Source organism: Schistocerca serialis, chromosome 1, assembly GCF_023864345.2.
Source record: "Schistocerca serialis cubense isolate TAMUIC-IGC-003099 chromosome 1, iqSchSeri2.2, whole genome shotgun sequence".
Lineage (NCBI taxonomy): Eukaryota > Metazoa > Arthropoda > Insecta > Orthoptera > Acrididae > Schistocerca > Schistocerca serialis.
In genome coordinates, this window is record NC_064638.1 from 983,636,247 (window position 1) to 983,708,335 (window position 72,089).

The following is a 72,089-nucleotide window of genomic DNA, read 5'->3' on the forward strand; positions in this document are numbered from 1 at the left end:
GTGTGATGTCCTTAGGTTAGTTAGGTTTAATTGGTTCTAAGTTCTAGGGGACTGATGACCTTGGAAGGTAAGTCCCATAGTGCTCAGAGCCATTTGAACCATTTTTTGAGCGACTGATCTGCCTCACCAGACGGAAGGTCGCATATTGTGACGTGCGGCTTAAGAGCAGCCACTAGATTTGCACTCAGTTCCGGGCCGGCAGTGAGCTGCGAGCAAGGAAAGTGCCTTCGGTGTCGGTGTCGGGGGTAGACTTGGCAGCTTCGAAAGCTAGTCTGTGCTGTTCCCGTGTCCCGGTTACTACTGTCTGACCAGCGAATATCTCGTGGTGGGAAACTTTGTTCCGACGTTACCGTTGGACATTGACTTGTGCTTCGCATTTGAATACCTGGAGAAAGCCTGTGTCAGCTGTGGAGACGGGTTGTTACCTGCCCGTCAGTTCCGATCACTGGTCGTCAGGTCTGCCTGTGGATTAGGGACTGTTGGTTCCGAACTACAGCTGCACGGTGAATGCACCCAGTGGCTAGCGGTCTCCGTTATTTGGAGCTGCTGTTGATTTCCTCGTCGATCCTCAGAAATCATGGCGACCATTTTGCATTTACGTCTGGTAATTCGTTATGTGATCTGCTATGCCAGTGTGCTCGCCGTCCTGATCACCAAGAACCTTGTCAGGAGCACAGTGGCAACAATGGGCTAGTTATATCAGGCTGGCTATTAGCTGATTTTCTGGTCGGCCGTGGTGGCCGAGCGGTTCTTGGCGCTTCAGTTTGGAACCGCGCGACCGCTACGGTCGCAGGTTCTAATCCTGCCTCGAGCATGGATGTGTGTGTTGTCCTTAGGTTAGTTAGGTTTAAGTAGTTCTAAGTTCTAGGGGACTGATGACCACAGCAGTTAAGTCCCATAGTGCTCAGAGCCATTTGAACCATTTCGAACTGATTTTCTACCGGTTCTTTGCTATTAATCTTACGCTATTCGTGGAGCCGATAGGCCAAGTTGGGTCGTGTTAAGTGTGGCCCATGTTCAAGATTACAAAGTAGCATGAAATACGAGTCATGTATGTGGCACTGTAGTTAAAGCCTTATTTATTGTTCTTTCTTGTACATTGTGTGGACAAGCGGTCCCTTAACCTCAACGTGCACTGTTCTGTGTATGTACGGCTTGCAAATTTATTTTCACTGTTCACTGTGCCCCCTGTGTTATAGGAAGGGCGTCCTGTAATTGCGTAATCATTTCAATAAAAGAATTGTTAAAATTATCTACGGAGCATTTAACTCACTAACTAACTGAATGACGGACGGACTTCCTCTTATTTGCCTTTTTAATCGTCATTTAATATTTTGATTCTATGTATCTTGAAACTGAAAAAGTCAAAATTTTTCGATCTTTTTTCGATTTCTACGTTTATCACAGGATATAACGTAAATATAAAACAGAAAATCGGCTATTTCAGAGGTCGGCTTTTTGAGCGGTTCTAACACTGAGGTTAATTGTCATTGAAAAAACCGATATCACCGAAAACCGTTTGATTCAGCGATAGCCACCATCCCTACTTGAAAGCAGTAATGGCTTATATTGAACATCAACCATGACTGAAACTAATAATCAACTACAGATTTCCTACAGTCTCTCATCGTTGAAGATGTGCTGTGTGAATGAGGTCAGAATCTCGAGTTCAGGTGCACTGAGTGAATACATACACGATATGTGAGCAGTTGTTGTAGGCAGTAAGTAGTGAGCATATCGCACATAGCCGTTAACTGACTTAGAAAGCGTGATGACACACCGTGCTTGTCGCTTGGGCCGTACCGTATCGGAAATCAAAGTAGAACTCGGGATTACGAGATCAGTAGTGCCTAGGGAGGATCTCTTAATATCTCAGCGACTGTGTTTCCACACACGTAAGCGGCCGCATGGGACAACCACAAGTGTTCGGACGTCACGACGCTCCTGTAGAGCCGTGCAGTCATGTGAGTGTCAGGTGGCCGCCGATTTGAATGTGGGGCGCCAGAGATCTATTCCTATCAGAAAGTACCAAGACAAACGCACTGCATGGCTTCACAGTTACGACAAACATTCAGGGGCAGGACAAAAATATAGAAACACAAAAACCACTGTACTTTTATAAGTCTAAAAAGGTGCAGGAAAATAACAGACGTTCAAAACAGTTGCCAGTTGTTTCTGAATGGAAAATATAGGTCCTGTACGGCTGTGAAGATTATCTTACACCAGTCTTCCTGCAAAATAGTGACAAGTACTGGTAATGGCGATGGAGTCGGATCGCGATCATACAATCTTCTCTCCAAAGCAGATCACTAAGACTCAATAATATTGAGATCTGGTGTCTGTGGTCGCAAGGGGCGATCGGACAAAATTCACCCTCATGCTCAAAAATCCATTCCAGAACGATGCGAGCTGTGTGAAGAGGGGCTGAGTCTTCTTCGAAAGCAGTATCACCACTGAGGGAACAAACACCATGGGATGGACCTGATACGCCAACATGGTCAATTCGACCGTGCAGATTAGATTAACCACAGGGCCCATAAAGTGCCACGAAACGTCTGCCCATATCATCACTGATCCCCAGCCACACTCTATCTTGGGAAGTAAACTTGGCTAGAAGTTGGAAACAGAGTGAAATAAGACTCATCCAACAAAATGACTTTCTTCCTTTTCTCCATACTCCAGGTATTATGGCTTCGGCACCGCGTTTTCCTGTTAAGGCCGTTTGCATCTCTGATGAGGGGTTTTGGAATTCAGCTCACCCTGCAGTTCCCTGCTTATCGAGCTTCCTTCGTGGTAATTTATTTATTTATTTGCAATTTTCGTGAGTGCGACTTTCAGTTCTGCAGTGACTTTTGCAGCTGTTATCCACTTATTTTTCGCCACAATCCCCTTCCGTAACTGTCTGTCACGATCACTCAACATACGCTTTCGTCAGCGTTGTCACTTAGCGGGTAGTGTATTTCGGCCGCCGGCCAGAGTGGCCGAGCGGTTCTAGGCGCTACAGTCTGGAACCGCGAGATCGCTACGGTCGCAGGTTCGAATCCTGCCTCGGGCATGGATGTTTGTGATGTCCTTAGGTTAGTCAGGTTTAAGTAGTTCTAAGTTCTAGGGGACTGATGACCTCAGAAGTTAAGTCCAATGTGCTCAGAGCCATTTGAACCATTTTTTTTGTATTTCCGCCCTCCCTGTTCGTGGTTTAAAACTTCAAAATTTTGCCTCTTGAAACACAAGACACTTTGTATGACTTGGTTACAGAAGCACCCGCCATACAATCATTACCTTTTTGCCAATGTGACGATTCACTTAGCTCCGATATAATGCACTCATAACTTCACAGAACACTGTTCTGACCACTACTGACACTTGCATCGTATTGAGGCTATTGCACAGGTGCCGTTCGTGGTCAAATACAAGGTCTGGCAAAAAAAATTCCCATATCTGAAAACGTAGGAGCGTAGGAATTTAAATAGTGGCAACTACTTATTCACAACCGATACGAAAGAGTTATATGTTTATACCTATTACTGTCCTTTAAAGAATTCACCAGCGCTGGGTAGAATCCGTTTCCAGCGCTGTGGAAGGCTTAGTATACCGGTAGCAGAGCCTGTTCTGTTGATGGTGTGAATGTACCGGTCTACTGCCTTTCGAATCTCTGGAACAGTTCTGAAGCGAATGCCGCAAAGTAGTTCCTTCATCTTCGGAATCAAATCAAAGTCACAAGGACTTGAGACCGGGGAGTATGGTCGATGGTACAGTACTTCCCAGTCCCATCGACCGAACGGAGCAGCCACAGCTTGCGCTGTATGCTCCCACACATTGTCATGCAAATTGCTGTGTGGGCTGCGCCCAAAGTGTCGCCGCTCCTTTCGCAAAGCTGGTGGCAGGTGGTGCGCCAAAAACCAATAGTACTGCTGGGCACAGGCTGTCTGTCGTAGAGGAACGTAATGCATTAGGATAACACCATCAGTCGTACAGGACAATCACAATAACTTTAGACCGCTCCATTCGCACCATCAACAGAACATCGCTGGCAACGGGTTCTACACAACGCTGGTGACTACTCTGAGGGGCAGTGACAGGTGCAAACTGTTGTGGTTGGCAAGAGAGCCAACACCGTTTTACTGAAGGAGGCCGAAATGCACGCGTTTTAGCTCACGCGGGCTGGCGTGAGGTCTGGAACATGACAAGGAAATTAGAATTTAGAGAAACGGACGTAGCTGGTGGAATACTTAACTTTAATCCATTAATGATGAACGTCGCTCATGACGGTGCATGATTCACAATATCAATAGTAACTGAATATGGCGCCTTCTAGGTCGTAGCAAATGACGTAGCTGAAGGCTATGCTAAACTATCGTCTCGGCAAATGAGAGCGTATTTTGTCAGTGAACCATCGCAAGCAAAGTCGGTTGTACAACTGGGGCGAGTGCTAGGAAGTCTCTCTAGACCTGCCGTGTGGCGGCGCTCGGTCTGCAATCACTGATAGTGACGACACGCGGGTCCGACGTATACTACCGGACCGCGGCCGATTTAAAGGCTACCACCTAGCACACAAACATGTAACTCTTTTGTATTGTTTGTGAATAAATAGTTGCCACTATTTGAGTACCCAACCATCGTAGCTACAAACAAACAAAGAAAGATAAGGAGAATATGTTTCGATTTGTGAACAACAAATGCTATGCCGTTTTACGTTACCTGATTGTAAAAATTATGTCCGGTAAATGGTGTCCTCCCTTGGTGACATATTGGGAAAGCCTTTCCCAAAGAGGTCCGTTGTATTTTGTGTCATATCCCATGGAATAGCACTCACCGCCAGTCCTCCCACCTCCCCGACTTCCCATTCCCTCCCTCTCCACCACTGGCTGTAAAAGACTCAATGAGTGGTGAGCTGCTGGAGAGGAAGGTACTGTATGTCTGCACAATGTGTGTACAACTGATGAGATGTAGGTAATGAGCAGAGAGGATTTTAACAGCTGTTTGACATGTAAACGTACAGTTGAGGTCTGGACCATAGCTTCCTACTGGAAAGATTAAATAATAGAGGAGCGTAAGAAGAATACTTTTCTATTTATTTACTAACATGGTATCTGTTCTTTCGGATATGTCCGAAAGAACTGATACCATCTTAGTAAGTATATAGTTTAGGCTCACCGGCCACTAGACCATCTTCTTCTTCTGTGCGAATGCACAAACAGGGCCCGAACTCTTACGGGAATCGACAACGCGCTGCGAGTAATGAGTATAATGGGCGGGGGCACTACGAATGTAGTGCGGGACAATACGTTGAGAATGTGGATTTCGCGGGAGGCGTGCCAGAAATAAGTCCCGGCAGTCGCGCTAACCTCTGTGTCCTCGGTGGCTCAGATGGATAGCCGACACGGTAGCTCAGCGTGTTCGGTCAGGGAGCCGGTTGGCCTCTGTAATAAAAAACTGAGTGGAAGGATCAACCATCGAACTCGAACAGGATGTCTTGCGACGTCCGCAACGACCAAACACAACGATCAAAAAAAAAAAAAAAAAAAAAAAAAAAGGGTAGAGCGTCTGCCATGTAAGCAGGAGATCCCGGGTTTGAGTCCCGGTCGGGGCACACATTTTCATCTGTCCAAGTTGACGTATGTGAACGCCTGTAAGCAGCTAAGGGTGGTCATTTCATTGTGGAATACTTTTCGCCAAATAATTACGATACAGTGGGTTGGGTTGAAGATACATTTCGTAACTCACACAGACAGTTGCTGTCGTTCGAACTGCCGACCTCTGTCTTTGAAATAACTAGTCAGCCTGCCTCTACCACCGACGAAAATATTGGCTTCCACAACCCCTCATCGACTGGCATAGTTCACAGTTCCGTCACCAGAAGGTGCTCGTAATTGTGAACATCATGGGGGGGAAATTGGTGGGAACCACTAGCAACGTTGCATCCGGTCACGTGATTATGGCGTCGGGATTATCAGGCATGCGCGGCAGCTCACTGACCTCCGTCAGTGGAAGGACAATCATGCGTCAACAGTAGAAACAGCAGCAGCTGTCGAGATCGTCTAGTACCTCCTAGCAAAATAGGAAGTAGCGGAAGAATAAGTAATGTCTTTCTTTATGTCTGCTATTTCTTCTGATTCTTTGTAGTCGCTATTATTTTTATTGTTTTATTATTATAATATTATTAAAGCACATAATGGTTCTTTTCTTTGTTCGACAGCTGAGTTGACCTACACTGTGTTCAGGCCTGTAGCAGTCGTCGCCGGCTCGTCAGCACCTGGAGCGACCCCTGACCTGTCAGGAGCAGCAGCAGCAGCATCTCATCAGCGTGTTGGAGCAGGACAACGAGCTGCTATTATCCATTCTGTTCATCGATTTGTATGTTGAGGATACCCAGACAGTCCCCGACTTGTGTTGGGGGTCCTACAACACACTATGCGGGTCAGTATTGGTAACCGTGCGCACACTGTCCGAGAACATTTCGGTGTCAATGCTAGAACAGAGGGTTGATATAGTGCTTGAGAAGGTACCGATTGCTCCCAGTGCTCTACTGCTACAACTTACAGTTTATCAGCTAGAGGTTTAGAGCGCCTAAATATTGGTATAGAAGCTTCAGTTGACAGTGACTGGTGTGTTGTGCTAGAGATTTAATATGCACCGAGAAGTGATAAAATTCGGTTTACACAGACGAAATGGGACGAACCACGTTATGCAGAACCCTACATCAATCGAGAGGTGACCTCCGAGTATTGTCCATCAGCGTCACTGTACAAGGGCGAGGCATTCCATTTATCTGCAACATTCCATTACCTGTGGATGGTATTATCCCTTGTATTGGGAAGACTAAACAGATGGCTGTGCCTTCTATTTTAACTGTGTGTAAAGACACTGTGAACTATCTCCAAATGAATAGTGAACATGCAGACGATTCAAAACACTGCGTCAATATAATGTCAAAATAAGAAGCTAAAGGAACGCCCATCAGTTTGAAGGAAAAGTATGCCGATATCTGTGCATAGAAGAAAGCTTTATTTGTTAAATTCTGTGCATGTGTGAAGATAAAGAAAGAACAAATTGACTTCTTTGACGTAGAGCACCCAATTTATGGCTGTTGAATAAGAATATTTGCATTGTCGCAACCTGTGTTATATTTTGTTCATATCTCTCACAATAATGTTACTGCTACCAGTATTTTCACTGCAATGTCTAGATTACCTCAGCAGCATCAGAATCTCTAAATCACCTCATCACCAAAGACAGCGTCATCAGTCATTGTTAAACTGAATCATGTTTCATGCGTATACATCGTGGTCCATTGATAGTGACAGGGTCAAATGTCTCACGAAATAAGCATCAAACGAAAAAACTACAAAGAACGAAACTCACCTAGCTTCAAGGAGGAAACCAGATGGCGCTAGGGTTGGCCCCCTAGATGGCGCTGCCATAGGTCAAACGGATATCAACTGCGCTTTTTTAAATAGGAAACCCCATTTTTCATGACATATTCGTGTAGTACGTAAAGAAATATGAATGCTTTAGTTGGACCACTGTTTTCCTTTTGTGATAGATGGCGCTGTAATAGTCACAAACGTATAAGTATGTGGTATCACGTAACATTCCGCCAGTGCGGACGGTATTTGCTTCAAGATACATTACTCGTGTTAAGATGGACCGTTTACCAATTGCGGAAAAGGTCGATATCGTGTTGATGTATGGCGTGTGCTATGTACACTCCTGGAAATTGAAATAAGAACACCGTGAATTCATTGTCCCAGGTAGGGGAAACTTTATTGACACATTCCTGGGGTCAGATACATCACATGATCACACTGACAGAACCACAGGCACATAGACACAGGCAACAGAGCATGCACAATGTCGGCACTAGTACAGTGTATATCCACCTTTCGCAGCAATGCAGGCTGCTATTCTCCCATGGAGACGATCGTAGAGATGCTGGATGTAGTCCTGTGGAACGGCTTGCCATGCCATTTCCACCTGGCGCCTCAGCTGGACCAGAGTTCGTGCTGGACGTGCAGACCGCGTGAGACGACGCTTCATCCAGTCCCAAACATGCTCAATGGGGGACAGATCCGGAGATCTTGCTGGCCAGGGTAGTTGACTTACACCTTCTAGAGCACGTTGGGTGGCACGGGATACATGCGGACGTGCATTGTCCTGTTGGAACAGCAAGTTCCCTTGCCGGTCTAGGAATGGTAGAACGATGGGTTCGATGACGGTTTGGATATACCGTGCACTATTCAGTGTCCCCTCGACGATCACCAGTGGTGTACGGCCAGTGTAGGAGATCGCTCCCCACACCATGATGCCGGGTGTTGGCCCTGTGTGCCTCGGTCGTATGCAGTCCTGATTGTGCCGCTCACCTGCACGGCGCCAAACCCGCATACGCCCATCATTGGCACCAAGGCAGAAGCGACTCTCATCGCTGAAGACGACACGTCTCCATTCGTCCTTCCATTCACGCCTGTCGCGACACCACTGGAGGCGGGCTGCACGATGTTGGGGCGTGAGCGGAAGACGGCCTAACGGTGTGCGGGACCGTAGCCCAGCTTCATGGAGACGGTTGCGAATGGTCCTCGCCGATACCCCAGGAGCAACAGTGTCCCTAATTTGCTGGGAAGTGGCGGTGCGGTCCCCTACGGCACTGCGTAGGATCCTACGGTCTTGGCGTGCATCCGTGCGTCGCTGCGGTCCGGTCCCAGGTCGACGGGCACGTGCACCTTCCGCCGACCACTGGCGACAACATCGATGTACTGTGGTGACCTCACGCCCCACGTGTTGAGCAATTCGGCGGTATGTCCACCCGGCCTCCCGCATGCCCACTATACGCCCTCGCTCAAAGTCCGTCAGCTGCACATACGGTTCACGTCCACGCTGTCGCGGCATGCTACCAGTGTTAAAGACTGCGATGGAGCTCCGTATGCCACGGCAAACTGGCTGACACTGACGGCGGCGGTGCACAAATGCTGCACAGCTAGCGCCATTCGACGGCCAACACCGCGGTTCCTGGTGTGTCCGCTGTGCCGTGCGTGTGATCATTGCTTGTACAGCCCTCTCGCAGTGTCCGGAGCAAGTATGGTGGGTCTGACACACCGCTGTCAATGTGTTCTTTTTTCCATTTCCAGCAGTGTATATGCTGCTCGGTATCCTGGATGATATCATCCAAGTGTCCGGGCCGTTCGCCGGATAGTTACGTTATTTAAGGAAACAGGAAGTGTTCAGCCACACGTGAAACGTCAACCATGACCTACAACAAATGATGATGCCCAAGTAGGTGTTTTAGCTACTGTTGCAGCTAATCCGCACATCAGTAGCAGACAAATTGCGCGACAATCGGGAATCTCAAAAACGTCGGTGTTGAGAATGCTACATCAACATCAATTGCACCCGTACCATATTTCCATGCATCAGGAATTGCATGGCGATGATTTTGAATGTCGTGTACAGTTCTGACACTGGGCACAAGAGAGATTACGGGACGAAGATAGATTTTGTGCACGTTTTCTATTTAGTGACGAAGCGTCGTACACCAACAGCGGTAACGTAACCCGGCATATTGGCATAATATGCACTAAAGGTCAGCGGAAAATCCACGATGGGTGCGACAAGTGGAACATCACTGACCTTGGCGGGTTAATGTATGGTGCAACATTATGGCAGGAAGGATAATTGACCCCTGTTTTATCGAGGGCAATGTAAATGGTGCAATGTATGCTAATTTCCTGCGTAATGTTCTACTGACGTTACTACAAGACGTTTCACTGCATGACAGAATGGTGGTATATTTCCAACGTGATGGATGTCCGGCACATAGCTCGCATGTGGCTGAAACAGTATTCAGTAGCATATTTCATGATAGGTGTATTGGTCGTTGGATTGGTCGTCGAAGCGCTATACCACGGCCCACACGTTCGCCGGATCTGACGTCCCCGGATCCCTTTCTGTGGGGAAAGTAGAAGGATATTTGCTGTCGTGATCCACCGACAACGCCTGACAACATACATCAGCACATTGTCAATGCATGTGCGAACGTTACGGAAGGCGAACTACTCGATGTTGAGAGGAATGTCGTTACTCGTCTTGCCAAATGCATTGAGGTTGACGGACATCAGTTTGAGCATTCATTGCATTAATATGGTATTTACAGGTAATCACGCTGTAACAGCATGCGTTCTCAGAAATGATAAGTTCACAAAGGTACACGTATCATACTGGAACAATCGAAATAAAATGGTCAAACGTACCTACGTTATGTATTTTCATTTCAAAAAATCTACCTGTTACCAACGGTTTTTCTAAAATTGCGAGCCATATTTTTGTGACTATTACAGCGTCGTCTATCACAAAGCGAAAAAAGTGTCCAACTAAAACATTCATATTTCTTTACGTACTACACGAATATGTAATAAAAAATGGGGGTTCCTATTAAAAAAAACGCAGTTGGTATTAGTTTGACCTATGGCAGCGCCATCTAGCGGACCAACCATAGCGCCATCTGGCTTCCCCCTTCAAGCTAGAAAAGTTTCGTTCTTTGTAGTTTTTTCGTTTGACGCTTATTTCGTGAGATATTTGGCCCGGTCACGATCAATGGACCACCCTGTATACACCCTCTGAGCAACGCAGCTTAGTTGACGACATATACATCATCTATAAAAATCCATTGCATACCAAAACATGACGTAGTCGGTATCATGGCGCAGGGTGAAGCATTCTCGACACAAGCAACTGGTCCTTTGGTGGTGCAGAAGAAGACCAGATGAAGAAGGAGAAGAAGACGAATGGGATACTCCGCAAGTGAGTACGTGCACCGCGACAAAATATTAAGAACTAGTCGTTTTTCGATATTTTGACGATGTTTATTATTTCTTGAAAAAATTATAAGAATTTCTGTGTTATTATTGGTTATTTAAAATTGAAGTAATTACTGAATAAAAGAGGTTTTCCCGATTTTCTAATTTTTTTTTTTACATTCGAAATAAACAAGGTGTTCCAACAAAGTAGCAAGATCCTAATCTCGTTGCTTCAGAGGTAAGAGTTTGAAAACCCCTGCTCTGGGCATACCTTGTTATGTGTATTGTGGCAGAAACTCGGGCGACATTGGCAGCCTTTGAAGTCAATGTATTTCAGAAGTTTTGAGATATGGAATAGTGAAAAGAATTGTTTTTATTTCTGATGAAAACACATGAATGTGTCATTTAAAAGTCATAACTTTGTAGTGGAGGTGATGTTTGTTTAATTTATAGATTGTGCATTTTTGTCCGTTTTGTATAGAATCCTGACGGAAATACACCCCTTGCCAACAGAATTCCTCAAACATCGCGCCTGAGTTAGGTGAGATATCCCGCATATTTACTCCAAACTGTCTCTGGGATCTTTCATTTATTGTAGTGTTCATCCCAAGTTTGCTAGAAACTCTGTGATCGAGTTACAAGGCGATTTGTTAACAAGTGTGTCCGTAAACCATTTACAGATGGGAAAAAGAGTAGTCGACATCGCGACTAGCGTTGCAGCGTGTAATTTCAACAACGGCCTAAAAGGCATTATGGAAATTATGAACGTGCACCAACTAGAGATCGCACCAGCCTGTTGTAGCTTCAACGCAAATGCGGACGAAAAGCATAACGAGCGAGCAGAAGCTGCCAAAGATGCCCGCAGGACCTGCACTTCTGGGAAGAAAACGGAGGATCTGGAAGGATTGCTGTATGGTCCATGGATCGCCGACTAGACACTCGTTTAACTTAACTACAAAAGTTTTAATCCTAAACTTGAAAAGCGTTTTTCTCGAAGTCGTATATTTAAAAATTGTCGCAAACATAGCCTGAGAACGGTACGTGAGATTTTGACCGGAATTTAAAGCCAGGATTCTAAACTGAATACTGTATGAGTGTACGTAGACTTTCGTGATATTTTCAGAAGTCTACTTTCAATGCACGCCCGTGTCTGGATTTTTTGGGCGAAGAAATACATGTGTTCCAACTTGTCATCATTCTATTACAACTTAATATTTATCACTTATCTCAAGTATGCTAATATAAAATATATTGAAAATTACTTATACGAAATTATTTTGTTACAGTTCCAGAAGGAGGACTCAGGGAATTCCCTCCCATAAGCAATGTTATGGCTGCAAGAGGTACTTCCACCTGGTACTGCGACCAGAGAGAGCGACCAATGCGGACACAGAACTGATTTCTTAAAGACAGCAGTGTAAGGAATAAAACTATATCACTAGCTTCAGCACTAATTTTTATTTTACGTGAGCAAAAAGCACTTAAATGCCAACGGCCTTGCCACAGTGGTAAGATCGGTTCCCGTCAGATCACCGAAGTTAAGCGCTGGGCTAGCACTTGGATGGGTGACCGGTCTACCGAACCCTGTTGCCAAGCGGGGTGCTCTCAGCCCTTGTGAGGCAAACTGAGGAGTAACTTGATTGACCGGGATAGCTGTGTGCTGACCACCTGCCCCTCCATATCCGCATCCAATGACGCCTATGGGCTGAGAATGACACGGCGGCTGGTCGGTACCGTTGGGCCTTCATGGCCTGTTCGGGAGGAGTTAAGTTTTTTTTTTCAAGTCACTTAAATAAACAATTTTCATGCGACCGTAGAAGGGTCTCCCCTGAGGATGGTTTGATAAGTTTAGTAAATTTCCATGGAAGAATGAAATCCTTGTGGTTGGTAAGCTTGATTATTGCAAGGATCTTATAAGGAACAGCGTACAGTTTATTGCTGACATCCATCTGAATTGGTCGATGTGTCTACTGCGATTGAAAATGGAGCCAGCCAGATGACCATCAATCGTGACTGATCAGCTGAGGGGCACGTGAAATACGTTGCGCCTTTTTTTCCTTTTTATAACAGACATACTTTATAACAACTATGAAAATCACTTTTCCGTTGTTTTACTCGCTTAATGCACTCCGGATTATAAGTTCACTTACACAGATGTTAGCCCGCCCGGTTAGCCGTGCGAACTACCGCACGGCTTTCCGAATTGGGAAGGAGCGCCTGGTCCCCAGCACGAATCCACCTGGCGGACTTGTGTCGAAGTCCGGTGAGCCGGTCAGTCTGTCGATGGTTTTTAGGCGGTTTTCGATCTGCCGCGGCGAATGCGAGCTGTTTTCCCTTATTCCGCCTCAGCTACACTATGTCGGCGATTGATGCGCAAACAATATCTCCACGTACGCGTACACCACCATTACTCTACCATGCAAACATAGGGGTTACACTCGTCTAGTGTGAAACGCTCCCTGGGGGAGGGGGGGGGGGATTCCAATGGGGACCGAACCGCACAATAAACCTGAAAGAGTGGTTCGGTGTGGGGCGGCGGAGGGGTGAAGTGGACTGCGGTAGTCGTCGTGGGGTTATGGACCACTGCGGCTGCGGCGAGGACGGAGCCTCTCCATCGTTTCTAGGCCCCCGGTTAACATACAATACAGTGCAATACACTACATAGATGTTGGAGCACATGGAAATTATAGTGCCTCGTCTAGTTTTAAACAATCAGTTTTGCATGAAAATCTCGTTAGTACGAGAAATTTACGAATATCGGAGAACAGCCCCATATAAAAAAGGAAGTACCGATATAACGCTTCATTGTCAGAGACGATGTATTTGGTATAGCTGAAAATTTACTACATCCTTATGGAGGAAGGTGTTTGGCAAACAATAAAAGAGCCGTTAAAACCCCACTGTCTCCGACTAGGCAATTTATGGAATGCACTTTTGATGCTCTGGAAAATGAATGGAGAATGGAGAATTTTTCATCACCCAAGGGAAGTTCGAGAAGAATTCACTAGTTCTGTAATGAATGCATGGTGTATTTTACAAAATAACGTGCCAGAAGGCTCTGAGCATTATGGGACTTAACTTCTGAGGTCATCAGTCCCCTAGAACTTAGAACTAATTAAACCGAACTAACCTCAGGACATCACACACATCCATGCCCGAGGCAGGATTCGAACCTGCGTCCATAGCGGTCGCGCGGTTCCAGACTGTGGTGCCTAGAACCGCTCGGTCACCCGGCCGGTGTGCCAGAAGGAAGATCGTTATAAATCTGAAGACATATTGTACGTCCTTCCAAAAATGGAAATTTCCCCAGATCCTACAAGCTGTCGAAAGTCTAAAGAATTTATTTCAGGATGCCAGCAAGGTCTATCTGCCTCACAAGTGCACGGAAACCAAGGGAACCACATGCGTTCTTCATGACACGTCTACTCTCAACTGACAGCCAGGATCAAGAAATCACAGCGTCTCAGTTTTTATTGGCTACTGCAGACGGTCTGCCTAATACTTCACAGTCATATTACACTGCCGACTTGGCCCCCTGCAACCATCTCTGCACATCCTAACGTGTGTCCCCCTCCCAATGCTAACATGGCGCAAGAACTCTACGTAAGCAGCCAACAATGAAATTGCAGCAGACAAAAACTCTCAAACTTCAACACCTTTTCTAGATTGCTAACGCTATCGTGCAGGCACGTCCCCTTGATATAAGTAAGCAATTCGTGGTTGTAGCGCTACAAAATGGTGAAACAAGCAAGGAGTCAGTGATTCCTAACAATTAACATCACCGGACTTCCAATTCAAAGTCTCCTAAAACATTTATGGAATTCTGCTGGGTGTCAAAAGTCGTCCAAAGTGTTTTGCGATTAACTCTGAGTAAGCTTGCCACTACACAATGGGATAGTTTTTCGATCAAACATCCATCCATGCAGTTACGGAGATCTTTCAGATTCAAAAATTTCGGAAGAGGCACTGGGTTCGAGTATATGACTGAGTTAGTAATATTGCAGCACACTTGCAACTTGTGAATCGTGAAAGTGGCAAGAGACTATTGGAAGACGTTTTTCGCTTTTCTATACCAACTGAAATTATTGCAGCAAAGTCTTACCCACGATTTAAGCACGAGTAGTACACCTCTGTTTCTTTCCATGACCAAGGAGGCCTTACAACAAAGGCAGACATGTAATAGCCATAGAAATGTCAAAGAAATCAGGTCACGAGTTCAGAATGACCTAAAAAGAAGATTTTATTTGGATGAATTCAGAAGAGAGGTTTAAACTAGAATCATGACGAAATAGGTGAAAAAAAATAGAGCAGAACTGGTGATTTCTCAGTTTTTGCTGAAGAAGATCGTGCACTGAAAGTCATAGATCGAAGTTAAAGTCAATTTCAGGAGTGCATTGTGTGTGTATGGAGCGTATTTTCTTCACAACGTAAATCCACATAAACTAAATAAATTTTCCGATGAGACGTTAAAAAAGAAAAGCTGCTCTGGAAACTAACGTAAAATAAACAAAAAGTACGTCAGTTTAACAAAAGACAAGGAACTGGAGCAACAAATGCAACTGGATTTCAAACCATTTTTATTCAGAGATGATGAATAAGTGTTTTTATTCATGTACGTGAATAACGTTTCGAATAATATTTGTTATTCACGAATAACGAATATTGATTTGTATCTGTATGCGTTATTCATCATTCGCATAAATTTCGCTCAAGTCTGGTGCTAAGCAATCAGGGTGCACATGTGCGCACTGCAAATTCGCAGCCTATCTGCAAGTAAGTGCAGGCACACGGAAACCGCTTGGCTGCGAAAAGCCCTCACGCAGCTGTGTCAGCGTAAGTGTACATGTGCTCAAGCGGCTGTCAATAGTATTGCAATCTTCGGCAACTTCCGCTACAGGTTGGCGGAGCTTATTTGCGCTCTCACTCACACCTCGCAGGCGCATGCGGACCACACTGATAGGCCACGCGGATAGGCCACAAGGTTGCAGGGCTCTAACAGGCTCGTCATGTTGTTCTCTTTACGGTGTAAACTGTACTGAACTCTGAGGGAATCAACCACGGGTGTATACAGCAGCTTTGCAGTTCATTGGTCCATCCTCCATGGCACATTTACTAAATCAGACAGACCCCCTCTTGGACAGAGATCGCTCTTATTTACAATAAATAGCACCGAGCACTGCATATTACACTTTTGTTACATTAATAAGAAAGCTCAGAATCTTGTAGACATGAACAACTTATCTTTGCCTTTGTAGATCACGAATATATCACTTAAACTACAGTTGTAAGAACACCAGCTCAGTTAAAGTATACAATATACACAGATATATAAAGACAGAAACCACAGATGTCATTATTTGATATTTAACTGTAATAAACTGCAAGAAAAACAAAGCAGTTTTCGTTAATTTATCTATGTACCCTAGCAGTGAAATGACATACTTCTATAACAGAAAAGTTATAATACGAAACGTATCAAATATGTGAAGTCTTCGACTAATTACACGTATTTTTCCGCTAATTTGTAATAACAAATCGCACCAAAAACTATGTGACGTTTTTTCGAGGGAACTTCTATGTGCTAGTCCATAAAAGCAGCTTATACTCAGAGCACATACACTGTTATTGTTCTGGTCTTTAGTCCAGAGACTGGTTTGACGCAGCTCTCCGTGCTATTGTATCCTGTACACGCTCCTTCATCTCCCAGTACCTACAGCAATCTATAGTCTTCTGAATCTGCTTTGTGTATTAATTTCTTGGCCTCCCTCTACGATTCTTACCCTCCACGCTTCCCTCAAATACTAAATTGGTGATCCCTTTATACCTCAGAACATGTCCTGCCAACCGATCCCTTCTTCTAGTGAAGTTGTGCCACAAATTCCTCTTCTCCCCAACTCTATCAGTACCTCTTCATTAGTTATGTGATCTACCCATCTAATCTTCAGTATTCTTCTGTAGCACCATATTTCGAAAGCTACTATTCTCTTCATGTCTAAACTATTTATCGTTAATGTTTCGCTTCCATACATGGTTATACTCCATACAATTACTTTCAGAAACGTTTTCCTAACACTTAAATCTATATTCGATGTTAACAAATTTCTCATCCTCATAACCTTTTTCCTTGCCATTGCCAGTCAGCATTTTATACCCTCCCTACTTCGACCATCATCAGTTGTTTCGCGCCCCAAATAGCAAAACTCATCTACTACTTTAAGTGTCTCATTTCCTAAAGTTATTCCCTCAGCATTACCCGATTTTATTCGACTGCATTCCAGTATCCTCGTCTTGCTTTTGTTGATGTTCATCTTATATCCTCCTTTCAAGACACTGTCCATTCCGTTCAACTGCTCTTGCAGGTCCTTTGCTGTCTCTGACGGAATTACAATGTCATCGGCAAACCTCAAAGTTTTATTCCTTCTCCATGGATGTTGATTCCCGCTCCGAATTTTCTTTTCCTTCCTTTACTGCTTGCCCAGTATACAGATTGAATAACATCGGGGATAGGCTACAACCCTGTCTCACTTCCTTCCCAACCACTGCTTCCCTTTCATGCCCCTCGACTCTTGTAACTACCATCTGGTTTCTGTTCAAGTTGTAAATAGCCTTTCTCTCCCTGTATTTGACCCCTGCCACATTCAGAATTTGAAAGAGAGTATACATCAAAAATCCACCAAATCCGGTGTTCAGATGAGTTAATCCATTATGGCGTTTCCTAAGTTATGTTTCTGATGTAAAACTGATGTTTCACCTCTTTGCCTACGTTCTCCTCCTTGAGGCAAAAATCCGATTTGGCAGGTTTTTCTTTCACGCTTCGCAGTGGAGTGCAATGTGAAATTCCACGTTAGAAAACTCGACCAGCTGCTCGTCTACGAATGTTTTCACGTTCTGCGAGAGGACGCCTTAAGCGACAGTCACCTCTGAAAGCAGAGGCGATCAGGACAAGCTGACTGTGTTTTCCTGGGGCTGGAGCTGCCCGCCGGTAGAAGCAACAGAGTCCGCAAAACCCAGGCTAGGGGAGGGCAGACGAGCTCAGCTGTTCGCCCTGCGCTGATCCCCGCTAATGGAACGGTTTTTGCGCCGACGCGACGGCCGCTAATACGGCACAGGTCACCGCCTCCGGCATCAGCGATGCCCTCGCATCTCCTCGCCGGCATCTTTGTGTTTGGTCTGCTCTTTTTCCTTTTCGCTCACGTTCCAGTTGCACGGCAGCGTTATACAGTGGGTAGAACACTTTGCGTTTCTTCCACTATTGCAAAGAGTCTCCGCACCAAAAAGACCATCCTATTCGTAAGACTGCACGACACGATTTCAGACATTTATTCTTGTTTCCTTTAGCCGCTCATAGTTAGAGACAGTTAAGAAACTTACAACAAAAGTTTGAAACAAGGAAATCAGAATATACAAAGTACCTATACTTATCTTCAACATAATTTCCATTACCTGTAATAAAAGATTTCGCAAACTTTTCAGAACCTCCTAATCGATCCAACAACTGACGTCACACATCGCTGAATGTACGACGTTGGTCACCGTGACACCTTGTTTTATGGTACTCTCAACTAACGTGGTAACACCGCGTCACTGACAGTGTATTGCAGGCATGAGACTAAGGATGATCACTTGTGATATAACGCGTCACCACGCCTAGACGGTACTACTCTCCCTATCTTAGTACAATTACAGTTGTACAGGAACGGCCCTGTTTTTCCGAGTGGTTAGTGTTTCTACACATTCTTTTCTTTGAGGGTGGTATTTTTGTACGTTCGACGTATTTAGTTTATTCGGCCTTGTAGAGAAATATCTCAAGTGCCTTCTACACCTACATCTACATATATACTCCACTAGCCACCAAGCGGTGTGTGGCGGAGGGCACAATTCACGCCAAAGTCATATTTCCCCCCCAATTCCACTCGCGGATCGCGCGAGGGAGGGAAAAACGACTGTGTTAACCCCTCAGTACGAGCTGTTATTTCCCTTATCTTTGAATGATAACCATTACGCGATTTGAAAGTTGGTGGTAATAATAGATGCTCTACATCCTCGGTGAAGATTGGATTTCGGAATTTAGTGAGCAGCCCCTTCTGTTTAGCGCGTCGTCTATCTGCAAGTGTGTCCCACGTCAAACTTTCTATGAGATTTGTAACGCTCTCGCGATGGCTAAATGTACGAGTCACGAATCTTGCCGCTCTTCCTTGGACCTTCTCAATCTCTTGAATCAGACCCAACATACAGATGAACAATACTCTAAGACTGGACGAACTAACTTAATGTAAGCTATTTCCTTTTTTGAAGGACTTTATTGCTCCAGGATTCTACCAATAAACCTCAATCTAGAGTTCACCTTACCCGTTACTTGTGTAATCTGATCATTTCATTTGAGATCATTTCGAATAGTCACACCCAGGTACTTGACTGATGTTACTGCTTCCATAGACTGATCATTTATTTTGTTCTCATACATTAATGGGGATTTTTGCCTTGTTATACGCAGTAGGTTACACCTAATAATATTGAGAGATAACTGCCAGTCATTACACTACGCAATTATTTTCTGCAAATCCTCATTGATTTGCTCACAACTTTCGTGTGATACTACTTTCCTGGAAACTACAGCATCACCCGCAAACAGTGTAAGGCCGCTGTCAATAACATCAACCAAATCGTTTACGTAAATCGTGAAAAGCAGAGGACCGATTACGCTTCTCTGGGGCACACCTGTAGTTACACTTGTTTCTGTTGAAGTTACTCTTCCATCCTTACCAATCTCTAATATGTGATTCTGCTCGCCAGTGTTTCTTGGACGGCCTTTGATATATTTTCAGTTATTGTTACTTTTATTGACACGTATGTGTATTTTGCTAATAATATTCCGCAGTTAATAAAATAACGGCTTTCGGAATTCATTTTTCCAAGTCTTTGAGCAGCCGTAGTCCCATTCCCTTTATACAGGATGGAACTACAGAAACATAGTTTTCAGTCTGGCCTTAATGTAGCATTCTTCCTCACTGATGTAAAGAGTCGACAGGAACGACACCTGGTTTGGATCCCACGTTAAACTGTAGCTCACCTTACCAATGTTGGATAGCTAGGATAGGTTCGGGACAATCAAATCAGCGAAGTGGTGTGTAACTGAAAAATCTGCGCTTGGTTATTAAACCACACGAAGTTACTGGTAGTGCTTTGCTAAGGACAGATAATTACAGCATTTCTGGAGTTTTGATTAAAGGTTGATAGAGGAGGAGAAGGGAGAGGCTAGCCCTCGTACACGCACAGACCTTTGGGTTTGGTCGAAACAATTTGCGAACGTGGAATCAGCCGCTTAGTCGAACACAAAAACTATAACACTTCGGAAGAATATAGAGTTCAGAAGCATAAAACACGATTTTCGTATAGGGGATGTGTGTGTGTGTGTGTGTGTGTGTGTGTGTGTGTGTGTGTGTGTGTGTGTGTGTAAGAGATAGATAGAGAGAGAGAGAGAGAGAGAGAGAGAGAGAGAGAGAGAGAGAGAGAGGAGATTTGTGCATGAATTACAACGTATGTCCTTCATTCGTATTCTATCTACTCAAGACATACAGCGTTTCCTTGTGATGTAATATACTTTCTGTACATTGTATTCCTCTCCAGGACTGAATTGTCCACGTCATAGTATATATTTATTCAAAGGAAGAATAAATATCGTTATTCTTATTAAACTATTATTATTGTCAAAAATTTTATACTGTGTACGAAGTAAGTGGTTTTAAAAAATTTCATATTGCATGACAGGAAATTAGCGTTCCACACGTCACTACTCCCCCTGTAAAAGTTATGACCTTAAGAAAAGCAACTGAATCAGACAAAACAGCTGTCCCGCTAGTACATCATCTGCGTTAGGTACCTGAACGGGATAATTTCCCAAGAGTTCTGCCCTGTAACAGGAAACGATAATTTTAACACGGTTTCCCTTTTATTCGGTTTTATTAGTTCTGATAGGTCATGGTTTGTACAAAGTGAATGTGATACTGCTGTTCGAATCTGTCTGTAAGCTTATTACCAGCAATAGAAAAAATACCGGGCAACTCATTCGAATGTCAAGCTCCACAAGTGTGATTTTTTTTAACTCAGCGATATACAAACAGAAAATCTGTGTTGTGGCTGGATGACAATTCCGTCCCAGTACAGAGCTGTTCATGGTGTTCAATTACCTGATGCTATACAGGACAAAAACTTCGATATATAAGGTAAAATCCATGCTACACTAAAGGTTTTCAGTTTGGTTGATGTCACGCCATGTACTCCTGTACAGCAATCCAAGAACTTCTTGTGAATGGGCTACACCATTCACCTTGTAATGGATGAAAAAAATGAGTGGTTGTTTTATATGTAAAAACTGAACGGGAACATTTTGCGTATTTATATAGATGATTTTCAGCAACTAATTTTCCATCAGAAAGACCCATTTTTCATTATGAATCACGATGTATCTTGTGCTCGTCAACAAAAAAAGTGTGACCTCATTAGACCTACACCGGAAATCACCATCGAACTAAGATCAAATGTAAACATCCTAATGTTTCCTGCAGTATAGAAAAAAAAACTGTCTACAATAAAACGCTGGTTGTGTTAAAGATTTATTTTTCCTTGTAAAAAACACGTATTATATTATGCGTTCACTCGATTCAAGTGAACAGAAACAACACCGTGACCACACGTTTGTGTTTAATGGCTAGCTATGTACCGAGAAACTAGCAGAAACACTAGCGCAATGGTGTAGTACGATCTAACAGCCCATAATGTCGCTCACTTCGTGGTAAAATGAGACGATATGCTGCTATAACGGCCGGGGGGGGGGGGGGAGGGGGTTGTTCCCTATAGTAAGGCAGTGACTAGTGACGCTGTCTCTGATAGGTCAGGATGTCTGAGATCACCATCCTATGCACGATCACAATGGTGTGACGGTGGATGTCAGTATTGTCAAATAATTTCTTTATTTCGCAACAAAGTACATGGAGACGAAGATACCGGTTGGTGGTCAGTGCCCTCCGTGATGCAGGCTAGCCTCGCGCGGCAGCAGCGTGCTGGTGTCAGCAGCGGTCCATCATGCGGATAGCGCGCGGCTTCCTCCGGCAGACAGTGGCGGCAGCAGGCAAAGTCATGCTGCCATCAGCGCCACAGCCATAGTGCTGGGGCTGGGAAGGGGGGAGAGGGCGACGTACTGTGTACAGGCCTGCGGCAGCCGGTACCTTACCGCTGGTCAGCACGAAGTCCCTGAAAGAATGACACTACATTCTATGTGTAGTCATCACAGTCACCTGAGCTGGAAAGGCGCACTTAACACACATCGCTCACATTTCTTAAAGGAAAGTCTTCAGTCGTCACTAATAACATATTAATGCGTATTAGGCTAGGCCAGATATGCATGCAGCTGAATAAGGACAATATTGGCTATGCCAAACGCGTTTCGTCAAGTTATTGACGTATCATCTGTGGATGTGTGTTTTGGTATTGCTCTACATTTGCACTTGCTATGCTGCTGTTTAAGCTGTTGTTACGCCTGTAAGACTAAACATAATTTTCAGCATAGGACATAAAATGCACACATACACATCTCCATCATAATAACCTGTTTGGTTATCCCTCTCAGAATATTTTTTAAAGGTGATACCTCACTTCTCGTGTGTATTTACAAAAATCACAGTTCACCGCCAAGAACTGCTAAAAATACTTCTTTATTACAACCAGTTTCAGTCTTCAGACAATCACCAGGTGTTCTGCGCATCGAAGAAGGGAATACGGGAAATGAATTTCATGTTTAACTGTCAATACGAGGCCGGCCGGTGTGGCCAAGCGGTTCTAGGCGCTGCAGTCTGGAACCGCGCGACCACTACGATCGCAGGTTCGAATCGTGCCTTGGGCATGGATGTGTGTCATGTCCTTAGGTTAGTTAGGTTTAATTAGTTCTAAGTTCTACGGGACTGATGACCTCAGATGTTAAGTCCCATAGTGCTCAGAGCCATTTGAACCATTTTTTTGTCAATACGACGTGATCTCCTGTACATGCTCGCGAAAACTCGCATAATAATGTATAACGTACACGCATAAAACATTTAACACGGGATGCACGGCGATGTGAAGCATGTGGTGTCAAATAACATAAAACTCAAGATAAGTCACTCAAAATAAAATTACCACACACAAAGTATACTGTATACACGACGACGGTCTCAAGACCGAAAATAGTTGTAATAAAGTATTTTTATCAGTTCTTTGCGGTGGACCACGGCATTATTTTAATTCCTCTGGGTTCTGCCACTCAACAACGCCATGAAGACACTTTACTTCTCAAATCGTCAAAGAAAGACTTCCAAAAACAAAAACGGAAAAGCTAGCCAGTCTTTCTTTAAAATATTAATTACACTCTAGTAGAATGTTTAAGTAAGGCAATGAGAAGCTAGAGCTATTTGGTCTGAAATTAAGCCAGTTAAATAAGTTAAACGAGTATGCTGGTACTTGAGATGGAACTATAAAAGCAAGGAAGCTGAAACTAGGTTGTTCATTGTATGGAGTACAGAAACTCCTGAAGTGTTTTGATTTGTGGTCAGGGAATTTTGGTAGTTTTGAAGGAAGAACGTGATATGGGGGAGGTGTCTATGCGTACGAAATGTCACGTATGTTTAATGGTTTATTGCTGTGAAATGAATCTCAAGGGCGGGGGTGGGGCGATATATATTAATTTAGTTGACAGTACATATGATTATCAGTGCGCCGTCAAATATAAACAACCGTCTTTTCGTGAATGACTGTAGGGTACTTGTATCTGGCATGTTTCAAGTTCTATGCCACTAACGTTTGCGGGAATTTTGTGACAAACTGTGTCAGTTCAGTAGGCTGATGTGTTAATAACACTCTAATTTCATATCGTTACATACATGGTACCTATTCTTGACTGGTCAGTGAATGCAGAAAACGGAACGAGATTTTTAAGGTGTTCCTTGATGACAAACGTGTTATTTGTGCAGCCCAAACTAGTCTCAGTAATGTTCGACCGCGGAGGGAGGTTTTTAATTGTAAAAACGTGATAAATGCAGCTGGACACGGATAAATGAAAATTACTTTTTTTTGTTACATGTTGCCAGTTATGTGCTGAGGTCCTCGGTAACTTTCCTTTACATTTTGCAGAGTATCACTATCCTATCGCATGATAGTACAGCAGTCAGCATGAATACCTGTGACAGTGAGTTCTGCTGCAAACAGCACGTTGATTCCAGTAAGCCTGTTATTTATTGTCAGGAAATATCTGAACTAACCAGAATTCGTCGAATGTAGTGTTTATAGTAGTTTGCAGTAGTTTCACTGCTGTCTGAGTTTAGCGGAGAAGTATACTGGCAATGCCTCAGAGGGCGCTAAAGTCATCATTGCACACGTCTCGTTGTTATTCCGATTGTTCTGTGCCTACAGAAAATAATGCAGGGTTTTTGAATCTCTCTTACAGAAAAGATATCAAAAACCATTGCGTAAAATTTCTCATAAATAAAATAGGAAATCAGTTTAAGTTTCGAGTAGGTTTTTATTTATTTTCTTTGTATTATAAAATAAAAATCGTACTGACGATGGAAAATCCGTGGGGGAAAAAATTAAGTAAAACGAAAACAAAAAGTTGTACTGGTTCTATCATTTTGCCGAGAAGACATATTAAGCTTCTGATACACATTCTCATGGAGCCGTGTTTAGGACCACTGAAGTTTTCATACTCCAAGCCTATCGTTCTGAGTTTGTGAGATGTTATAGCAGTGTAGTTAATGAGCTATGGCATCAGACGACTGATGCGAGTGTCTTTGCTATAAACACCAGATCACCTGCAGCGCCTCTACTGGTCTCGTAACCTTATCGGTTCGATCCTCGACGACTGGAAAACACTGCCGCGGTGAGGTAAGTCCCAATTTCAGTTGGTAAGAGCTGATGGTAGGGTTCGAGTTTGTCGCAGACCCAACGTAGTCTTACTTCCAAGTTGTGAACAAGGTACTGTGGAAGCTGGTATCATGGACTGTGCGGCTGGTACCAGCGGAGGTTCGAGTCCTCCCTCAGGGATAGGTGTGTGTGTTTGTCCTTAGGATAATTTAGGTTATACAGCTACTCGGAGACCATTTACAGCCATTCAGGGACCTGATAGTCCCAAACAAAGATGGAATCACTATGGATGAAAATGCGTCATGTCATCGGGCCACGTTAAAGAACATTCTGGAAAATTCGAGGGAATATGGCCACTTAGATCGCCCAACATGAATCTCACCGAACATTTATGGCACATAATCCAGAGGCCAGTTTGTGCACAAAAACCTGCACCACCAACACCTATGCAATTATGGACGGCTGTAGAGGCGGCATTGCTCAATTCTTCTGCACGGGACCTTCAACGACTCGTTCAGTCCATGTCAAGTCCACTTGTTGCATTATGCCGGGCTAAAGGAGTTCCGATATGATATTAGGAGATGTCCCACGAATTTTGTCACCTCAGGGTATTATCGCGCAATGAGCGAGGAGAAAGTTACAGTCTGTACACCTTCGTACGCTCATTAATTCCCATCCTCGTACTGTCACGATCCCTAAGCGTGAAATACGATGGTGGTTGCATAATACTCGCACTTCTGTTGTTTATATACTGAATGTCAACGTGGGTTTCGCGTCAACTACGTCGTTTTTCCCCCACAAGGTTTGTGAATTAAGTTCGTCAGTTACTCTACTATGTGGGCTTCACCAAACTGTTGCGATGTCAACAGCGCGTCTCGCTACTAGTTCGATTTCTTTGTCATGCTTACTTGATACAGGGCCGAAATACACGATATGATCTAAAGAATCCGGACACCTGGCTCAAAATGACTTACAATTTCTTGGCGCCCTTCATCGGTGATGCTTGAATTCAATATGGTGTTGGCCCACCCTTAGCCTTGATGACAGCTCGTAAGCATACGTTCGATCACGTGATGGATGGTTTCTTGGCGAATGGCAGGCCATTCTTCACGGAGTGCTGCACTGAGGAGAGGTATCGATGTCCGTCGATGAGGGCTGGCACGAGGTCGGCGTTTCACAACAACCCAGAGGTGTTCTATAGGATTCTGTGCAGGCCAGTCCATTACAGGGCTGTTATTGTCGTGGAACCACTCCGCCACAGGCTGTGCATTATGAACAGGTGCACGATCGTGTTTAAAGATACAATTGCCATCCCCGAATTGCTCTTCAACAGTTGGGAACACACGACTACACCATAAAACCAACGCCTCCGAATTTTACTGTTGGCACTACACACGGTGGCAGATGACGCCCACCGGGCATTCGCCATACCCACATCCTGCTATCGGATCGCTGCACTATCTACCATGTTTCGTCCGCACAACGTTTTTCCACTGTTCAATCATTCAATGTTTACGCTTCTTAACACCAACCGAGGCGTCGTTTGGCATTTACTGGCGTGATGTGTGGCTTATGAGCAGTCGGTCGACCATGAAATCCAAGTTTCCTCACCTCCCACCTCATTGTCACAGTACTTGCAGTGGATCCTGATGAAGTTTGGAATTCCTTTGTGATGTTCTGTCTATTACACATTACGACCCTCTCCGACTGTCGGCGGCCTCTGTCAGTCACCAGACGAGGTCGGCCTGTACGCTTTTGTGCTGTACATGTCCCTTCACGTTTCCGCTTCACTGTCACATCGGAAACAGTGGACCCAGGAATATTGATTACTGCTATGTCCACCCTCTTGCTGAGCTCGTCCTGCATCCTTTGAAACTAAAGCTCTTTCTACACGTTCCCAAGACCCTCAACATATAAAACCGCTGTGTCCCCCACCCAAAGCCCCCTCTACCCGTGTAGCCGCTTCCCCTATGCAGCGGTCTCTAGACCTATTTAGCGGAACGCGGAAACCCACCACCCTATGGTGCAAACCTAGAAATGTGAAACCTACAGTGTCGCAGTCGCCTGAGCCTGTGATTCATATCCTCCATTCCGCCCAGTGCCAAAGGATGATTCTGTCGACGATGCCACAGATAGTGGCAGTCTTTAGTGTTTCATCTAGGATCCCGAAACCAGAGAGAATCTCTTTCGATATAAAGCGACACATCAGCATGAGCCACCACTTGCAGTTGGCTGCACGCTATGCTTCTCCTACAAAAAAAATAAAAATAAAAAAATACCGGATCTGATTGGCCTTATGAGACAGTCGAAACCTTGATTACTTGAAATGAATGTTAACGTGGTAATTTATGCAGCGATAACTACACGTGACGCAAGAAGCACAACCGCCACCTATGATGAGGTGGAAACTAAGAAAAATACCCATGTATCAGTCAACGTGAATAAATAGAAAATAAATATATATAAATGAGTTGTGAAGCAAAATGGATGTCGATCGAAAAAAATGAAGGGGATAGGCAGTGACAAATTTGGCTGATGAATTCTTTATGGCGTGCCTACAGATATTCTGCTATTGATGTTACTTAGAATATTAACTACAAGATGATATAAAGTGTTGAATGAAATACGAAGATGAAATTTACCATTCAGTCAGAGAGAGGCCACAAGCTCGAACTGCGCAAGAGTGACGCAACTTTATGACATAGGAAAACCAAGGCGACCCTAAATTAGGAAGATCGGATGGCGATTAAAAGCCGGTCTGCAGAATACGATTTCACTTAAACTCATGACTTTTTAGCCTGCTAGGCCTCTATAAAGCAGTTAGTCACGGTTACGTGCACTTAGGACCCAAACTGAGGCATATCCAAATGCTAAACTATATCGTGCTGTTTAAAAAGGTAGCTGCTACTCATAACTGAAGGAGAAAGCAAACAACGGAAGGACGTACATTATACGAAGAACGAATCACTAATGGACGAATAAATTTAATCGTACGAGCAAATGGTGCTTCGATTTTTTTTTTTAAATTTCCACTTCAAATATATATAAGAATATGTATTCTGACGACACACTTGACAAGTCATTTACCTAATCTTCACTTCCTCTCTGTTAGCACATATCTTTATCTTCATCACTCATTGTTTACTCGATAGTACATTAAGCAAAATTTGTATACGCTTCGTTTGAAATAAACGTACCACAAGTTTTAAACTGAAGTTCTTAAATGAGATTTCAAAATGAATGTCACTAGATTCCTCTCTAAGAGTCCCGCGCTGCCCTGCCGCGGCTGCCAGAATGAGGTGGAATTAAGCAGCCAACTGGAGGAACGAGTTTCGTTGAATCCCGTGGGCTCTGCTGTAAAAACAATTAAGGCTACAAATTCAGCTCACGCTCTAGATATTAGATTAACAACTTGACAGAAGTTATGTTTACCTTGCAGAATAACAATTACCCCGCGTGCGGAGTTACGTGTGGCGCGCGGGCCTGGAACTGCTCTATGGGCGGGTGTTGTCCTGGAGTAGGAACACGCGCACAGTGCCCCCCTCCACCCCCCCCCCCCCAAACGCACCACACCACCTGTACTCATCCACTGTTATGATGGCTGCTTTCCTGTTATGTCCTCGCTGAGTCTATCTCATCACTGCTGAACATGGCAGACACTTTCTTGGAAGTGCGTCTATAATCTAGAAAAGTAAGTGAATGTACACACATTGCCCTATCCATTGACTTCGCGATTACAAACAGCACCATTGGAAATTCTTCATGTTCTTAAATTGACACGAATTAGCGTTACAAACCGCGACAACGACTGATAATTTGTGACGTTTGATCTAGTATTTAGCAACAGATTTTTGGCCGCCGCAGTGACCGTGCGGTTCTAGGCGCTTGAGTCCGGAACCGCGAGACTGCTACGGTCGCAGGTTCGAATCTTGCCTCGGGCATACATGTGTGTCCTTTGGTTAGTTAAGTTTAAGTAGTTCTAAGTTCTTGGGGACTGATGACCTCAGATGTTAAGTCCCATAGTGCTCAGAGTAACAGATTTCTGTCTGTAACACTTTGCCTTATCTTTCGATTCACCAAGTTAACGCAAGCACTATCACGAGTACACTGGAAAAGACATCGCTAACAGCTGTAATGATGGTTCAAAATGGTTCAAATGGCTCTCAGCACTATGCGACTTAATTTCTGAGGTCATCAGTCGCCTAGAACTTAGAACTAATTAAACCTAACTAACCTAAAGACATCGCTCACATCCATGCCCGAGGCAGGATTCAAACCTGCGACCGGAGCGGTCGCTCGGCTCCAGACTGTAGCGCCTAGAACCGCACGGCCACTACGGCCGGCAGCTGTAATGGTGTGAAGATCTTTGTATTCTATATATACTAAGGAAAACGGGAAATAGTCTTATAAATTCACTATGACGTGGGGTGTCGTAGATTTTCATTTAACGCACACAGCATTCAGTAAGCCTTTTTGCCTCAGTAATGCCATGGCTCTAGGCACTATAGAACTTAATATCTGAGGTCATCAGTCCCCTAGACTTAGAACTAATTAAATTTAACTAACCTCCTATTCCTCTTACGGGAATCAGCAACGCGCCGCGTTGAGAATGTGGGTTTCGCGGGAGGCACGCCAGAGATAAATCCCTGTAGTCGCACTATCCTCTGTGTCCTCGGTGGCTCAGATGGATAGAACGTGTGCCATGTAAGCAGGAGATCCCGGGTTCGAGTCCCGGTCGGGGCACAAATTTTTATCTGTTCCTGTTGACGTATGTCAACGCCTGTAAGCAGCTAAGGGTGTTGTAATCTCATCAACAGTTGGAAACACTAAAAAGTAAATACACAAGCGACAAAAAGAAAAAACGAGCACAGTCACAGTGGAACTGACACGTGTAGGTGCAATGTGTTCGCAGCCACCAAAAATCGGACATAGTGGTCCACACAGGACAACAAGGTACAATTCGAGCCGCGCGGGGTAGCAGCGTGGTCTAAGGCGTCTTGTCACGGTCCGGACGGCTCTCCCCATCGGAGGTTCGAGTCCTCCCTCGGGCATGGGTGTATGTGTGTGTGTTGTCCTTAGTGTAAGCTAACTTAAATTAGGTTAAGTAGTGAGTGAGCTTAGGAACAGATGACCTCAGCACTTTGTTCCCATTAGCCCTTACCACAAATTTCCGGTACAATTCGAGGGCGACAAATACGTGATAACGAGATCCAAGTCCGCAGATCGTGGTCGTGCGGTAGCGTTCTCGCTTCCCACGCCCGGGTTACCGGGTTCGATTCCCGTCGGGGTCAGGGATTTTCTCTGCCTCGTGATGACTGGGTGTTGTGTGCTGTCCTTAGATTAGTTAGGTTTAAGTAGTTCTAAGTTCTAGGGGACTGATGACCATAGATGTGCTCAGAGCCATTTGAACAAGATCCAAAACAAATCACCAGTGAGGCTGCTTTGCAAATAAAAGAAACTGAAAACGTTTCTTGCGTAAGTTAACCCTTCAATAGTTACACAGACGGACCATGTCTTTAGCAATATAATAATAATGAAACCAAAAATTACTGTACTTAATTGCTTGAACTTCGTCTTCCCAATTGCTACACAAATTGCAGGCCGAGCCATTTCACAAATCTTCATATCTCGCAGCAAAACCACACACTCGTGATAGTAAAAAAGGGTGTTTTTGATCAATTATATTTGGTAGAGTGTGCTAGTTCGGGAATTTGTCTGAAAAGCAAGGGAAACCTCCTGAATATCTAGGCAGGAGGTGTGGAATGGGTATGTATTATGTTTTCAGTTTCGAGACAGTAGTGTGTGTGTGTGTGAAAGGGAGAGAGAGAGAGAAAGAGAGAGAGAGAGAGAGAGGGAGAGAGAGAGAGAATGTGCTTCCACTATTCAGCGTCTTAATGCAGAATAAAATCGTTTTCAAAGTTATCTGTGAGACAAGGAAGCGAACAGACGTGCGGAAGATAGCATTTCGTGTAAACAGCTATGCTGATTCAGTTATTTATACGACATCGTCATCTCTGTGAGCAGCTGGAAATCCGTACAGAAGTAAAGTGTTAACTTCTCTCACTGTTGATACCACCATTTCAGGAACGATTTTATGGTAAATTGCATGTACAGAGTCTCATGTGTACTGCATTCTCGAGTCATAGGCATCGATCATTATGAATAATAACAGTTATATTCGACTCGTAACTGATGAAATAATTGTCGCCTTGGGTCATATAGGTACCACGTCATTGGTGGCAACTAAGCCCTCATCATGATGCGAGAACAGCATACTCAAATGAATGACGTATCATTATGTCCACTACAGTAACAAGGAAGAACCGCCATTAGACAATGTTCTTGTTCTTGTGGTCTTCAGTCCTGAGACTGGTTTGATGCAGCTCTCCATGCTACTCTATCCTGTACAAGCCTCTTCATCTCCCAGTACCTATCGCAACCTGCATCCTTCTGAATCTGCTTAGTGTATTCATGTCTTGGTCTCCCTCTACGATTTTTACTCTCCACGCTGCCCTGCAATGCTAAATTGGTGATTCCTAGATGCCTCAGAACATGTCCCACCAACCGATCCCATCTTCTAGTCAACTTCATTTGACAAAACTTACAAAAAAACGAAGACACTGCGTAGGAAGCCTAAGAAGAGTTCTAAGGAGAACCAAACGGTCCCTCCCGAATACACCATCTTCAGTGGCAACGACTCTGGCGAATACATACCTGTTTCACACGCAAGACAACAAGTTACCATCAAAAAGAGTGTAACCAATGTCTGATCAAGATGTATTAGCACTCATTCAATACGACCGTGAAGCGCTCAATCAGAACATCACAAAGAACAACTCTATCAGTGACAAGATGTTAGGGCTCGCAAAATAACGCTGGCCATGAGCAGAAACGGGTAGCCATGATTACTGGACGAGTCGAGCCCTTAGCTCCGAAGTTCCTCAGTTGCCTGTTATGTACCAACCGTTCGAGCATTGTTATTGTACAGCGCCGCGCTCTACACGTACCATAAAAACTTGTTGCAAGTGAAGTTCTTCATAACCAGGCACATATATTTATATGAAAGTTACTACATTTTTGTTTCGGTGAGAGGGTTGCGGCGACTACTAGTAATTCCAGTCTCCCATAATAAACTAGGATGAAATCAGATCTATGACACTTTCCAGAGCTTTGTTACTTCAGGAATACTCAGAAGAAGGAGAGTAAAATAGTTTTTAGGTAAGTCTCTGAACTATCGAATGTGACTCAAGTTTCTGAACTGTTGCGCCTTCACGTAAAATAAAATTAAACTACTAATAAGAGATCAGCATTGAGATATACTCTGTAGATAAAATTAAAGAAAACTGAGCGTCGGCCAACGATTAAAAGCTGTGTCTCGCAAGCAGGACACATATCTCGTCAATACGATACAACCCTTATACTTGAGGTTAATGAGTTCCCGGTTTTTCGACATTGGCATTTATCCGTATGAGCATGCAAGCCTACCACACGCTGCAAGCAACAGATAGGTACATTTAAAGAATCGTTCAAATTTACCTTGTATAATCCATTGATTTTTGAATTTATTTTTATTACTTTTTAACTGGTTTCACTACTTCTCCATATAGCCACCTTAACAGTGGAAAAACGAGACTTCAACAATTCAGAATAATCATTAGAGTCAAGCTGTACCCTGGTCCAAGTTACATAGACTTAAACTTATCATGTGACGCCTTGTAGACGATTTTCGTGTTAGTAACAACGATATCCAAATAAGGGCAACACCCAGTCCACGAACGAAAGGAAAAAATATCTCCGAGACGACTGAGAATTGAACCCGGGCTTGTTCGATTAGCAACCTGTCAACCTAACCCCCCTTTTTCTTTTCGTTATTGTTCGTCGTATTTGGTCATACGTAGCGGACGTCACATGACATCCGTTGAAGTTCGTTGTTCATCGTTTCACTCAGTTTATTTTTTTTTTATTATTATTATTACAGAGACCAGTCAGCTCTTTGGCGGAAAACGCTGAGCTATCGCGCCGGCAATCCCTTGAACCAGCGAGGCGGACGCAACAGCAGTGAATACGTGTTACGTTATGTGACTGACGAAGAGGAGACTGCGGCTTATATTGCAGGCAGTAATGAAACAGTTGCAGAAAAGTAATGTAATGATGGATTTACGGGCCCTAGTTCGAAACCCAGTGAAGCAGTAAGAAATTTTGTTGGTATATAAGACAGGTTGCATATTTTTTCAACAACTTGTATGAAAATATCAGATTTTGGACACGGAAACATCTGATATATTCAGACGTGTATTCAGTAAAACGTTTCTTGATATGTGAGTAACTCGTCATGTTATACTGATCAACGTTTCGGCCAATGTGGCAAGTGGCCTTCATCAGTGACCTACCCTACAACATCATTCAAGTTTGTTGAAACCTAGCAATTGGGACTAAGGGAGGTACTGAACATATACAAAGTAGAGCAGTCTGAAACACTGGTAGTGACAGGCGCTTGGAAGTAGTCGCCACCCATCCCGCGAAAGCATACTTAAAGCGTTTCGAAATCTGATTTTCAGCTAGGAATCGAAAAATGTACGGAGGTCACCTAAGTGTTGTTCTGTCACAGTTCACGCGAATTGAACGGGAACAAACACCCTGTAATACTTACTGCAGTGAGAAGCAGCCTTTGTCACTCGCTTCTCAATGACTGTCGAAGTATAGACGTAAATTTAGTTGTAAATGTGTAAGTAGTTTCAACAGTTATTCCGTTGTTTTTCTGGATTACTTCAGACAAATTCTGGGATGGTTCCTGCTGTTGGACCATGGCGAATCACTTGTTCCATTCTTATGAAACTAGACACGCATGTACGTAAATGCCTGTTTTATTATTTAGCTCGTTTGGTTGCCTTACAATCAAGGGTGACTTTTTCAGTACGTCGTCTTTCCTCAAATCACCTCTTCATTCTCTCGATCCTCAAGGTTCTCTCAGAGTTCGTTATCTCAATTTTTATTCCGGTATCCATCTACCTATGATCCAGCCAATATATTCCTGTAGCGGACCTATCCTGCAAGGCTGCGTAAAGACTTTTTTCGCTTATTCGATTTTTTTAGCAATCCCCCGTGAGTTCATCCAGTTGACCCCCATTAAGCACGTTGTGTTCAGTATCTTCTTATCAAGCGTATTGTCCTCCATCCTCACGATGTGCCAGGCAGATCTCATCTTCTCTCTTGATATTGTTTCAACACTCTCATAAAGATTTTGCCTCGATCAGTGTATGCAGACTTCACCACAATGTGTCGTGACCTAGATGTCCGGCAAAACCTTTCGCTCCACTTTCTCCAACCTGATACAGGTCAAGGCAGTCGTCTCCATCGCTTACAGTGTAATATTTCTGAATTTAGACATATAATACCTACTTTTGTTGTTCCTGGACAGGTTATCATCCCTTAACTGATCTATGGTATATATCGTAGTTTCTGCTGCGGTAGGGACTTGTATATTATGCTCTTCGTGGTCAACAACTTGCATTCTACGGTTTCTTCTAGGTAACGAAGCTTTTGACATTCTCCACCACTTGACCTTCAACTTTACTCCTGGTCTCTGCATTCAGGATCATGATCTTATTGTATGCTATTTTGAAGTCGGCTTTTGATGCATTATAGCACGATTTTCCGTGACATTTTTTGGTTTTCGAGAGAATTGAGTTGTGGTTGCAATAAAGATGGATTTATGACTTCTTCATCTGCGAGGCGATTCGCCTGCATTGAGAGGCAACCTAAGACAATTTATTACAGTTATAACCCAGTACAAATATTATGACCATATACAAAAATGTAAAACAACAAACCACGTAAAAATTCTTTAACTCTACTACATAAAAGCTGCAGTTCGTAAATTACGTTTACGGGGATAGGGGGTGGTAGCTAAGGAGTGTACTAGCTCCCATAGTATGAAATACAAAAATTTTACTGTTACCGAAGTATGGGTAAATAACGATCTCATGAAATGAGGAGTCAAACACATAAAGTTACACTCAGGCAAGAAAGTGCGACGTGCATGTATAACGCTAAAATACGGAACAATGGCGATGACCGCAATTTGTGCCTTAGACAAGAAGGACGTTATGTCGTATTTAAGATTAATAGCAATGGCCATAAAAGAGAAACGGGCAAAAGCCTGCCGTTGTGAAGGTTTACAGTAGTGCGGTGACAATAATGATAATAAAGGAGAATTCTCGTATGGTGAGATGTAAAGTGAATTTTTAAAAATCAAGTTCTGTCAACAGCTTAAAAAAGCATCTGGAGACGGAAAACAACTCTGTTAAAGTATATGAACCATTACTTTATACAGCAGGAGAAATCAAATGTCTGCATGTCGAAAGAGCTAAGACAAAGACATTATTTGACTTAACGTATGGAGACGACGTCTCATGAACACTAAATAGGGCGTTTTTTACATGTGTCATATGTACAAAACCTACCATGCTAGCATTAGACTACTAGGGGAAAACTAAGGCCTGTGGTGTCGTAGTACCCCGAAACTTGCCAGGTGGCGACGGTACGATTTCTAGCTATGGAAGGGTTTGTGTAAACCACGGGAAGAACGCCCAGTGCCACAGAGTTTGAGATGGAGTGGAAGGAGGCATTTTTTTTCCCTTCATTCTCATGTAGCAATGACATAGCAATGACAAAGGTAGACAGTCTAGTGAGGTGTTATGTTTTATTTTGTATCCAATCTGTATACCTTGAAGACCCACGATTTTATTCACCTGGAAACGGGGAATTGGTGGCGAGCTTCTGCTGTCCAGCCACCAGTGGTCCTGTGCACAGCTTGAGAAAACAGTCAGACGGCTCGCTGGTCCATTTACACATGAGTTTAGTTGTACACTGTTGCACTGTACCCATACATAAGCTTCTGAAGTTTATCAAGCGACCTTAGGAGCCAGTGAATGATACTTCTATACAACATGCATAATTATAATTAATTAAATCACAGTGAATCAAGATAATAGTCCCTCAGGATAATAGTGTGGGGTTACCACACGTATGAATTTTTACAGATGTTTCATCCACAGAAGATATATTTCTAGCAGAGCGAGCAAAGCAGTCGCAGGCAACTTACAAGCATTGTACAGTGCATTAAAATCTCCTTGCAATAAATGATTCACTAACAAAGACGTGTCAAATAATTTTCTCACGTTCACAGTTTGTAAGTTCCAAAATCTTCCACCTGTACACAGAAATCAACTAATTTCGGAATAACTAAATACAGGAACGTACGTAACTCGGACACATTCCAGCACGTGTGGCATGCTGCCCACACGGTTGACCTTTAGCAGCCGGCCGGGGTGGCCAAGCGGTTAAAGGCGCTACAGTCTGAAACCGCGCGACTGCTACGGTCGCAGGTTCGAATCCTGCCTCGGACATGGATGTGTGTGATGTCCTTTAGTTAGGTTTAAGTTGTTCTAAGTTCTAGGGGACTGATGACCTTAGAAGTTAAGTCACATAGTGCTCAGAGCCATTTTTTGACCTTTAGCAGCTACCCCCCCTAGCAAAATACCATGTACCACCCAAAATAATACTATTCACACGCATTTAAAAGTAGTTTCTTTGCATTAGATTTTGTCCAATAACTCCTTTCTTATTATCAAAGTTTCACAAATTGGAATAGCCGTTGCTAGTCTGACATGCTCCTTTATTCATTCTCGCCGCTTCCACTCTACGATACTCAAACGTTTTCTTATAAATATTCATATGAAAATTTATGACTAAACAAACACGGTGAAATAAATATTAGTGTCATCTAGAGGCTGTTCCGTGTGTCTGTGGAGAAATTTGCTTTTGGGCACACCGTCTTGCTCAAGAGTTTTGTCTATAATCAACTGGTAGTTTTATTTATCCTCATGTTAATCATTCATTTGTTAAGCGATCTGACGCCCAAACAGGCCACGTGTCGATATGTATCGTTACAGTCGTTAGATTTTTTTGTAGACGGTTGTTCATTTATTACTCTATGAAATGGTGCAAACATGATGATTTTTCTGAAAATTGCCTTGATCTTGCGATTTTAATATTTTACTTTCTTTGGAGAGTTTTTTTTAGCTTCAAAACCAGCGCAGATTCCGCTATTATAGCAGTTCCTCAGTTCCTCTCTCTCCCCTCGTCAGAAATTTGTGGCAACATACGCTCTGTTCGCTCTTGCCGTCTATATTTGCTGCTCAACCGCAGAAGACACATCGCCGTCGCTGTCAAAGATGTCACATTACAGAACGGTGCCGCCTCTAATAACCTGTCTCCATTTTAGGACAACTTCATCCAGAAAAAATTGAAAAGAAGTGACAACACTTCTTTTCGATGGACTCACTATCTGCTTCATTGCGACACTGTTATTCGGTTCCTGACTCTAACAGTTGTGTCTTCCGAGGTATTCCTTGCTAATCGGTGTGTTACTGTCTCCAGTCCTCTGGACCGAGCAACATTCTACAACATGTTCCTGTCTACAGAGCCGTAAGTGCACGAAGGTTACTTTGCTCTGACGGTGTTCTAGTATACTAGCTGCATGTGTACTATATTACGTCAGATTTGCAGCTCTTACATAGCAGATTCACGATATGTCCAGTATCTTTGTAAAAGCGATTCACGGATGAATAAAACTTCTGCTGCTACTACTACTACCACTACCACAACATCACAAGAACAGAAACATTTATTTGAAGATTATAACGGCCGCGGAGCGCACACTTGCTCACACGCATGCGTAGACCACGAAAATACCGAGGCTGGAGAGGCGCCCCATCGCGAAGAGGAAGGACGCAGAGGGGTGGTGGCTGTGAGGCGCAGCCAGCCGCTTTGCATCTGATCCCAGAGGGGCGCGTCGTGCGCGGCTAGTTTGGTTTGAAAAGGCGGGGCGGATGCCGCGGCGATACGGTTATCTGGCGGCTTTCAGGCGGCGCGCGGCCCCGGGGCCCGCGGCGCGCAGCCATTCTGCGGGAATAATGCCGCAGCCACGGGCGGTGGCCTGGCCAGAGCGGGAAACCTCTCGAGAGCGCTGCTCGGCGGGAGTCGTTTACCATAAGAAAGGGTGCGGGAGCGGCCGAGCAGACCACCTAACAGTGGGCAGCAAGCAAACGGCGGCAGGCGTCGTTGCTATGTGCATTTGTAGCACGCTGTAGTAGCGGTATTCGGCTGGGAGGGGGAGGGTGGATGGGGTGGACAGCCTCTGTGCGCCTTCCGTCACGAGGTCGGAAGAACACAAGATTGACGCAAGTGGGATTCTGCAGTAACAAGGGCAACAGGGTAGGCACTGGACTCGGAACATACATTGAGGTGAAAAAACTCATCGGATAGCGACGTGCGCGTATGCAGACGGCGGTTTATCGCGTACACAAGACATAAAAGGGCAGTCCATAGGCGGAGCTGTCATTTGACTCAAGTGATTCAGGTGAAAAGCTTCTTGACGTGATTACGGATGCACGACGGGAGTTAACAGGCCTTGAACGCGGAACGGTGTTTGGAGCTATTAGCGCGAGACATTATATTTCGGAAATCGTTAGGGAATTCAATATGCCGAGATCCACAGTCAGGACTGCGCTGAGAACACCGTATTTCAGACATTACGTCTCACCACAGAATACGCGGGGGCCGACGGCCTTCGCCTAATAACCGAGAGCAGCGAAGGTTTAGTGTTGTCAGTGCTAACAGACATGCAACACTGCATCAGATAACCGCAGAAATAAATGTGGGTTATATGACGAACATATCCCTAGGATACTGCCGCAAAATCTGACGTTAATGGACTATGACAGGGGACAACTTGTAACCTCCGAACAGATAAATTCTTTCCGTAACCTCGGAATAAAGTGTGACTAACCTCCCAATGAAAATGTGACTAATATATAACCTTTCAATAATTAACTGACTGCGAACCTAAACTGGTAAATCTGTACGTCTGCAATGCTGCGTCATGGCCCTGAAAAATCATTCTGAATAAATTGAAAATACTTACCTCAGTGAAATCGCCAAATAACGTGTATATATCTGCTCCTATAAGAAATTTTTCTGGCACAGCCCAGTGCCATGCTGGCCGCTAGATTTATCATATATAAAAAGAAACAACTGATTTTTCTTTACGATAATCGGGATGACCATGGATAGGAGAAATTAGTAAAAATCTTCAAATTCAGATGAATGTTTGTCAAAAGTTATTTTTATAAGAAAGATTATTATTAAAAGATATTTTAAAAACATTAACATGGGACTTGATATAACAATAGTACAAAATCAGTTCTTACAAATTACATATGTGTGCGGCTATAAATAATAATTTTTGGTTTACCTTATACTGCATCGCTCAGGCACCGCCATCGCTCTCCACGACCAGCTTTCGCAATTCCGTACATGACACAAGTGCTCTCTGTGAGCTATAAAACTAGACAACTGCTCTGTAAGAGCGACCAGACCCAACCGCCCGACTGCGAGCTGTTACTACTACTGCTGCCGACATAGCTCCCTGGTCTGTTATTCTATTGTAGCATACCATCGCAGGCAGCGCGTGAGCAATCCATCGAAGTTACATCTGCTCGAGTCCGCTAACAATACATTCCTTAGTCATGGACCTCTTACAAACTGACGCGAGTGTTCTTCCTGATACTACGAAATCGCCTGCAGCGACTCTCCTGGGCTCGTGATGCAATCGGTTGGACCCTACACGACTGGAAAATCGCTGCCTTGTTAGATGAGTCCCGATTTCAGTTGGTAAGAGCTGATCGGAAGATTTGAATGTGGCGCGGACCCCACGAATCGATGGACCCTTGTTATCAACAAGGTACTGTGCAAGCTGGTCATGGCTCCATATGGGTGTGGACTGTTTTTACACTGTATACACTGGGTTCTCTGGTCCTATTGAACCGATCATTGACTGGAAAAGTCTTCTTGGAGATCATTTCCAGCCATTCACGGACTTAATGTTCGCAAATAACGGTGGAGTTTTTAAGGATGCCATATCATCGGGCCACATTTGTTCGCGATTGGTTTCAAGAACATTCTGGGGAATCAACATCGCCCGACGTGAATCCTTTCGGACATTTACGGAACACAATCGAGAGGTCAGATGGTGGACAAACTCCTTTACGGGCAACACTTTCACAGTTCAAAAATGGTTCAAATGGCTCTGAGCACTATGGGGCTTAACATCTGTGGTCATCAGTCCCCTAGAACTTAGAACTACTTAAACCTAACTAACCCAAGGACCTCACACACATCCATGCCCGAGGCAGGATTCGAACCTGCGACCGTAGTAGTCCCGCGGTTCCGGACTGAGCGCCTAGAACCGCTAGACCACCGCGACCGGCACTTTCACAGTTATGGACAGCGTGAAACACGTATTTATTCAGTAGCAGCGATGGCGAGACATGACAGAATCTCTGACCAGAGAGTTATTTATCGTTGCTTGTCTGCGCTTGACCGCGCGTGAGTGCAGTAGTTGTACGTAGCGAGTCGCGAGAGCATGTAGTTCAGTTGCGAGTTGTACTCAATCGGAGTAGTGTGTGAGGAGTAGGCGGGCGTCGACATGGGTCTCTGGTCAAGGTTCGGGACGAGGTATATTGTTAAATAAGGTAATGAAGCAGCATTGCGCACATCTGATAATGTAATGTATGTTAATTGTAATTAATTTGTTCAAGAGATGCCCCAATAATAATTTTGTTTTCAAAGCAATCATTTTAAAGAAAATAATCATTCCAATTGAAACAATATTTCCTATACTTTTCCTCCCAGAATTAATTTATCAGATTAATGATTGCACAGGGCCTAAGGTCAGCGATGCTGCCCTATTATTGTGGGTTTAATGATTAATGTTCATTTCTCAATTTTTGTGTTGAGTTTACATTGGGTCATTATTAATCAGTAATTTTGTGGGGACTTAACATTTTTTGCACATTTTTATTATCATTGAGTTTTATTACTGTGGGAAGCTAACATTTGGCACTATTTGCAATTCTATTCAATTGTTTTCATTTACTTATTTTCACAGGGAGGTTACACTTGGCTCTATTCACATTAACATTTATATTGTCTTTTAAAAATCTGCTGGGAGGTTACGTTTAGCACAATGACCATTAACATTTAATTAATTATTTTCTTATATATTTGCGGGGAGGTTACACTCGCCAAATTACATTATTCATTAAACCCACAATAATAGGGCAGCATCGCTGACCTTAGGCCCTGTGCAATAATTAATCTGATAAATTAATTCTGGGAGGAAAAGTATAGGAAATATTGTTTCAATTGGAATGATTCTTTTCTTCAAAATGATTGCTTTGAAAACAAAATTATTATTGGGGCATCTATTGAACAAATTAATTACAATTAACATACATTACATTATCAGATGTGCGCAATGCTGCTTCATTACCTTATTTAACAATATACCTCGTCCCGAACCTAGACCAGAGACCCATGTCGACGCCCGCCGACTCCTCACACACTACTCCGACTGAGTACAACTCGCAACTGAACTACACGCTCTCGCGACTCGCTACGTACAACTACTGCACTCACGCGCGGTCAAGCGCAGACAAGCAACGATAAATAACTCTCTGGTCAGAGATTCTGTCATGCCTCGCCATCGCTGCTACTGAATACATACGTGTTTCAAGCTATAGATGCAGCAAGGCTCCATATTTCTGCAAGGGTCTTCCAACGACTTGTTGAATCCCTGCCACGTTGAGCTGCTGCACTATTCCGGGCAAAAGGAGGTTCGACACGACATTACGAAGTGTCTCCTGACTTTCCTCACCTAACTGTATTGCGTAAATAATGACTTATAAAAAGTTCGATTACACTTAAATCTTTGGAAACACCAACTATCGTAAAATAAATCGGAGGAATCGTACGGAGCTGCGTAACGAGGAATGACCACCGAGATTCATTAGGAGAATCTTAACGAAATGTAAACCATCCACGATAGATGTAACTAACGAAACACTAGTTCGACCAGTTCTTGAGTACTGTTAATAGGTGCATTTCGAACGGGATAGATCACACGAGACAACAGCATTACGAACTACAGTAACAGGTGTAACAGACGCTACAAGAGAGGCATTCCAAGAAGAGCATAGCAATACGTGTCGTCGTTTCGTTTTTGAGGCCTCTCTGCCGCAGTTGTAGTTATATGAGTACGAGGGATATATATATATATATATATATATAAATATATATGTATATATATACAGGGTGAGTCACCGTTATCGCTGGATGTATTTCGTAAACCACATCAAATACTGAGGAACCGATTCCACAGACCGAGCGTGAGGAGAGGGCTAGAATTGTTTAATAGAAACCATACAAAAATGCACGGAAGTATGTTTTTTCAACACAAACCTACGTTTTTAAATGTAAACAAGTTAGTTTTGTTAGCACATCTGAACATATAAACAAATACGTAATCAGTGCCGTTTGTTGCATTGTAAAATGTTAATTACATCCGGAGATATTGTAACCTAAAGGTGACGCTTGAAACCTCCGACGTTCAGTTGCGTGTTGTAACAAACACGGACCACGGACGGCGAGTAGCATCTGCAGGGACCAGGGACATGTTTACGAAGACGACCGTGTTTACGAGTGTGGCTGTAGTACACTGTTGTGGTTTGGTCTAGCTGTCGCAGTGTCCGCATGTAGCGCTTGCTGGTATTGTTGTTCTGCATTCGTCTCCGCACGCAGATCAACTGTAGTACACCGTGTTACCAGACGTCTGTGATAGTGTAGTGTTGTAGCAACTGTGACCATGGTGTATTCCAACTCTGAAAAGGTGGAGATGATACTCATCTATGGCGAGTGTCGACGAAATGCAGCTGAAGCCTGCAGGGTGTATGCAGAACGGTACCCGGACAGAGAGCATCCAACGTGCCGCACATTGTAAAACATCTACTGCCAACTGTATGCAACTGGTATCGTCGTAGCACGCAAACGGGTCCGTAACAGGCCCGTCACAGGAGAAGCGGGTGCAGTTGGTGTGTTAGCTGCTGTTACCATGAACCCACACATGTGTACTCGGGACATTGCGAGAGCCGGTGGACTGAGTCAAAGTAGTGTCATGCGCATACTGCATCGTCACCGCTTTCACCCGTTTCATGTGTCGCTACATCAGCAATTACATGGTGATGACTTTAATCATCGAGTACAATTCTGTCAATGGGCATTAACAGAGAATGCGTTGCAGTTCTACCTGTTTACCGATGAAGACCACGGGGCAGTGATTCTACGGAACATGCATTACTGGTCCGTGGACAATCCTCGCTGGCTCAGACAGGCAGAACGACAGCGACCGTGGACTGTAAATGTATGGTGCGGAATCATTGGCGACCACCTCATTGGTCCTCACTTCATTGCAGGGGCTAAAACAGCTGCAACATACATCGCGATTCTACAGAATGATCTGCCAACGTTGCTCGAAAATGTCCCACTGGAAACGAGTCCACGTATGTGGTATCAGCATTATGGTGCACCTGCACATTCCGCATTTAACACTAGGATGACCCTTGACAGGATGTTCGACAGGCGTTTCATAGTACGTGGAGGACGCATAAATTGGCCAGCCCGTTCTTCTGCTCTTACACCTCTGGACTTCTTTCTGTGGGGTACGTTGAAGGAGAATGTGTACCGTGATGCGCCTACAACCCCAGAGGATATGAAACAACGTATTGTGGCAGCCTGCGGCGTCATTACACCAGATGTGCTGCGACGTGTACGACATTCATTAAGCCAGAGATTGCAATTGTGTGCGGCAAATGATGGCCACCACATTGAACATCTATTGGCCTGACATGTCGGGACACACTCTATTCCACTCCGTAATTGAACACGGAAATCACGTGTGTACGTGTACCTCACCCCTTATGGTAATGTATATGTGCGTCAGTGAAAAAGACCAATAAAAAGGTGTTAGCATGTGGACGTAATGTGCTGTTCCAGTCTCTTCTATACCTAAGGTCCATCACCGTTCCCTTTGGATCCCTACGTAATTCGGTGCTCTCCGATACACACGATCGAACAGCGGAGGAGTGGTACTCAAGCGTCAACTTTAGGTTACAATATCTCCGGATGTAATTAACATTTTACAATGCAACAAACGGCACTGATTACGTATTTGTTTATATGTTCAGATGTGCTAACAAAACTAACGGGGTTCCATTTAAAAAAAACGGATGTTTGTGTTAAAAAAAATACTTCCGTGCATTTTTTTTATGGTTTGTATTAACCAAATACACTAGCCCCTCTCCTCACGTTCGGTCTGTGGAATCGATTCGTCAGATTTGATGTGGTTTACGAAATATATCCAGCGGTACTGTTAGGTGACTCACTCTGTATGCAGCGGTATTGTTAGGTGACTCACCCTGTATACAGGGTGAGTCACCTGTATACTTGCAATTATGCCACAAAGTGCATAGCCCTCAATCTTGTCATAATTACCATCCCTGCTACTTGCAATATTCGTTGAATGAAAAGAAAAGCTGCACTGCATATAATAAATTGAAATAAATTCATCACACCTTCACTCATACCTTCTATTTATAAATTGAAAACGATGCTGGAACAAATAAAGCTTACATATAACCCGAAAATTATTTTTCAGTTAATGTGCCTTGTAATCCTTAGCTGTCTTTCCGTTACCCAAGATCCATTTATTAACTAATGCAATCACTTACCTTGATGTGGCTCAACCAAAACCATTACGTCATCACAAGTGCATATGAAACAACGATTGGTGGATTACTGCATGCTTAATGTCTTCTTTTCAATAATCAGTGACTCGTGAAGCTCTGTATTGGCTGGTTTGTCGTCACAGCTCACATAGCTTCCGACAAGGTCCTCTGTTCCGTATAGGGTTTGGAACAGAACGTGGCGGCTCGTGGCTCACACGAAACAGTTTTCCAGAATCACTAATGCCGAGTGGATCAAAGAAAACTGCACCGCAGGACAGAGTTCCAGGGTACAAAGAAACACAACAGAGGAAAGGAAATACAATACCAACATGATTACAGGAAGTGTTGAAAGTGGCCACCATTCATCTCTTGATGCTTTTGCGCCGTGGTCATCGAGCTGCTGAAGGCGATCGAGGTTGGACTGCTGGAACTGCATTCGAAATGTTCTGATGCAGTTCTTGAACTATGTGGGTACACACACTGCAGTACGGAAAGAAGATATGACGTAAAGATTAAAACTTAGACTAAATCAGTAGAATGTCGTAGAAGGAGTTAAAAGAGCATAGCAGATGGTCGTGACTGACTGACCGCAAGAAGAAACAGGATGAGTCCACCATTCTGCAACACAATGAAACCCCCAGCCTAAAAGCTGAGGCCAGAGCCCGGACACATCACAAAACCTTAAAATTCTGACCACACTCGTCTCGTCATCAAATATATTGCAGGGTGTTCTTCATTAAGGCTACAGTTTCAAAACGCTGTACTAAGAGAACCACTGTTCAAAATGACGGCAAATTTGAATAGCATATTACTGACGGAGAGAGAAACGTCATGGAACAAAAGAATTACGAAAATTGTACCAATACATGACACTGTAAGCATCTTTATGTAAATGACAGACGAACCGCAGTACGATGGCTAAGGTTTGAATTACAAATTCATACCATCCGGCTGCCCAATATGCACGAATCCAGAAGTTCGGTAGTCAGCAGATGTGGCATTGTCAGTTAGCTAATTCCATCCACTAACACAAGATAGTACGGAAAAAATCTGTTTTTAATTGTTCTGCGGCCAAAAAATGCAGAAAGAGCAAAATAGCACAGGTTTCTAACTAATCGAGGAATATCACGATTCGCAGCAGATCGGAGTGGCTCGGGGCTCAGGTTCAGAAAGCGTTGCTCAACATCTGTCTTCATTTCAGCCAAGTTCACAACTGGAGTGCTGAACACAACATCTTTCATACAACCCTACAGCCAAAAGTCACACGGATTAGGATGAGGTGACCTAGGTGGCGAGGCTGTAGGGAAATGATGGCTGATTACTCTAACACTCCCGAAATGCATCTGCAGCAGTTGCTTCAATGGTTGTGCAATGTGCAGATGACGCCACTGTGCATAAAAATAATTCTTCCAACACATCCACACTGATGAAGGACTGGAATGACGTTGGCGCACACGAGACTCCCATAGCGTTTACCAGTGATCGTACAGGTAACACAACCCATACGACTTATCTCCTCAAATAAATACGGCTCTACGATACATGACGCCGCCAGCCCGCACCACAAAGTCACCTCTTCAGAATGAAGAGCTACAGGTTGATGTGTGCATGGACTTGCCATTGCCCAAATTCGGCAAGTCTGCTTACTGACATATCCTCGGAGAAGGAAAGGGGCTTCATCTGTCCACAGAACGTTCTACTGCCGTTCGTTGTCCACTTCCATGCGAGCAATAAATTCGAAAGTGAGCTTTTATCTTGCTGGCAGGTCAGCAGAAATCAACCCCTGAACATGGGTGATTTTATACGGATAGCAATGCAGGATGTTTCGTAGGATTTTACACACCGTGCTCGCATTTCTGCCCAATGTTCAGGCAATTCCCCATGCTCCGCACTTCTCCACACCACGGTTCGACTCCTCCGGGAATGCTGTGGCCACATTTCCGACAGACGCCGGATAAACCCTTTTCTCCCTCTGCCACACTGCAGTTCAAAACAAACTGACTTTTCCTTTTTTGTGGCCATTTTCTCCAGACTCTTAGCAGACATCGGACCAGAGCCTTTTTTCATACCCTTGAATGTTCGGAACTTCTGCAGGGCTACTGGCGCTCAGTCAAAACAAGGGTTCAAATGGCTCTGAGCACTATGGTACTCAACATCTGAGGTCATCAGTCCCCTAGAACTTAGAACTACTTAAACCTAACTAACCTAAGAACATCACACACAGCCATGCCCGAGGCAGGATTCTAACCTGCGACCGTAGCAGTCGCGCGGTTCCAGACTGAAGCGCCTAGAACCGGTCGGCCACCCCGGCCGGCGGCGCTCAGTCACCATTCCTGTAAAAGAACTTTACCAACACGCATGATCCTTCACGGAGACAGTCATGTCGGGCGCCTCGGACGCTAACTAAGGACAGCCGTGTGCCGTGCTTATGTTTGTGTGTGTATTGTGACATATATAGCGCAGTCTTTTGGTCTAATTTTTCCTTAATGTCTTTTCCTTGTCTTTGTTCCATTATGTTTGCCCTACTTCAATAACATGCTGTTCAAATTCGAGGTTTTTCTAAGCAGGAGTTCTCTTTCTATTGCGTTTTGAAACCGGAACTTTAGTTATGGGCAACCTGCAGAGGACAGATCCCTACCGTAATTTATTTCCACTCTCTCATCACGACAGAGAATGCACCCATTTAAAGTATTGCGTACAGGATTTGCACCCCATAGACATCGCAGAATTGGAAGTCCTCTCGCCGGAGTAACAAGCTATGTGTAAAGGCCCGGACCCCATTCGGAGGCATGTGAGGCTCATTTCATTCCACCTGAGCGACAGGCAGGAGTACCACCACGGCCGGGAACTAGACTTCAACTACAGATTATTGTTCCTTACTGCCAAATACTGCTCCTCCTACAACTGCATGGACCTCTGACGTAAAACGACAACCAGCAGGGGAGTAGCGCAGCATGTCACATCATGTCCACTGCACTCCCCCTTGGCAGTCCGATTTCATTTTCCCGAATCCCCACATGCAATGGCACGTAGAAGAATGACAATTGCTTCCCCGCTGTTAGAGAAAGTACAGTTGGTCATTTATCAACTGCGCTAACTTCTCAGCAGGATGCAGGTTCTGCCACGATTGTAGTGCCCTGAGGGAATCCGAGCAGATGAGAAACCGTGCGTCTTGAGCATGCATTTTCTCGAGCGCAGCGGCTTCATGATCGCGTGGAACTCGTGAAAAAACGGTATAGGCTTGGGGAAGGCGAATCCTTATAACACAGTAGAGGAACACTAAAGAAATGAAAGAAGTCCCCTTGTTTGGCACCATCAATGTACACCACTCTGAAAACGCGATGTCTAATCTAAAATTATAAAAATCAGAGACTGGAACGTAAAATCTGGGAATCTCTCTGTATTAAAATTTGGCAACTCTAAAATAAGTGTATACCTTACAGGTATAGTGGAGGGACAAGAGACAGAGCCATCGGAAGAACACAAACCGCAACGCAGCTTGCGGACAGTATATGCAAATGTAATGTTCTCCTGCAGCTTCTACAGAATAAATGTCAATATACTAATGGAGCAACTACCTCTGCATTTCTGAAAACAGAAGCAAACAGTGGCGTGCATTACAGAAATACTACAATACTTAGGAAGAAACGATAGCAAAGAATAAGGAACAAGAGAAGAACACTTTTGCAAGAATAAAATAATAAATTCAGAATACTTCTGAAGCACAAAAATTAAGATCAGCAACTACACTGAAAGAAGTAAGTAAAAGACATGCGAGGGAGATGAAGGGGCGCTTCAAAAATAGAACACAACTAAAAAATATGAGAAAGTACTCGATCCCGATTGATTAATTTAATCGTGCAGAATACAAAGTGTCTCTCAGTTTCGACTCTGATCGTTACCATATGCTTTCCGTTTTGTTTCAAAGCGATATGTTTGAAATGGCTCTATGCACTGTGGGACTTAACATCTGAGGTCATCAGTCCCCTAGACTTAGAACTACTTAAACTTAACTAACCTAAGGACATCCGTGCCCGAGGTAGGATTCGAACCTGCGACCGTAGCAGCCGCGTGGTTCCGGAATGAAGAGCCTAGAACCTCTCGCCCACAGAGGCCGGCCTCAAAGCGATAATTTTATGGTAGTTATTGTACGCTGACTACTTCGATTTCCATACTTATGTCTAAATATATGCGTTAAGATGAAATCCCTTGTTCTTATACCTTGATAACTCGTTGACTGTAAGTTGTCGATCCGTTTTCGAAATTAATACGTTGTGTTATTTTCGTAAAGCCAACGAAGAGGTTATTAACTGAGTTCGTAATAACATCCACTATAAAAGTTTCTTCCTAGAAACACTAAGAGGCTGAAATTTAAATTAAAGAAGTTCTACGGTTCAGAAATATAGGGTCTTGGACAGAAGTTGCGCGCTGCCCAGAGGAACAAATATAACGGCGGCTCCTGTGTGGAACTTTGAGCGGAAGAAATGGAATGTGGCGCGTCAGATGTGAGTGCTTGCAGAAAAACCTCTTACGCGCTCCCGCCATCGGAGAAGAGGTTGTCAAAAGCACAAAAAAAGTGCATCTCTCAAGCAAGATATGTGTTTTCCCTTTTCCACGGATCTGCCTCCTTCAAAAGGCACACCGCTCTCAGAGTCGTTTTACTCTCGTAAACTACTGTTAGCAGCTGCACAGCCGCCGCACCGAAACGTTTCATCTTCTGCTCCGCAGAATGTTCGCTCTGAACGCTATATTTTTCCCGCACTCTTTGTGAGAAGGTTTAAACCGTCGCTTCCGCCGCCCATTGACTACTAGAGTGAGGAAACGCAAACGCTCTTGTTCAGATTTTCGTTCCTTGCACTTCTCGTCTTCGTTCAGTAAGACAAGACGCCACGGAACGCCACTTAAATGTCTTGCAGCAATTTCAGACGATGGTGAAATTCAGGTCACTATGACTAGCATGTTGTTAAGAAATATTTTTCTATTTGCTAATGTATTCGTTCGGATTTTAGTGTCTCGTATCTCTCTCCATTGTACAGTGAGACAAGATGCTGTAAGAAAAGAACAAGTATTGTATTGTATGTATTGTATGTTTACCGGGGACCTAGAAACGACGGAGAGGCTCCGTCCCCGCCGCAGCCGCAGTGGTCCACAACCCCACGACGACTACCGCAGTCCACTTCGCCCCTCCGTAGCCACACACCGAACCCAGGGTTACTGTGCGGTTCGGCCCCCGGTGGACCCCCCAGGGAGCGTCTCAAACCAGACGAGTGTAACCCCTATGTTTGCGTGGTAGAGTAATGGTGGTGTAGCGTACGTGGAGAACGTGTTTGCGCAGCAATCGCCGACATAGTGTAACTGAGGCGGAATAAGGGGAACCAGACCGCAGTCGCCGAGGCAGATGGAAAACCGCCTGAAAACCATCCACAGATTGGGCGGTTCACCGGACCTCGACACAAATCCGCCGGGCGGATTCGTGCCGGGGACCAGGCGCTCCTTCCTGCCCGGAAAGGCGTGCGTTAGACCGCACGGCTAACCGGGCAGACAAAGAACAAGTAAATGGCTCCTATTTCTATTAAGATTACAAGCGAAATTCAAGTCTCTGAAACGATAATGTTGTTCAGAAATTATTTTTTGACCTTGAAAGATCTGGTTGAATGTGACACTCCATAGAAGCAAAGGTAGCATAAAATATGTTGTAGAACATATTGTGTCGTGTTATGGTCATTTTTCTTATGTTATGACACAGAATAGTAAGGAGTTGAAAATTAGACAATTTTATTAATACTCATTCACCTTGGTACAAGTAAAGTGCCACCACACCAGAGGCACAAACAGAACCAGGAAATGATCGGTGTGTCGCAAGTGGGTCACCACGCCGAGAGAGAGACCACGAGCTCAGCAGAAAATACCACGGGACAGAAAACGAACACAAACGTGACACGTATATTCGTGAACTCGTAAGAGATGTCGAAAAGAGCTGTACCTGTTTCATAAGAACCAGTATCAGAGAACCTACACAGCAATTAATGGCCTGTTAACAGGTACATGCGATCATTACGAACCGACCATCGCATCATAGCCTCACGTTGGTTCCCTTTAAATACTCGAGTTCTTAAGCTCTCAAGGAGTTGATGATTGGGATCACTGGCGTTCACAGCAACAGCATTCGATTCCATGATTACGATACTGTAGGAATCTATCTCTTAGACACTCCAGATTAGTCTACGAACCAGCCGAAGACGTACTTGGTTTTTGCCTTATAACCTTCATAGAGTTCGCTGTCTGCCACTGATGTTGGAGAAGCAGTCTATCTTCCGACAACACCACATCACGGAGTGGTGACAGCTCCGAACTTCAGTGCGGAAAATGGCAGAGGGCCCCGTGGGGTCCACGTGTCTGTACAACAGTACAACACTTAAGACGCCTCCGGGTCCTTAAACCTACCTGGCCGGTAGTTAGGAGAGCGACCGACCGCACGATTCCGGACAACACCACATGGCGGATGAGTCATCAAGGTCCAACATAGAATTCGGAGTGGGATCTAACACACTTCAGCAGCTAATACGAGACCATTCGTGCTGTACCATAGCCGCCCAGGCATCATGTCGCGGCGCGAAGTCACTCACTCTTCGCCTGAGCCCGCAAACGAGAAGCTGACTCTGCAGCCGTCAACAGGAGTCCAACATGCAGATGAATGACGCATCGCCTACAAAGCTGGTGTGGAACAGGATGACTTGCAAAAGAAAAATCAAACAGAATTCACAGCGTGCATCTGGATATGGAATAGGTCTTCACATTCTTCGATGTTGTATCTTTGACGGTATTGAGTTACCGGTAAAGATTCAGGACATAAAAATTTGAGGAACAAAATTCCAGAACATTGGTTCTTATTTATGGCCTGAAGAAGCAGAAAAGCAAACAGGCGAAGCTGACGATGATGATGACAATCAGTAAGAGATGCATGGCAAGCGCACTGTAGTTGGACCACTCCATTTTTCGAAATATCCAGCTGAGCATGATTTTCAAGCAGACATGCAGCTTTTCTCTAAAGGTGATAATAAGCATTATGTTTGGATCAAAGGCATGTCTCACCTTCTAACCTCCTAGATGAGTAAACATAGGGATAAAGAGAATTTTTGCTTCAGATATCTGAAGAGCTTTTCAGAAGAAAAGTAATTAAAAAGGCATCTGAAGGAGTGTGAACTCAAGGAACCGGTACATGTTGTTATGCCTTCAGAAGATAACAAGTTCCTTAAATTTAAGAAACCTAAGCACTAGGAGTCATGTCCATTTGTTGTATACGCTGACTTTGAATGTCTCCTTGCACCTATCACCCACTATGGAGGGAACCCCTTAGCTTCGTATACCACCTTCACACAAAAACAAATGCCAAATGTGGCAGCGCACCAACTTGTATGCTCACACAGTTCAAGTCTTAACTTCTATGAATCTTCTGTCGGGGATAATGCTGCGGTTTGGTTGCTAACTGAGCTTGAAGAACTCTCATGGGATGTTGATAGGCTTTATGGTGTTGATCGAATCGAAGGAGCATAAAAGATTATACAATTATGTGGATAACAGTCATATATGCGGAATGGCATTGCAAAGAGAAGCTGAAACTCCCCGTAGATATTATTGTCATCTTACGGGGAAATACTGCGGTGCAGCCCACAAAGGAAGCAATTTGAAGTAAAAGCCACCACGACGGATTCCCGTTTTCTTCCATAATTTATGCTGGTATGAAGCTCACTTTCTAGTTGATCATTTGGCTAATATCGGTATGAAGAAAAATCAGGTTACTCTTCTGCCTGTGAGTGTATAGCAGTATGTTTCTTTCTCGAAACGACTGACGCCAAAAACTACACTGCAGTTCCTTGACTCCCTACGTTTCATTCAGACTTCACTCTAGAAACTTGTTGACACTCTATCTCAATAGGATACGCACAACACCTGACCTTCATACCCCGTTGAATAAAAGTTTCGACTTGTGACAAGGAAAGGAGCTTTTCCTTAAGAGTCTCTGGATAATAAGGCAAATATCCACGGAATCAGGCCACCAGACATATCTGCGTTTAACAGTACTCTCACAGGCGGTGCTATAACTAGTGCAGATTATGAGCATGCCATGCACGTCTGACAGGAATTCAATATTCGCTATTTGGGTGAATACGCAAAACTATACATGGACACTGACCTGCATTTGCTTGCGGATGTTTATGAAAAGTTCTGGTGTGTTTGCGTGGCCATGTCCTCTCTGGACCCTGCCTTTTATTGCATGACACCTGTTTTGTCCTTGGACACAATGCTGAAGAAAACGAGATGCAGCATCGAACTTTTGACCAATGCTGATTTACTTCTTTTCTTTGAGTGCGGGATTCGTGGAAGATTTCGTCAGATTGTCCTAGACACGCCAAGGCAAATAACCCGTGTAGGCGTGCAGGGTTGAACACATCCCTCGATTCAAGTTGTGTTCTGTATTTGGATGTGACTGACTTATACAGGCACGACATGATGCAACCAGTGACTGGCAGATTTCAATGGGTGCACAAGTTTGCTAAAACTCATTTCATGGATCCAGAGTTATTTTATACGGATTCGGGAATGAGGTAGCATGGTAATGAATTCGAAAGATCTGGTTACACAACTGATAATTCTTATGGCATTGTTCCTCAGAATCAGAAGCGTATCGGCTTGATGAAATACGAGGCGAATGGATATCTAATTGAGAAGTTTGTGTCTCTAAGATCCAAAATGTATGCATATTGTACAATAGATGGGGCCACCCAAAGGCGGGCTAAGGGTGTGCTACGTGTGACAACATTTGTCCTCACGATCGGAGACCAGTTGCAATGCCTATACGGTGGTGCTCGTTGGTGCTCCACTGCAACCTCCGCATATGTACGGGCAACAAGTATTCGATTCCAAGGTCACCAGGTGCTGCAATCTAAACTCGGATTGACGCCTCATGACAATAAAAGAACCATTTGTGATGACAATATCGAAAACCTCCCATATTCACACTATTTACTTGAAGCATGAAAGAAGCTGCGTGACTCTAATAGCGTGAATGAGAGAGAGAGAGAGACTGACTGGCTGAACGAGAACGTGCACCGAATAGTATGGTTCTTTTATCATAGTGTAAATACGAGGGTTAGAACTTAAATAGTGGCAACAATTTATTCACAACCAATTCGAAAGAGTTACATGTTTGCACCTGTTACTGTCCTCCAAAGTAGTCACCAGCGTTGCGTAGAACTCGTAGCCAGCGATGTGGAAGGCGTAGTATACCGTTAGCAGAGCCTGTTCTGTTGATGGTGCGAATGGAGCGGTCTACTGCCAGTCGAATCTCTGGAAGAGTTCTGAAATGAATGCTACGAAGTGGTTCTTTCATCTTCGGAATCAAATCAAAATCACAAGGACTTAAGACCGGGGAGTATTGTGGATGGTACAGTACTTCCCAGAGTACAGAGCAGCCACAGCTTGCGCTGTATGCGCCCGCGCATTGTCGTGCAAAATGATGGGTGGGTCGCGCAGAAAGTGTCGCCGCTTCTTTCGCAAAGCTGGTCGCAGGTGATGCTCCAAAAACAAACCGTTGACCGTCTGCCGTCGAGGAACGTAATGCGTTGGGATAACACCATCACAGTCCTACACAAGAATCACCATAACTTTCACCATACTTGGGCTCTGACGCACTTTTGACTTTCGCGACGACCCATAATGACGCCATTCGTTGGATTGGCGTTTCAGTTTTGGCTCGTACGACGTGACCCATGTCTCATCCAGTGTTACGATACTGCGTAAGAAAGCCTATCCTTCGCGTTCATAGCGCTCCAAGTGTGTCTGAGCAGCTTCGTAAAGCATCCATTTCTGCATTTCCCTCAAGTCAAGCGGATCCCATTGTTATGCAGTTTTTCGCAAGCCCAGACGTTCCTTCATGATACGAGGCACAGTCGTGTGTGCTAATCCGGTTTCGTGTGTGAGTTCACGAATAGTATGGCATCGATCACTGTCCACTAAGGCAGAAACAGCATGCACTTCTTCTTCAGAGACGCTAGGACGACCTGTCCGATGCATGTCTCCCACAGTTTGTCGAACTTCGTTGAAGACTGTTACTCTACGTACCACTGTTCTGTACGGCAATGACGATTCCCCAAACGCCTCTTGAAGACCTTGTTATCAACAACGTGTGCACTCTGTCCCTGTGCTACCACAGGGATGTTCTGATGGGATGGGTCGTATGCCTGTCACCAATACTGTCATCCATCTTGTTATTGTTTAGGACCACCACCGGCATTCGAGGCATGGCGAACAGACCAAGCATCCTCATCACCCTAACTTATGAGTGGGTTCAAATGGCTCTGAGTACTATGGGACTTAACTTCTGAGGGCTTCAGTCCCCTAGAACCTTGAACTACTATCCATGCCCGAGGCAGGATTCGAACCTGCGACCGCAGCGGTCGTGTGGTTCCAGACTGTAGCGCCTAGAACCTCTCGGCTACTTCGGCCGGCTGACTTATGAGTGGGACAGACAATAATAGCTCCTTGTGCTGCTCCAGCATGTGTGCAATGTTTGGACACACTGGAGGTTGCTGCTGCTGCATGTCCAGAGGTCAGTGCAGGCCTCCACAAGATGGCGTCTGAGGTTGCTGTGGACACAGATGCGGCGGAGATCGACATGTTAGTGGTCACCCCTGCAGGTCTCGACGGGCTGAAGGCTGTTGCTAAACAAGGTGGTAGAAACATCACATACAGACCAAGATTCGAAATAACCAATAATAATGCTAATTACAGACAACGGTGTAATATGAGATACTTACTTTTCTGCTTCTTCCTGTTCTGCAGGCTGTGCTGGATCTCGACTGCTGCTGCTGATGCTTCGTAGTTCTTCTGCTGCTCCTGGTTGACTGGGTGGGACTGAGGCTGTGGAGCTGCTGAGCCTGGATTATACCTCCTCTCATGACGTCACCAGATGCTGCGACTCTGTGGGTTGAAGCTTATCATGTTGCTGGATTTAGCGTTCCTGTTGGTTCCTGCCCTTTTTTTTTTTTTTTACTGTCATCTTGGATTACATCAAGGGAGGGGAAAAGGATGGGAAGGGGTGGGGAGGGTGAGGGGAGGGAGTGGGGAGGAGATGTGGAGGAGAGGGGAAGGGGAGGGGGAGGGGAGGGGAAGAGGGACGGGAGCGGGCTGATGAGAGCTCCCTGAGGGGGAACCACGTGCCTGCTACGGAAACCAATGGTATCATCAGGGAGTGGTGGGGTAATTAATTGATCAATAAATCAATTTGTATGATTAGTTTGGTATCAATTTTATATCAAACCAGCCCCAGAAACCAGTTGTCCCAAAAATATTATGTAGCCAGATTGCTGATATCAGTCTGTTGACGAATTACTCAACATGTCTTATGGTCACGCACAATAACCCGTTTTGAGAGCGAATATCTTCCCTACAGAAGTCAACATGGATTCCACACAGACAGATATTGCAAAACGTAGCTCTTTCTGCTTGTCAGTGAGATGCAGAGCGCCTTACACAGCTTGACCCCAGTTTTGTGGGACCTCCGCAGACAAGCTTCCTGAAATCGAACCAGATATGTGGTTGGGTTGAGGACGTCCTTTCAAGTAGATGAATCATACACATGACAGAGAAACGGATAGTGTTCCGTTTAGGCTGGGTGCCGTTTTTCTACGATACTACGAGAAACCTATAACTTTTGGGTAGTAAAAACAGCGATCAACAATGTTACGGAATACAAATGAGGATTACTGATAACTCCATACTTTTCATAATAAGTTTTGCAGTTACTGTCAGCAGTGTGGGGAGAGATGGCACTATCACGCAGGCTGGCCGGGGTGGCCGAGCGGTTCTAGGTGCTACAGTCTGGAACCGCGTGACCGCTACGGTCGCAGGTTCGAATCCTCCCTCGGGCATGGATGTGTGTGATGTCCTTAGGTTAGTTAGGTTTAAGTAGTTCTACGTTCTAGGGGACGGATGACCTTAGAAGTTAAGTCCCATAGTGCTCAGAGCCATTTGAACCATTTGAACCACTATTACGCGGCGCGAAATTATTTGATGAACAGATGCTTTAGGACAATCGTGTTGTATCACGGAAGCATACTTTAAAAGTACGATTTGGGGGTTTTCATCAACGACTATTACTTTAAGTGTTCTACAATCGATGCTACGCCTTTCCAGATATGTAAAATAAGTTGTTTTTTTTTCATTTTCGTACTGTCTAAGCGTTTCTCTGTGGCTGAAGTATACTGATAAAAGCATTAAAAATGGGAAATTTAGTTGCTTTGTATAGCTAAACTGTATTATTTTTTGTACCACCTTCTGTTCATTGAAAATTGTCGCAAGACAGCCAACACATTCAACAGTCTCCCGGAAGAAGTAAAGTGGAGGCTTACAGGAAAGCAAGTACAGACGTGTGTAATAATTTACCAAAGTGTCTGAGTGCAGTCAAATATTCATTGATGGATGAACAGTAAGATGCTAGAGACTGAGCGATATAAATATTTCCCAAATTTTCTCTCCAATCACTTACCTATCTAACTGGAGGTGTCTATTAAATGCTTGGAAATATCCAATCCAGTTTTCCATATGATAACTGTGATCAGTGCTAACATTTGCTAACATTGCTTTCTTCCATTATCATTTTTTTCCAGTGTGATTTACGTTTGTGATCTTCCATGATAGGGAAAACATTTATTGCTCTCTTCAAGACTATAAATTCCCGCTTCAGTAAGTTTCACGAAGCCTACTGCATGGCACACATTCCACGCAATTAGGTATGTAATAGTGATTTAAAATGTTATTGTCACTATATAACTGAGGCATTAGGGAACTGATTCGGAAGTGGTAAGGTGCTGGGCTAGTGAAGTTGTATATACGTAAACAGTAGTTTGTTATCCAAAACAATGGAGCACTTTACAACGTGTAAAACACAATTTAATAGTGGGAGTGCAAATGACTAGTAAATAACGCATTAAAACTCAAGGGTCACCAAATAAACAAATAAAATCCTTAAAATGCATGGGTGCAATGTGATAAAAAATGTCATACGTCGACGAATAGAAAGTAAAATCTCCTCCTTTTTCTTATCAAAATAATTTAAAATACCGTACTGTTGCAGTAAGATTTACTAATATTCATACAGCGTTGTTCGTGGCTCACTTCCTTGTATGGTCGAGTAGCAGACAGTTAAATTCCAAACGGCATGAAGGCCCCAGTAACACTCCACAGGCTAGGTCTTCCAGCTTTGTTAGGCCCAACAGAGCACTCACATACCCTAGATAAGACGGCGCCTCCTACTCTCCACACTGCTGCGAGAAAGTCCCCTCGTTCTGCTTGCCACGTATGTCCCTACATCCCCACCTGCCATTGTTCACAGGCCCAGTTCCCCAGCAGCTCGGCAAAGACATACACAGGGGAAACACTATCGATAATAGAGCGCCAAGGATGTTGCGCACACATGGCGAAATAGTGCTACGTCACGATCACTCATGTCACGTGTCCTAGCAAGCTGGACTAAAATCTTTTTCACACCGTCAGGTGGCTTGCGGAGTATGGATGTAGATGTAGATGTAGATGCAGATGTAGACCTACTTGATGGTGAGCGCAATTTTTTTTGTTTATTTTTTCGTGCTAGTTTGCTTTTGATGTCCTCCTTGCGCCGTCCATATTTGCTTATTTCTATGTCAACGTAGTAGAATTCGTTACATGTTCTACACCGTGACCATCGATGGTGATGTTAAGTTTCCCGCTCTCCTCATCTCTGCTACATTTGCTAACATTCCATTCAGCATATCATGTAATTCTTCCTCACTTTCACTCAGGATAGCATTGCAGTCATCAAATGGTATCATTCATGTACCATCGCCTTCAATTGTAAATCCGCCTCTGAACCTATCTTTTATCCCCATCGCTGCTTCCTCTATGTACAGATTGAACAGTAGGAGTGAAAGACTACATCCATGTCTTACACGCTTTTTAGTCTAGGCACTTCGTTTCTGATCGTCCACTTTTATTATTCCCTCTTGGCCCTCGTACATGTTGTACATTACTCGTCTCTCCCCATCAACGAGAATAGTCGAATTTCTGTCACTTCCCCAATTACTTTAGTAATTATGAAGGAATGGTAGTCCCCTAAAGCTCTCTTAGTTTCTGATTCTAATACTGGATCCCCTGTCTCTTCTATATCGACTCCTGTTTCCTCTATCACAACGACCTTCAATGTACTCTTTCCGCCTATCCACTCGTGTCTCTGCATTTAACATGAGATCTCCATTGCACTCTTAATGTTACCAATATAGTGTTTAATACCAAAGAATTTGATCTCGCATACTTTCCATGTTGTTGAAAATACTTATGTACTTTTTTGCAATTATTCGTTACTTATTGATTTGTCTCCAAAATATTCTTTCTCCTCTTCAGTAATATACAGGTTGTTTCCGTAAGAGCGTGCAAACATGTAACAGGACCTAGAGAATGCTCCACTAAAAAATTTGAGGTAGGGAACCTGGGTTCGAAGAAGCCAGCTTAAGGAGATATGGAGGTAAACTGGTCTACCGCTTTGTCTACTATTACTGTTTTCCAGCTTATTTACAACTGACATGTGCACATGTTTCATGTACTGTGCCGTTTATTTACATGTACATTCTTTATTTACTGCAAGGATACATAAAGGACGATCCTGATTACTAGGAAGTCAAGATGCAAGTTTTGTTTCCTTTGCTTGTCCATAACGTGCCCCCACTGTATCGTACTTATATTGTCCCATGACAGAACGCACTACGAATCAACGACAGACCTATTCAGCGTGATGGTTCACCGCCTCACTTCATTGTGGATGGCCGCAATAATCTCAGTGCTGTATTTCGTGGTCTCTGGATTGGAAGGGGAAGTCCTATTCCTTGGTCTGCGAAATCACCTTATCCGAATCCCTTGATTATTTCCTATGGGGATATCTAAAGTCACTTGTGTATACGGCTCCAGTGGGTACAGAGATGGAATTAGTTGATAAAATTGTAGTTGGCTGTAACATGATTCGAAATACACCAGTGATATTTGTCATGGTATGTCACAATCTTGTACTCCGATGTTATGGTTACATTGAGGTTGGTGGCCATGAGTTTCAGCACATTTTGTAAGATGCAGTACAAATGGTACGCTCATTTTTTCAGCGATGGTAGTTGCAGCTTACTGTAACTAATTTAAACAAGGAAGTACACAGTAATGAGATTATATACCTATTATCCCCTTAAGATGGCTTCTTCTACCCCACGTTCCCCATCTTAAATTGTTCAGTGGCGCATCCTCTGTGTCCTGTAAAATTTGTGCGCGCTCTTACGGAAACATCATGTATAAAAGGGCATTAATAGACTGTTCAGTTAGTTCTTGTAGAATATTTTATACGTTATGAATAAAAACACACGTGACACTGGTGTAATATTCTACAATATTCACTATTTTACGTAAGAAACCTGTTATTGCCTATTACGCCATCATCAGTTAGAATTATAAATATGTGGGGTTGAGAAATTTTTGTAGGACGAAATTTCATAAACTAGTGTATCTACAGAGAATCTTAGCTGGTATCCAATGATCACAATTGTTAACACTTAATTTAGAATTAAAAGGAAAGGAGTTATTTCAGTGAAAATGCGATGTAAAACTATTGAACTCAGATAGCTCAACAGAAATTTGAAATACTATCGTTAAACGTAGTCTACGATACTAGAGGTGCTTTGACCTAGGCGTTGCATGCGTTATCCAGTAGGAGCCCTTACAATGGACGTTGTTTACTACTGGCATTCTTCGTGACCGTTTCCCAGTCATGTAAGCATAGCCCTGGCGCAGCGTCACACCGCGAGATTTCCGGTACCAACAATAGTTTCATTCAGTTCGTGTTCAGAACTAAAGTAACATGCCACTTACAGGCATGCAACACTGTAACAGAGTAAGGATAGTGGTTTTACTTTCAGCTTGTCATACACAGCAGACTGTTGCCCATAGGTTGTATGTCATTCAAAGTGGTGAGGAGAAAGTGCAGAGAGACGGAAAATGTAAACAATAGAGCTCGCATTGGTCCTTGTTGTATGACGACACCAATACAGGATCGTTTCCTGCAACTGTCGGCTGGCAGGTGCCCAAACCAACTGCCAGGAAGATTAGGAATGACTTCTACCGGGCAACAGGGATTCGTTTCTCAGACCAAACAGTACACCGAAGATAGAATCAGGATGGTATTCATTCCAGAAGACCAATTAGAAGTTTTGCACTGAACCAACGGAACCGACGCAGTCGAAGGGACTGGGCTCTCGCACATCAACATTGGACCATTGTAGAACGGAGTGTCATGTTTGCCGACGAGACCAGGATTGGTCTGCGTCTGGACATTAGACTTGTTAAGGTTTGGAGAAGCACTAGATGACATCAGGATCGCCAACAGATTCAGGAAGTCCATCAGTTTGCATGTGGAAGTGTAGTGTTCTGGGTGGCAATAATGATGGAACGGCGGGCTCCGCTAATTCCATTCTACGGCCATTTGACTCATCCCTGATACCTCCAAGAGATCCTACGACTGCAAAGTCCTACAGACGTGAAGTCGGTGCAATTTCGTCCTAGTCGATGACAATGCAAGGCTGCTCCAACTTTAGCAGTGTCTCGGTATCTTCAAAGATGCAACATTACTCGAATGTAATGGCCAGCACAGTTCCCAGACATGAAAGCTACCTATCATGCATGGGAACTGTTGAAGGTGGCCATTGCACAGCGTGCAGATCCACCTAACATACTTCAGGATCTCACTGAAGCTGCTACTGAAGAGTGGGCCCTCATAGCCAAGACAAAAGTTATGATCTCATCCAGAGCATACCTCGCAGAGTGGAAGAACTCATCCGTGTGCGAGGAGGACACACTCACTGCTAAAGACTGATAATAATCAATATGAGACAAAGATTTTCACTTTTTTTGTATTCAAGACGTTCACTTAGGAGAGAATCTGCTTTTTTTGTAATGATTTTCTGTAGCTAACCAAAATTATTCTAGTATTTACAAGGAATTATAATTATTTGGTTAATACGGTACTGTGCAGATCCCAATGTGTGTAAGGTAAGAATCACTGTAGTAAACTCTATGATATTTCAGACTTTTGTCGATGTGTGTGACACATTAAATAACGAACTATATAACGATTTACAGCAATTGTTCCGAGAAGAAAATAATTCGAATGAACTTTGGTGACGTGTATCGAGGGAGTGGCAGAACAAAATAATTTTGTATTTAACAGAGCCATTATTACAAACATGTAAGATAAACAGGTGAGATTAAGTAGGTAAGAAAAGCAGCTGTGATTGTACAAAGCATTATTTTAACAGACTAACTGAAATTGTAGTAACTAAAACAGAGGAAAAATTGAAGTATGTGAGTAGTAGGGGTAATTTACAACATGCTCTGGATGGAACTACGAGTAGTGTCATCTGCCATTAGAAGTAGCGAGCAAGGAAACTATGATCATTCAGTACTAAGTTTGGGTAAATGGACGCATGTTTATCAATTTAGATTATTTCAAAATAGTTCATCTTCCTCCATTTATGAATCTGATGTAAGACTTCGTGCTACAACTTGAAACAGTGACATTCTTTATGCAGGTGTCTTGCAAAAGTAGAGTTTCTTTTTCTAAGTTTCCAATATCATTTGTATGTCTTACCTGTTTGTAATATTGGACCTGTTACAGACAAAGTTATTTTTTTAAGCCACTCCCTTCGAACATGACATCTTCATTGTTCAGTTTATTTTGTTTTCAGCACAATATTTTTGTAGCTTTTGTATCATATAGCCCATTACTTAATGTGTCACATATTTTGATTGAGTTCATTTGCTTTACATCGCATTTTAACTGAAATTATGCCTCTCGTTTTAGTAGAAAACCAAACATTACCGACTGTCATCTATGGAAACTGTGGTGTCACCGCCAGACACCACACTTGCTAGGTGGTAGCTTAAATCAGCCGCGGTCCATTTAGTACATGTCGGACCCGCGTGTCGCCACTGTGTGATCGCAGACCTAGCGCCACCACAAGGCAGGTCGCGATATACGATAGAGCACTCGCCCCAGTTGTACGGACGACATTGCTAGCGACAAAACGGACGAAGCCTTCCTCTCATTTGCCGAGAGACAGTTAGAATAGCTTTCTGCTAAGTCCATGGCTACGACCTAGCAAGGCGCCATTAGCCTTACCTACTTTGAGAGTTATCGTGTAAATGTCTCACGAAGAACGCTGTATTCATCAAAGAATAAAAGATACGTATTTGAGGAGCTGCATACTTTTCTTATGAGAATTCACTACTTATCCTGTTCCAGAATTCACGCCCGTCGGCGTTAGATAGCGTGCCTATCGGCCCCCTCAAAATAACACTGTGTCGGCACTTCTGTCGACACATCATTTGGCGACGAGGCTTAAAGGAAAAGTGTTCTTTCTGATTGCTTACATTTATTTGTGTCATGGCTTCGCCACAATCTCCAGATGTACTGTCCGAATTTTATCGCTTGCAGAATCAGCAGACGCAGGCGTTATTGGATGCCCTTGGACAGCTCGTCCAGGGTCAACGTGCACTGCAACACGATGCGGCAGCCGCCGCTTCACCGCTAGCGCAGCCACAACTCGCAGTTGCACCGCCTTTTAGGCACTACGACCCGGCACACGAATCGTGGCCAGAATGGTCCCGACAGTTCGGCTTTCATCTAGCCGCCTACAGAATTCAGGGCAATGAGCGGCAGCCGTTTTTGCTTTCTTGTGTCGGTGTGTCCACCTACCGTGTGATAGTGAAATTGTTTCCCCGACGCGACGTAGCAACTCTGTCCTACGATGAGATTTTGTCTGCTTTAGATGCCTATTTCAAAGAAACAGTTAATGTGGTTGCAAAAAGGTATACTTTCTTTCGTACGAAACGTACGGCCGGTCAAACGAATAGGGAGTGGGTAGCAACATTGCAAGGCCTTACTAGGGACTGTGCCTTTGAATGTGACTGTGGCCTTTCTTATTCAGATACAATGGTGCGTGATGCAATTGCAAAGCACGTTTCTGATGTTCGCATACGGGAGCAAATTTTGAAACTAGTTAATCCCTCCCTTCAACAAGTGATAGACATATTAGATAGACAAGACACACTTGACTGTGCTCAGGAATCTTTTGAAACTTCGCCAGCCGTGTGTAACATTAACCGGCCCGCTGGACGCGCTGCGCGGCCCGGTAACCGGGCCTCGCGCACTTCGCCGCAGCTGCCGCCGCGCTCTAAGCCACGTGTGCCGCGCCAGCACACAAATGCAGTGAAATCATGCCCGCGGTGTGCTACTAGACATTCGCGTGAACATTGCCCATCACGCCAAGCTATTTGCTTTTTCTGTAATAAGAAAGGACATGTTCAAAGTGTTTGCCAGAAAAAGCTCCGATCAGACAATCACAATCATTCCAGGCCCTTTGCTTCACGCCGGAATCGAACCATGGACACTCAGGATCGTGGACCTTCGCCCATGGACATTCATGTAGTTAATTCCACTTCGTCCAGTGACACTTTCTCTAACAGTGACTGTGTTCGTCCCACAAAAACTATGCGTCGACGTCGCCGGACATCACGTCAATTAGCAAGTGAAACTGTACCAGTGTCTGTTCAAATTGCACACAACAGTCGCTCTTGTCGTCAGCACGACAATAAACTTTTTGTAGATTTGGACTTTAATGGCAAGGTCCTACCATTCCAGCTCGATACCGGAGCTGCAGTTTCATTGCTCAATCACGACACGTACAAACAACTGGGCGCACCTCCGTTGCGAGCCGCAAATGTTACGCTAAAAAGTTATTCAGGACAGCCGATTCCTGTGTTAGGACAGTGCACTCTTCTTGCAACATACAAGGGACAAACAAATCTTGTGTCATTTTACGTTCTTCGTTCTTCTACTGCAGTGAACTTGTTTGGTTTAGATTTATTTCAGTTGTTCAACATGTCTATTGTAAATCAGGTCCTATTAGTGAATCAAACTGTGCCTTCAGACAGTGTTTCTCGCTTATGTGAAGAATTTGCAGACATTTTTGCACCGGGCTTAGGTTGCGCTAAAAACTATGAAGCACATTTGGAACTGAAAGTAAACGCGCAACCGAAATTTTTCAGAGCGCGCAATGTTCCTCACGCATTGCGTGATGAGGTCGCAAGAACACTAAACGATTTAGAATCACAGGGTGTAATTGAACGTGTGCAAGCTTCTCTCTGGGCCTCACCCTTAGTAATTTTGCCAAAACCTTCCGGAAAATTGAGACTTTGTGTGGACTTCAAGGCCACAGTGAATCCACAACTAGTGACTGCTACTTTTCCTTTGCCCCGCCCGGAAGATCTTTTTGCTAAACTGTGCCCGGGAAAATATTTTTCAAAGTTGGATCTAGCCGATGCGTACTTGCTAATACCGGTGGACGACGAATCCCAGCGCGTATTGGTGGTTAACACGCATCTTGGATTGTACAGGTTCAAAAGACTGCCGTTCGGGTGTGCATCCGCCCCTGCATTGTTTCAGCAATATTTACAAACTATTTGTGCGTCTGTCCCTACTGCAGCAAACTATCTGGACGATATAGTGATCTCCGGACAGACAGAAGACGATCATCTTGCGAACCTCCGAACGTTATTTCAGGTCTTGCGACAAAATGGTCTTCGCTTGAGGAAGGACAAATGTGTGTTTTTTGCTCGTGACTTACCATACCTGGGCCATGTCATCAATGCCCAAGGCATTCATCCGAGTCCAGAGCACCTCCGTGCCATCCAAGATTTGCCTTCCCCTCAAAATGTGAAGCAGCTACAGAGTGTGTTGGGTAAAATTACCTACTATCATCGCTTTCTGCGCAATGCCTCTTCCATTTCAGCTCCGCTTCATCGCTTACGCCGTAAGGGTGTTCCGTTCGTCTGGACGACGGAATGCGAACGCGCCTTTCGCCAGTTGAAATCGGCGTTGCTTTCTAATACTTGCCTCACGCCTTTCGATCCCCGGAAACCCCTTTTGTTGATGGCAGATGCATCGGATTTCGGGATCGTTGCTGTGCTTGCGCACAAAGTTGGCTCGCATGATCGCCCTACTGCCTTTGCGTCAAAATTGCTCTCGTCTGCGCAAAGAAATTACTCACAGATAGAGAAAGAAGCTTTGGCTCTCGTATTTGGTGTTACTAAGTTCCATGATTTCTTGTATGGTCGTCACTTTACCATCATCACAGACCACAAACCTTTGACATCGCTTTTTCATCCGACCAAGCCTGTACCTCCACGTACAGCGCAGAAATTCATTCGCTGGTCTATTTTCCTCTCGCAGTACCGCTACAATATCTTGTATCGGTCCACTGCTAAGCACGGAAACGCCGATGCGTTGTCCCGTTTGCCTGTTGCTGAGGATAAAGCATTCGATTCTTCCGAACTTGCTTGCATGTTCATTGATTCGGAAACCGATGAAGTGGTCGAATCGTTTCCGATTGATTTTCGTCGTGTAGCTACAGCCACAGCTGCTGACCCTGTCCTTGCTACTGTTTTGCGTTTTGTTGCTACGCAATGGCCTTTGTCAAAGTCTCGGATCGAGGATCCGTTGGTTCGCCGATTTTTTGCTCACAAGGAGAGACTTTTTGTTCGACGTGGTGTTTTGTTGTTGCGTTCTGATAATGATCAGTCCAGAGTCGTGGTCCCACGTTCGTTACAGTCCTCTGTTTTAAGGCTTCTTCACCAAGGACATTGGGGTATTGTGCGAACGAAACAACTTGCTCGTCAGCACTGTACTTGGTTCGGAATCGATGCTGCGATTACGAATATGTGTTCTTCTTGTATGGCGTGTGCCGAACAACAATCCGCACCACCGCGGAAAGTCTTTGCATGGCCAAAAGCCACTTTTCCTTGGCAACCCTTGCACATCGATTTTGCTGGTCCATTCTGGAATGCTCGATGGTTGGTTCTGGTCGATGCCTTCAGTAATTTTCCTTTTGTTGTCCGGATGTCTTCCACGACGTCCTCCGCCACCATCCAAGCGTTGTCTGCTATCTTTTGCATTGAAGGTCTTCCGCAGACTATTGTTTCCGACAATGGCCCACAATTCATGTCCGCAGAATTTCAGTCATTCTGCCAGGCCAATGGTATTCAACATCTGACATCCGCGCCGTTTTCGCCTCAGTCAAACGGTGCCGCTGAACGATTGGTCCTGACTTTCAAGTCACAGATGTTGAAATTGAAAGAGTCGGATTCTCGGGAGGACGCATTGTTGCTCTTTTTGTCTTCGTATCGCTCTCAGCCCCGAGATGGTCGCTCGCCGGCTGAGTTGCTCCACGGTCGTTCTCATCGCACCTTGATGTCTTTCCTGCATCCGCCGCATCAGGTTCTTGTGCAGCGGCAGACTCCTGCTTTTGCTCCAGGCGACGTTGTATTTTATCGCAACTATCGAGGTTCACGGCGTTGGCTCGCAGGGCGCATTCTTCGCTGCCTCGGCCGCGCGATGTATTTGGTTTTGGGGGCCTCTGGTGAGGTGCGTCGGCATCTCAATCAGCTGCGCCTCTGTCGTCGCACGGGTTCTGCCGCTCCCCGTCTGCTTTCAGCGACGGTGCCGTCCGGTCAGCGCCCTGGGGACCCATCTACTGGCTCGCCTCATCCCCAAGTGTTACCGACGATGCCTTCCATTTTGCCCCATGGCGACGCGCAGCCGCCGCAGCCGCCGCCGCCGCCGCCTGTTCTCCCGCCGGCGCCGCCCGCTTTCGACGCTTCGCTGCAGCCGCCACGCGCCTCCCTGGGTCACGCGCCGCCGATCGCTTCCCGTGACCAGCCGTCCACCGCCATGGACCTCTTGCCGCTCCGGACCACATGGCGTCTTCGCGCGTCGGCTACCCCGACGCAATGGAGGTCGACCCTTCGGCCCCTCCTGTCTCTTTACGGGCGCATTCACCGCATGTTGACGTGCACCCTGGAGTAGGTTTTTAGGCGTTTCCTAGCTCCCCTCGGACCGAATGGCCGGGTGCGGGTGGCACAGCCTCGCCTGTTGTTAGGCTCCCCACATCATCGCATACGTCAACATGGGGTCCTCCCCACGGCGGGCGGAAGCCTTATCACACGACCGTTCGCCGATTTGCGGGGGAGGAATGTGGTGTCACCGCCAGACACCACACTTGCTAGGTGGTAGCTTAAATCGGCCGCGGTCCATTTAGTACATGTCGGACCCGCGTGTCGCCACTGTGTGATCGCAGACCTAGCGCCACCACAAGGCAGGTCGCGATATACGATAGAGCACTCGCCCCAGTTGTACGGACGACATTGCTAGCGACAAAACGGACGAAGCCTTCCTCTCATTTGCCGAGAGACAGTTAGAATAGCTTTCTGCTAAGTCCATGGCTACGACCTAGCAAGGCGCCATTAGCCTTACCTACTTTGAGAGTTATCGTATAAATGTCTCACGAAGAACGCTGTATTCATCAAAGAATAAAAGATACGTATTTGAGGAGCTGCATACTTTTCTTATGAGAATTCACTCCTTATCCTGTTCCAGCATTCACGCCCGTCTGCGTTAGATAGCGTGCCTATCGGCCCCCTCAAAATAACACTGTGTCGGCACTTCTGTCGACACATCAGAAACCAATTGAGATACTCTGTAGATGCACCAGTTCAAAATCTTTGATACTACAAATTTCACGGTCACACACAGCTGTATAGTTTATGGCGGCGTAAAAGCTGAAAACCGGTTTGTAAAACAAAATAATAAACCTTGCAGAATATTATACCAGTATCGTGGTCGTTTTGATTCATAAAGTATTTAATGATTTATTGTATTAAAGTAATGTCAACACCAGTATTTTGTAACACTCGCCAAATGTGGTACAAAGATGCGAGCGCGTAGGCTTATCTCTTTTCGTCCGCTTTCACCCACAGCTACCAAGAGGAAATAAATTAACTCTGGAGTATCGTTTGTTTTGAGAGAAGTGGAAATGCGACAGCGTCAAAGACGAAATTGCTCAAGTCAGCACCGAGTCGACAAGATACATCACCATTAAGTTAAACAGAAAGAGTTATGCAGCAGCCATGGGAGATGTGATACATTACTCATATACGAAACGTTTTTCTTCTTTTGGAAAGGGTGTGATTAAAAATACCTAGTCAACATAACGATAAAAGACAAGCAATGTCTCAAGACGTTCTTCAAGATATTCTATACTACAGCAGTTGCACGCTGCAGGAGAAAGCATTCTGATACGGTGTCTTCAGAATCTATGTAATTTCGCATGTGCATCACCAACAAATTATACGTCATGCAACGATGCAAAACCTTAGCTGAGTAGTGAATCCCAAGCCTGGATCTAACATCAGTTATTCCATCTCTAAATACTAAATTTTCCGACATTTTTTTTTTTTTTTTTTTTTTTTTGGGAAACTCTTCAGTTATGCTGCCTCTGAAACAGAGAAACGCACCCCGATGCTGTCTTCTCGTACCTCCTCAGAAGCTTATTTTCCTTACAGCCTCAGTCGGTTGTGTCACTGACGATGTTCCCTACACTCCTGTTTAACTATTATCAAACTCTGTCCCAGGTACAACGTGCCACAGAGGTACGGATTGTTGTCGACACCCACTTTGTGGAGACCGACACAGTCCGTAGCATTGCAAAACTGATCTTTTTTATCTTTATGGTTCGGAGTGAAAAGCATTGGACGTCGTGTTTTCGTAGGAATCTACTGATTTTTCCGGTGAATAGGTTCGTAAGTAACTATTAATAAATTTGTCCACAGTGCTCGCTCGGTTAGTCAGTTGAATTTATATTCTCTTTGAATACTAGTCGTGAGTGTCGCATTTCCTGTGAAATATTTTTAAAGCTCAGTGTATCAAATTACCCAACTCCACATTACTTTGTGTCCGTTGGCAATTTTTGGAGGCGTGTAGACACAGATCTGTGTTAGAAGAGTCTGTGTACACATTCTAACCAAGGTATCTACATCCACACATACACATATACATGACTAGCCAGTGGACAGTGCATGGCGGATGGTACCTCTTACAGATATTAATGATTTAATTACATTTCCGTTCGCGTACTGAGCGCCTGAAAATAGACCGTCTATATGCCCCTGCCGGCCACGGTGGCCGTGCGGTTCTAGGCGCTGCAGTCCGGAACCGCGGGACTGCTACGGTCGCAGGTTCGAATCCTGCCTCGGACATGGATGTGTGTGATGTCCTTAGGTTAGTTGGGTTTAAGTAGTTCTAAGTTCTAGGGGACTGATGACCTAAGATGTTAAGTCCCATAGTGCTCAGAGCCATTTGAACCATTTTTTTTATATGCCTCTGCACCCACCCTAACCTCCGTCCCTTATTTTCGGCATCTCTATGTAAATATACTATGGTGATGCAGAACTGCCCTGTAATTATTCAAGAATAAAGCCGAGAAGCTTCCGTGAGAAGGAAGTCAAGAGAGAACAAACATATAAACAGAAACTTCAACTTTGTCAAAAACATTACCATTTTAACTTTTCAGAACGTCTTTGTTTAACTTTTGTGTGGGCTGTACCACCTTTTAGTATCCTAGCAGTGTGTTTCTGAACACATTCGATATCTGCTCTGATGCCTACTTAGCACCAGGTACGGACACAGAATAGAACTCTACAGTTGAAGTGTCTTTTATGTGATTTCCTTTACAGTTAAACAGCTGTTTCCTAGGTATATTTCTACAAATGTAGAGATTAGATGCTCCGAAACATCATGAAATTTCTTTGTACCGTGTGGTTGTATCACAAACGTGTTGTCCTCGTGATAGAGACGAGAAAACTTGAATTTATATGTCATAATAGCTTTCCTTCAAAATATTCAATGTATAGTTTCGCCACAACTGGCGGTAGTTGGTTCATAATAGTTTTCATTAAACATTAATTAGGTTGTGGTGTGACTCGGCCTGAATATTCCAGTAACACAATCTTATATTCTTTTACCCATTTCTTCTTAGAAGTTCAAATTTGAAAAACTTCTTAGAAGTTGAAATTTGAAAAATTCCGAAATTTGGGAAACACCATCGCGAAAAACGTCGCATATGCTTTACACATATACTTGGAGATCAAATAAACTGAAACTGGATGAAACGCTCTTCAGGCTAGTTTCGAAGGGCCTTGTCAGGACTAAGAGTCGTCCCGACGATTCCATCGTCAATAAGACATGTTAAGTCCTAGAGGTTAGGTAAGATTCGCTCTGCAGTCTATTATAGTGAATTTAAATCTAAGACTGGACTCATACAGCTGTATCACAGTCTTCCCACTATGTAGAAACTGTATCTATTTTGCGTGTGGCTTGTGGCTAATTGTGTGATGAGACTCGAGTTAAGTGTAAGTTTATACTCAGAACCTGATCAGTTTCGTTGTGTAGTTTAAACCATAGAAACGTGCTCTAAGGAAAGTTTGAAGTAGCTAATTCTAACATACCAGTCAAATATAAGCAGAGATGCATGGTTAGCAATAATCATAAATAATTTGAAGTAGTAACACTTTAAAGAGGCATTTCAATGTAAGTTCGGTCGCTCATCAAACGACGTGTTTCAGTTTGGCTGGGCTAACTGTAAGTGTTGGACTTACCTGTCTTCCAATTTATTTACTGTTGTATTTCTTGAAGGTAATGAAACTTTGCTTACTCATGGGATGGGGAAATAGATACTGCATACAGCTTTTTTGCCTTTCGTTAAATGTGTTACGATAAATTAGAAATGTTAATTGTGACCCAAGGCGATATTCTATTCCAATCGTGTTTCACATAAATTACGGTTCATAAATGATGGAAAACAAATACTGTAAAAGTACTTCGTCACTAACTTCAATGTTTCATAAAATGGCACCCTTGACTTTCCATTCGCAAGCAACACTCCATTCCATGAAAGCAAGGATCCACATTGGAGATCCAGTGTTGCTCATAATTTTAGTTACCATGAAATAAGGTAGCAGCATACACACTGCTGCTAGCTTCAAGACTCATTTTGTACGTTTCACAGACCATATCCGCTTCTGATATAAAATAACAAATCTTGTATACGTGATTAGAAAACAGATTACCGATCGCCTAAGCCCCAGGATCTGGCAATACAAATTGATGAGGTTAAATAATTTTGGAATCTGTTGTACAGACGGATTAAGATGATCTTTGACAGCTGACAGTTTTTAGCTGTAAAACGCAATTGGCTGCAGATGTAGACACGTGAAGCAGCAGTGCCAAGTCAACTGCAGCCGTCACGGATTTTCTTTTAGTGACTGTAGTATAGAAAACAAGAACGTAGCAGATCTTCCAAGTAAGACATTAACTGAATTGTGGCTGGTACCATGTTAAACTGTATGTCCCCATATAACTGGCTGAACAAGTCAGTTCGAAGGTCAGCGGAAGGCAACGGCATTCCTCCTTTGACGTCCAGTAAAGTACTGCGGTGTTCAAAACAGTCTTCGGATTGACGTCTGAGTTACTTTTTTACGTTGAAGAATGCTTTTACAACAAAGGAACTGTACTGGCATAAGGTGTTGACATCAGAATACGGAAGTTTAGGCTACATGTGGTGCATAACATCGTGTGGATGTGATAAGTGAGTAATGAAAAACTAAGAACACATTACAACTGTGTGAAAGTGATGGTACAGAAGGAAATTAGATCATAAGACAATAAGGAACAAAATGAACAGTTCTTACATAAAATGTTTGAGGAAAATAT